The sequence below is a fragment of the Genypterus blacodes genome, unplaced genomic scaffold (genome assembly GCF_046128005.1).
Source record: "Genypterus blacodes isolate CSIRO-AG114 ecotype Tasmania unplaced genomic scaffold, CSIRO-AGI_Gbla_v1 ptg000111l_1, whole genome shotgun sequence".
Lineage (NCBI taxonomy): Eukaryota > Metazoa > Chordata > Actinopteri > Ophidiiformes > Ophidiidae > Genypterus > Genypterus blacodes.
The window spans coordinates 211,125-272,072 of record NW_027466915.1 but is presented as its reverse complement, the minus strand read 5'-3'; the positions used below and the strand labels follow the sequence as shown (position 1 = coordinate 272,072).

Sequence of the window (60,948 nt, the reverse complement as noted above, 5' to 3'; positions counted from 1 at the left end):
ATGTTCTCACATGCTGTGTGTGTGTGTGTGTGTGTGTTTGTGTGTGTGTGTGTGTGTGTGTGTGTGTGTGTGTGTGTGTGTGTGTGTTCGTGTGTGTTTGAACATGCTGTGGGTATAAGAGGGACTGCCCCCTGCCCCATATAGGAGAGTTGTTCTAGTACCAATTTGTACAATGTGGCTGTGATTGACAAAGGTCAAATTAAGTAATATTCTTATGAGGAATAAATGTGCTTCCTGTGTGTTATTTGCATAGCAGCTGAATAGGGTAGGCCTACGCTCCTGTATTTTAACATTGACCATAGTGGTGGTACTTGGAGAGCCAAATATTTTCTGAGGAGGTACCCTATGTAAAAAGTTTGAGAACCACTGCTCTAGGGGCTCCAGTGTCTTCCAAAAACTTGTATTAGGTGACATTGTGTATACGTGTGACTCTGACTCTAATGGTTTTGTATGTGTATACTGTGTATAATGTGTTGCCTTGTGAAAGACTAGCTGCTTTTCCTCGTTGTACAACTTTTTGTTAATTCAAACAGACATAAATGATTGAAGGGATTTTTTTATTCAGCAGAATTCACGATTTTACTTTATATTTCATTAACATTTAGTTGCAAGAGTCCATGATGCGCCTCATGCTCATGAACCTCGTGCCACTCATGCCAAAGTTCTGGAAGTTCCTGTACTCTCCGGGCCTCATGTACATCATCCTGCCTCTGTAGTTGGGCTGCTCATACATCAGCCAGTGACCCTCCATCACATTGCAGGACATGCAGTTAGACATGCGGTAGCGGTCCATGGTGTTGTCACAGTCGTCCATCATCTCATGCATCTGACCTCCAAAATTCTCCCTCTCATAGATCTTCATCCTGTAGGATCCTCTGTGCTGTAACATTCAACACATTCAAAATGAAACACAAATTTTTACAGGTCTGGAGTTGCTTTTAAGCATCTGTGAAGTCCTAGAGTGCTTACCATGGGGATCATGCGGCAGGACCTGATGCAGTCTCTCATTCCCATCATGCTCATGTAGTCGGCATACTCTCCCCTCCTCATGAAATACTGGTTTCCCATGTAGTTGGTGCGGTCGTACACCATGAAGCAGCCACTCTCCACCCTGCAGGAGTGGCACCTGTTCAGGTAGGAGGACATGTCAGAGCAGTCGCTCATGCACTCATAGGAGCGACCCTGGAAGTTCTTCTCCTCGTAGAAGGTGATCTGAAAAAAGGAAGTATAATAGTTACACATGTTTAGATAAAAGACTGGGATGACAACATTGGTGTCATGTTTTTCTGATTCTTATTTTAGAAGCACCTTGCCCATCATGTTCATGCCAGTGTTGCTCATGTTGACTGATGTCTTGCTCCTGTGCTGCCTACCTACCTGTTTCAAACCTGTCCTTTTATACCTGACCTATGTAAAGAGCCAATTGTCCCTTTGAGAAAAGCCCTTATTTAGCAAATGACGATTGAGGCCTATAGAATGCAGAGGTTACTGGGTAACCCCAGTGTTTAGAGATCACCGATCAATGCAATCACTTTCTCTCTGGTGCTTTGACTCATAATCCACCTATGCACAACCAGAACTTTGACCACATCTGGAAGTGGCCCAAATCCAATAAGAAATAATATTTCAGTTGTTCTGTGTCATATTGAGGCCTGAATTAGATCCAGTCCGATATTTGATCAATTAGGCACAAAAAATATCTGTACATGACTTTCATAATACAGATGTTGTTGTTAAAGCAAATTTTCTATCACATTTCATAAAGCCAGGCCTATTGAACCATTATTAATTGTTGTATTTTAGTTTGACAATGTCTGATGCTGGAATTTTCCTTAAATCCCTTCAGGAGCGAACTAACGATAAGAAGAAAGTCTTCCAGTTCGCTGCAGGTATATGTCTCTCAGTTTGTGACACTGTGGTAAACAATCCTGTCACAGACTCTGTCTAATTTGGAAATAATTTCAGAGATACAGTTCGGGGTTTGTCAGGATAGGACAGCACAGCAGCCCACACATTGCACAAGCAGTAAAATGGGAGCAATTGATTGGAGTAAATGACTTTACTCAGGATTCGAGGGTTTTTACTGATGTATGGTGGGAAAGTATAACTAAACAGCGTCGTAAGGAGGTTGAGTTTTCTGTGGTTGACTATAGGTTTGGGAAAATGGATATGTTTGGCTACAGTTGGGTTCAGATTGAAAACATGGTCCCTCAAGCACTCTTGATTTACAGTGTTAGGTCAGCCTCAATCTGTTTTAAACAGAAGCTCTGATAATCAAGCCCTCTGAATGCTTTGTAGTTTTCTGTAATGTTTGGCCTTGGTGATCTTCAACCCCCTCTCAGCGAAGCTACAGGCTCCTGAGGCAGCAGCAGACAATAAGCCAGAAAATCAACAGGAAAGTGACATCACCAGCTGTGAGGCCTCCATCCACACTCCATCGCACGTCACAAGGGCAAGTTTCAGTCTTCTGTTTGTCGTGGCAACAGCATCTACCCCATCACCCAATCAGCATCCAGGCCAGAGCTGAGAAGAGGAAGTGTTGCTAGTCCCTCCAGAAGTCCAACGTCATCAATTCCATCCAAACACAGGCTGGAGCATACTCCAAACAGGTCTCAAAATGATTTCAGTTCAATTCAACTTCATTTATTAGCACCAAATTACAACAATTGTAATCTCGAGGCACTTAACAAACAGAGCATCTAAAGAATCCCAACATTCCCACATGAGCAAGTATAGCTGCAAGGAAAAACTCTCCTTTAATGGGGAAACCTCAGAACCGGGCTCTAGGTGGGCGGCCATCTGCCTTGACCGGTTGTTGTTTAGAGAGATTGAGAGAGCAGAGAGAGAAAGTTAATACCAATAGCAGGACAGGGTCTTCATTTCTACAGGACAGGCTTCCACAACAACCTGTGAGATGAGAGAACACAGAAAAAGTCTGGGGAAGAAGTAGAGTTAGTGGAATGCAGTGGTAAAGCAATACATGAATATGCATAAATAGAGAGGGAAGGAGGAGAGTGGAGCTAAGTGCACTCAGAAACTCTACAAGAGCCTCCAATGCTATACATGCTTGCTGTAGGTCATTTTCTTAGTGTATTTAATAGCCAATATTAATTAATAAACTGAAATAAGTGGAAGGTAATTGAAAATGTATTGTAAACATAATAGAATAAAACAATCTGAAATTTTCTTTTCTGCTAATTTGACTAAATAGCTCAATTGTACTGAATTTATCATTACACATGGCTGTATGTGCAACACAATGTAAGTAACATGAACAGCTCAGTGTGCCATTGATATGACTATGGTTTGTAGCATTTGAAACAACAACCACATAGGATAGTCTAATGTAACTACTGCATTAGATATAAACCATTCAGCTATGTAAGATATTAATACTTGTTCCACTTAAAACCACAATAAAGTATTATTTCACATCACTATCAAATTATATTTTTTTGGCATTGTTACTATACATCAGTGGTTCTCAAAGTGAGGGGCGCGACCCCTGGGGTGGCGCAGAGCTACTCCAGTGGGGGGCACGGGACTGGAAAAGAAGCGATATGAATAAGTAGCGTTCCAGGAAAAAGAATGAGGCGTACGTCTCTGCTGTAGGAGAATGAGCGTCCAGAGCCCCCCCCACCATCAGACCGATCAGCAGTCCTGTATTGTTTTAACAACCTTTGTATCCCCGCCCATGAAACATGATATATTAGGATTATCAACATGTCGAACGTGTTTCTGTTTGTAGGCACTTGAATTTGATTTTGTAACTGTGCATGTTTAAAGTAATTTCTGGAACGCTGCTAACGTAACGTCACATCATGCGTTATTATTCATGCATTTTATATTTTCTGTTGACTTTAACAGCCATGCATGAGTGAGCTGAATGCCGATCTATGTTCTTACTCAGGACACACAGAGACCTGTGGCCTAAAAGAGAGAGAAGGGGTGAAAGGAAGAGGGAGGGGGAGAGAGTGTGTGGCTTTGTGCTTGGGTGTTGTAATGGAGATATCACTCAGATTGCAAGTTACAGTTATTCTTGTGTTACTCAAATTGCAGAAGTTTTACTGCAAGATGATTTTATGGTGGGCTGCTAAACTTGAGGTTGCACAATTATTCCTTCTGAAAAGGATTTGAATATTACATTGACCCATTTATTTTTGTTGTTGGATTGCTAATTGCAGAATGCACTCCATCACATGTTGGATTTGGAGATTATCAGTGTAGGTAATATCACCTTATCAAATATTGCTATCAAATAAAATAATAATAATAATAATAACTTTAATAAAATTAATGTTCTTGGGGAACCACTCTTCATTAAAAGGAGAAAAGATAGTGGATAATTGATCGAAGCCTCAAGGATTCACCATAAATATTGACTATTTTAATTATCAATTAAAATCATCAAATTGATTCATTAATTAATCAAATGGAAACAAATACGTTTTCATGTTTTTTATTGTGTATTGTTGGTATTTGCCAATTTCCTATACTGCCGCGTTCATAATTTTGTGGGTATGTACCTTTAAATTGATTGGGATATTGAGTTTTTCATGTCATGGCTCCAGCTAAGTGTGAGACATTATTTCAATAGTCTTTCGAAATGTATTTTTCATTTTAAATAATTTAATTGATTACCCTTTTATTTTTCAATTCGCCAACAAACTACAACAGCATGACAAAACTGCTGAGCATGTTAATGAATGTTTTAATAGCAGAGACATTATATAATAAGTAAGTCAGCGGATTGTTCCTTCATCTGTGCTTTCCTTAGTTTGAATCTGGTTTACGTTTTGTGTGGATGTCCTCTAGGGGCTCCAGTGTCTTCCAAAAACTCGTATTAGGTGACATTGTGTATACGTGTGACTCTGACTTTAATGGTTTCGTCTGCGTATACTGTGTATAATGTGTTGCCTTGTTATAGACTAGCTGCTTTTCCTTGTTTTACAACTTTTTGTTAATTCAAACAGACAAAAATGATTGAAGGGATTTTTTTATTCAGCAGAATTCACGATTTTACTGAATATTTCATTAACATTTAGTAGCAAGAGTCCATGATGCGCCTCATGCTCATGAACCTTGTGCCACTCATGCCAAAGTTCTGGAAGTTCCTGTACTCTCCGGGCCTCATGTACATCATCCTGCCTCTGTAGTTGGGCTGCTCATACATCAGCCAGTGACCCTCCATCACATTACAGGACATGCAGTTAGACATGCGGTAGCGGTCCATGGTGTTGTCACAGTCGTCCATCATCTCATGCATCTGACCTCCAAAATTCTCCCTCTCATAGATCTTCATCCTGTAGGATCCTCTGTGCTGTAACATTCAACACATTCAAAATGAAACACAAGTTTTTACAGGTCTGGAGTTGCTTTTAAGCATCTGTGAAGTCCTACAGTGCTTACCATGGGGATCATGCGGCAGGACTTGATGCAGTCTCTCATTCCCATCATGCTCATGTAGTCGGCATACTCTCCCCTCCTCATGAAATACTGGTTTCCCATGTAGTTGGAGCGGTCGTACACCATGAAGCAGCCACTCTCCACCCTGCAGGAGTGGCACCTGTTCAGGTAGGAGGACATGTCAGAGCAGTCGCTCATGCACTCATAGGAGCGACCCTGGAAGTTCTTCTCCTCGTAGAAGGTGATCTGAAAAAAAGAAGTATAATAGTTACACATGTTTAGACAAAAGACTGGGATGACAATATTGATGTCATGTTTTTCTGATTCTTATTTTAGAAGCACCTTGCCCATCATGTTCATGCCAGTGTTGCTCATGTTGACTGATGTCTTGCTCCTGTGCTGCCTACCTACCTGTTTCAAACCTGTCCTTTTATACCTGACCATTGTAAAGAGCCAATTGTCCCTCTGAGAAAAGCCCTTATTTAGCACATGACTATTGAGGCCTATAGAATGCAGAGGTTACTGGGTAACCCCAGTGTTTAGAGATCAATGCAATCACTTTCTCTCTGGTGCTTTGACTCATAATCCACCTATGCACAACCAGAACTTTGACCACATCTGGAAGTGGCCCAAATCCAATAAGAAATAATATTTCAGTAGTTCTGTGTCATATTGAGGCCTGAATCTGATCCAGTCCGATATTTGATCAATTATGCTCAAAAAAAACCTCTGAACCGGGCTCTAGGTGGGCAGCCATCTGCCTTGACCGTTTGTGGTTTAGAGAGATTGAGAGAGCAGAGAGAGAAAGTTAATACCAATAGCAGGACAGGGTCTTCATTTCTACAGGACAGGCTTCCACAACAACCTGTGAGAAGGGAGAACACAGAAAAAGTCTGGGGAAGAAGTAGAGTTAGTGGAATGCAGTGGTAATGCAATACATGGATATGCATAAATAGAGAGGGAAGGAGGAGAGAGGAGCTCAGTGGACTCAGAAACTCTACAAGAGCCTCCAAAGCTATACATGCTTGCTGTAGGTCATTTTCTAGTGTATTAAATAGCCAATATTAATTAATAGAATGTAATACTACATAATTGAAAATGTATTGTAAACATAATAGAATAAAACAATCCGACATTTTCTTTTCTGCTAATTTGACTTAATAGCTAAATTGTACTGAATTTATCAATACACATGGCTGTATGCGCAACACAATGTAAGTAACATGAACAGCTCAGTGGGCCATTTATATGACTATGGTTTGTAGTATGAAACAACAACCACATAGGATAGTCTAATGTAACTACTGCATTAGATATAAACCATTCAGCTATGTAAGATATTAATACTTGTTCCACTTGAAACCACAATAAAGTATTATTTCACATCACTATCAAATTATATTTTTTTGGCATTGTTACTATAGATCAGTGGTTCTCAAAGTGGGGGGCGTGACCCCTAGGAGGGGCGCAGAGCTACTCCAGCGGGGGCGCGGGACCGGAAAAGGAGCGATATGAATAAGTACCGTTCCAGGGAAATAAATGAGGCGTACGTCTCTGCGACTGCAGGAGAAAGAGCGTCCAGAGCGCCCCCCGTCAGACCGATCAGCAGTCCCGTATTGTTTTAACAACCTTTGTATCCCTGCCCATGAAACATGATATATAAGGATTATTAACACGTGGAAGGTGTTTCTGTTTGTAGGCACTTGAATTTTATTTTGTAACTATGCATGTTTAAAGTCATTTCTGTACCGCTGCTAACGTTACGTCACATCATGCGTTATTATTCATGTATTTTATATTTTCTGTTGACTTTAACAGCCATGCATGAGTGAGCTGAATGCCGATCTATGTTCTTACTCAGGACACACAGAGACCTGTGGCCTAAAAGAGAGAGAACAGGTGAAAGGAAGAGGGAGGGGGAGAGAGTGTGTGGCTTTGTGCTTGGGTGTTGTAATGGAGATATCATTCAGATTGAAAGTTACAGTTATTCTTGTGTTACTCAAATTGGAGAAATTTTACTGTAAGATGATTTTTTGGTGGGCTGCTAAACTTGAGGTTGCACAATTATTCCTTCTGAAAGTTATTTGAATATTACATTGTCCCATTTATTTTTGTTGTTAGATTGCTAATTGTAGAATGCACTCCATCACCTTTACTTGAATTGAAAAAGCAATATGTTGGATTTGGAGATTATCAGTGTAGGTAATATCACTTTTATCAAATATTGCTATCAAATAAAATAATAATAATAATAATAATAACTCTAATAAAATTCTTCTTCTTGGGGAACCACTCTTTATTAAATGGAGAAAAGATAGTGGATAATTGATCGAAGCCTCAAGGATTCACCATACATTTTGACGATCTTAATTATCAATTAAAATCATCAAATTGATTAATTGATAAATAAAATGGAAACAAACACGTTTTCATGTTTTCTATTGTGTATTGTTGGTATTTGCCAATTTCCTATACTGCCGTGTTCATAATTTTGTGGGTATGTACCTTTAAATTGATTGGGATATTGAGTTTTTCATGTCATGGCTCCAGGTAAGTGTGAGACATTATTTCAATAGTCTTTTAAAATATATTATTCTTTTTAAATCATTTAATTGATAACCCTTTTCTTTTTCATTTCGCCAACAAACTACAACAGCATGACAAAACTGCTGAGCATGTTAATGAATGTTTTAATAGCAGAGAAATTATATAATAAGTAAGTCAGTGGATTGTTCCTTCATCTGTGCTTTCCTTGGTTTGAATCTGGTTTACGTCTTTATGTGTGGATGTCCTCTAGGGGCTCCAGTGTCTTCCAAAAACTCGTATTAGGTGACATTGTGTATACGTGTGACTCTGACTCTAATGGTTTTGTCTGCGTATACTGTGTATAATGTGTTGCCTTGTTATAGACTAGCTGCTTTTCCTTGTTGTAGAACTTTGTGTTAATTCAAACAAACAAAAATGATTGAAGGGATTTTTTTATTTAGCAGAATTCACGATTTTACTGAATATTTCATTAACATTTAGTAGCAAGAGTCCATGATGCGCCTCATGCTCATGAACCTTGTGCCACTCATGCCAAAGTTCTGGAAGTTCCTGTACTCTCCGGGCCTCATGTACATCATCCTGCCTCTGTAGTTGGGCTGCTCATACATCAGCCAGTGACCCTCCATCACATTGCAGGACATGCAGTTAGACATGCGGTAGCGGTCCATGGTGTTGTCACAGTCGTCCATCATCTCATGCATCTGACCTCCAAAATTCTCCCTCTCATAGATCTTCATCCTGTAGGATCCTCTGTGCTGTAACATTCAACACATTCAAAATGAAACACAAGTTTTTACAGGTCTGGAGTTGCTTTTAAGCATCTGTGAAGTCCTACAGTGCTTACCATGGGGATCATGCGGCAGGACTTGATGCAGTCTCTCATTCCCATCATGCTCATGTAGTCGGCATACTCTCCCCTCCTCATGAAATACTGGTTTCCCATGTAGTTGGAGCGGTCGTACACCATGAAGCAGCCACTCTCCACCCTGCAGGAGTGGCACCTGTTCAGGTAGGAGGACATGTCAGAGCAGTCGCTCATGCACTCATAGGAGCGACCCTGGAAGTTCTTCTCCTCGTAGAAGGTGATCTGAAAAAAAGAAGTATAATAGTTACACATGTTTAGATAAAAGACTGGGATGACAATATTGATGTCATGTTTTTCTGATTCTTATTTTAGAAGCACCTTGCCCATCATGTTCATGCCAGTGTTGCTCATGTTGACTGATGTCTTGCTCCTGTGCTGCCTACCTACCTGTTTCAAACCTGTCCTTTTATACCTGACCATTGTAAAGAGCCAATTGTCCCTCTGAAAAAAGCCCTTATTTAGCACATGACTATTGAGGCCTATAGAATGCAGAGGTTACTGGGTAACCCCAGTGTTTAGAGATCAATGCAATCACTTTCTCTCTGATGCTTTGACTCATAATCCACCTATGCACAATCAGAACTATGACCACATCTGGAAGTGGCCCAAATCCAATAAGAAATAATATTTCAGTAGTTCTGTGTCATATTGTGGCCTGAATCTGATCCAGTCTGATATTTGATCAATTATGCACAAAACAAACCTCTGAACCGGGCTCTAGGTGGGCGGCCATCTGCCTTGACCGGTTGTTGTTTAGAGAGATTGAGAGAGCAGATAGAGAAAGTTAATACCAATAGCAGGACAGGGTCTTCATTTCTACAGGACAGGCTTCCACAACAACCTGTGAGACGAGAGAACACAGAAAAAGGCTGAGGAAGAAGTAGAGTTAGTGGAATGCAGTGGTAATGCAATACATGAATATGCATAATTAGAGAGGGAAGGAGGAGAGTGGAGCTCAGTGCACTCAGAACTCTACAAGAGCCTCCAATGCTATACATGCTTGCTGTAGGTCATTTTCTTAGTGTATTTAATAGCCAATATTAATTAATAGAATGTAATAAGTGGAAGGTAATTGAAAATGTATTGTAAACATAATAGAATAAAACAATCTGACATTTTCTTTTCAGCTAATTTTACTAAATAGCTCAATTGTACTGAATTTATCATTACACATGGCTGTATGTGCAACACAACGTAAGGAACACGAACAGCTCAGTGTGCCATTTATATGACTATGGTTTGTAGAATTTGAAACAACAACCACATAGGATAGTTTAACCCTCGTAATGTCCTCCCGTGTTACATGCACCTAAGGCCCTCTGCGGTCAAATTGACAACAAAATGGTTTGACTGTAATTTGAAGCATAAAGTATAAATTTCCAATTAATTTTGTGTTACACCTTTAGTCTAACTCCAGTCCAACCCATTACCGCAAAAAAATCCCTTAATGTTAGAATTTAGGGGCAATAGAGCTTGTTTACATGAAAGTAGGTAAAGTAAGGCAGGGATTTGGGCTTCTGCCACACCCAAAAAAATGCACGTTTTTGGGCTTGGCATTGCATGCTGCCCATACCTCCTGTTGTTGTGCCATTTTTAAATAACCATTGCTTGACCACCCACATCAAACATCCAAGATAACAGATGTGTTGGAGAGCAGTAGGGTGTGACTTTTTGCCCCATTACATCACTTTGTGATTTGGCACCATTTTGACCCCAGGAGCAAAGGAGTTAAAAATTCAATTAACACCCAAAATTCAATCAAATGACTTTAAATTTCTTCTAATCATGGAGAGCATAGTATCAAACAACCCCTATAAACGTCAGACCATTTGATGAAAGAAAACACATTTAATCAACTTTTTAGTATTGTATTGTCCTTGGGGTCAATTTGACCCTGGGGACATTACGAGGGCTAATGTAACTACTGCAATAGATATAAACCAATCAGCTATTTAAGATATTAATACTTGTTCCACTTGAAACCACAATAAAGTATTATTTCACATCACTATCAAATTATATTTTTTTGGCATTGTTACTATAGATCAGTGATTCTCAAAGTGGGGGGCGCGACCCCTGGGGGGCGCAGAGCTACTCCAGCGGGGGGCGCGGGACCGGAAAAGAAGCGATATGAATAAGTAGCGTTCCAGGGAAATAGATGAGGCGATACGTCTATGTGGCTGCAGGAGAATGAGCGTCCAGAGCGCCCCCCGTCAGACCGATCAGCAGTCCTGTATTGTTTTAACAACCTTTGTATCCCCGCCCATGAAACATGATATATTAGGATTATTACATTACATTACGATCATTTGGCAGACGCTTTTATCCAAAGCGACTTACATTACATTATATTACCACCCTTCGCAGAGGGGGGAGCAATTGAGGGTTCGGTGCCTTGCTCAGGGGCACTCCGGCAGGGACTCGAACCGGCAACCCTCCGGTTATTAAGCGGAAGCTCTACCCACTCGACTACTGTCTCCCTTATTATTATCAACATGTGGAAGGTGTTTCTGTTTGTAGGCACTTGAATTTGATCTGTACTGTGCATGTTTAAAGTAATAACTGCTAACGTAAAGTTACATCCTGCGTTATTATTCATGCATTTTATATTTTTTGTTGACTTTAACAGCCATGCATGAGTGAACTGAATGCTGATCTATGTTCTTACTCAGGACACACAGAGACCTGTGGCCTACAAGAGAGAGAAGGGGAGAAAGGAAGAGGGAGGGTGTTGTAATGGAGATATCATTCAGATTGCAAGTCTCAGTTATTCTTGTGTTACTCAAATTGCAGAAAATGTACTGTAAGATGATTTTATGGTGGGCTGCTAAACTTGAGGTTGCACAATTATTCCTTCTGAAAGTTATTTGAATATTACATTGTCCCATTTATTTTTGTTGTTGGATTGCTAATTGCAGAATGCACTCCATCACTTTTACTTAAATTTTAAAAGCAATATGTTGGATTTGGAGATTATCAGTGTCACTTTTATCAAATATTGCTATCAAATAATTCAAAAATAGTAATAATAATAACTTTAATAAAATTAATGTTCTTGGGGAACCACTCCTCATTAAAAGGAGAAAAGATAGTGGATAATTGATCGAAGCCTCAAGGATTCACCATAAATTCTGACGATCTCAATAATAAATTGAAATCAAATTGATTAATGAATTAATCAAATGGGAACAAATACATTTTCATGTTTTCTATTGTGTATTGTTGGTATTTGCCAATTTCCTATACTGCCGTGTTCATAATTTTGTGGGTATGTACCTTTAAATTTGTCGGGATATTGAGTTTTTCATGTCATGGCTCCAGGTAAGTGTGAGACATTATTTCAATAATCTTTCGAAATGTATTGTTCTTTTTAAATCATTTAATTGATTACCCTTTTCTTTTTCATTTCGCCAACAAACTACAACAGCATGACAAAACGGCTGAGCATGTTAATGTATGTTTTAATAGCAGAGACATTTAATAATAAGTAAGTCAGTGGATTGTTCCTTCATCTGTGCTTTCCTTGGTTTGAATCTGGTTTACGTCTTAATGTGTGGATGTCCTCTAGGGGCTCCAGTGTCTTCCAAAAACTCGTATTAGGTGACATTGTGTATACGTGTGAGTCTGACTCTAATGGTTTCGTCTGCGTATACTGTGTATAATGTGTTGCCTTGTGATAGCCTAGCTGCTTTTCCTTGTTGTACAACTTTGTGTTAATTCAAACAAACAAAAATGATTGAAGGGATTTTTTTATTCAGCTGAATTCACGATTGTACTGAATATTTCATTAACATTTAGTTGCAAGAGTCCATGATGCGCCTCATGCTCATGAACCTTGTGCCACTCATGCCAAAGTTCTGGAAGTTCCTGTACTCTCCGGGCCTCATGTACATCATCCTGCCTCTGTAGTTGGGCTGCTCATACATCAGCCAGTGACCCTCCATCACATTACAGGACATGCAGTTAGACATGCGGTAGCGGTCCATGGTGTTGTCACAGTCGTCCATCATCTCATGCATCTGACCTCCAAAATTCTCCCTCTCATAGATCTTCATCCTGTAGGATCCTCTGTGCTGTAACATTCAACACATTCAAAATGAAACACAAGTTTTTACAGGTCTGGAGTTGCTTTTAAGCATCTGTGAAGTCCTACAGTGCTTACCATGGGGATCATGCGGCAGGACTTGATGCAGTCTCTCATTCCCATCATGCTCATGTAGTCGGCATACTCTCCCCTCCTCATGAAATACTGGTTTCCCATGTAGTTGGAGCGGTCGTACACCATGAAGCAGCCACTCTCCACCCTGCAGGAGTGGCACCTGTTCAGGTAGGAGGACATGTCAGAGCAGTCGCTCATGCACTCATAGGAGCGACCCTGGAAGTTCTTCTCCTCGTAGAAAGTGATCTGAAAAAAAAAGAATTATAATAGTTACACATGTTTAGACAAAAGACTGGGATGACAATATTGATGTCATGTTTTTCTGATTCTTATTTTAAAAGCACCTTGCCCATCATGTTCATGCCAGTGTTGCTCATGTTGACTGATGTCTTGCTCCTGTGCTGCCTACCTACCTGTTTCAAACCTGTCCTTTTATACCTGACCTATGTAAAGAGCCAATTGTCCCTCTGAGAAAAGCCTTATTTAGCAAATGACTATTGAGGCCTATAGAATGCAGAGGTTACTGGGTAACCCCAGTGTTTAGAGATCACCGATCAATGCAATCACTTTCTCTCTGGTGCTTTGACTCATAATCCACCTATGCACAACCAGAATTATGACCACATCTGGAAGTGGCCCAAATCCAATAAGAAATAATATTTCAGTTGTTCTGTGTCATATTGAGGCCTGAATTAGATCCAGTCCGATATTTGATCAATTAGGCACAAAAAATATCTGTACATGACTTTCATAATACAGATGTTGTTGTTAAAGCAAATTTTGTATCACATTTCATAAAGGCAGGCCTTGATGAACCATTATTAATTGTTGTATTTTAGTTTGACAATGTCTGAATCTGGTATTTTCCTTAAATCCCTTCAGGAGCGAACTGACGATAAGAAGAAAGTCTTCCAGTTGGCTGCAGGTATATGTCTCTCAGTTTGTGACACTGTGGTAAACGATCCTGTCACCGTCTCTGTCTAATTTGGAAATAATTTCAGAGATACAGTTCGGGGTTTGTCAGGATACGACAGCACAGCAGCCCACACATTGCACAAGCAGTAAAATGGGAGCAATTGATTGGAGTAAATGACTTTACTCAGGATTCGAGGGTTTTTACTGATGTATGGTGGGAAAGTATAACTAAACAGCGTCGTAAGGAGGTTGAGTCTTCTGTGGTTGACTATAGGTTTGGGAAAATGGATATGTTTGGCTACAGTTGGGTTCAGATTGAAAACATGGTCCCTCAAGCACTCTTGATTTACAGTGTTAGGTCAGCCTCAATCTGTTTTAAGCTCAAGCTCTGATAATCAAGCCCTCTGAATGCTTTGTAGTTTCCTGTAATGTTTGGCCTAGGTGACCTTCAACCCCCTCTCAGTGAAGCTACAGGCTCCTGAGGCAGCAGCAGACAATAAGCCAGACAATCAACAGGAAAGTGACATCACCAGCTGTGAGGCCTCCATCCACACTCCATCGCCACAACACAAGGGCAAGTTTCAGTCTTCTGTTCGTCGTGGCAACAGCATCCACACCATCACCCAATCAGCATCCAGGGCAGAGCTGAGTAGAGGAAGTGTTGCTGGTCCCTCCAGAAGTCCAACGGCATCAATACCACCCAAACACAGGCTGGAGCATACTCCAAACAGGTCTCAAAATGATTTCAGTTCAATTCAACTTTATTTATTAGCACCAAATTACAACAATTGTAATCTCGAGGCACTTAACAAACAGAGCATCTAAAGAAGCCCAACATTCCCACATGAGCAAGTATAGCTGCAAGGAAAAACTCTCCTTTAACGGGGAAACCTCAGAACCGGGCTCTAGGTGGGCGGCCATCTGCCTTGACCGGTTGTTGTTTAGAGAGATTGAGAGAGCAGAGAGAGAAAGTTAATACCAATAGCAGGACAGGGTCTTCATTTCTACAGGACAGGCTTCCACAACAACCTGTGAGACGAGAGAACACAGAAAAACTCTGGGGAAGAAGTAGAGTTAGTGGAATGCAGTGGTAATGCAATACATGGATATGCATAATTAGAGAGGGAAGGAGGAGAGAGGAGCTCAGTGCACTCAGAAACTCTACAAGAGCCTCCAAAGCTATACATGCTTACTGTAGGTCATTTTCTTAGTGTATTTAATAGCCAATATTAATCAATAGCCTGTTATATGTGGAAGGTAATTGAAAATGTATTGTAAACATAATAGAATAAAACAATCTGACATTTTCTTTTCTGCTAATTTGACTTAATAGCTAAATTGTACTGAATTTATCATTACACATGGCTGTATGTGCAACACAATGTAAGGAACATGAACAGCTCAGTGGGCCATTTATATGACTATGGTTTGTAGAATTTGAAACAACAACCACATAGGATAGTCTAATGTAACTACTGCAATAGATATAAACCATTCAGCTATGTAAGATATTAATACTTGTTCCACTTGAAACCACAATAAAGTATTATTTCACATCACTATCAGTTTTTATTTTTTTTTGCATTTTACTATAGATCAGTAGTTCTCAAAGTGGGGGGCGCGACCCCTGGTGGGCGCAAAGCTACTCCAGCGGGGGGCGCGGGACCGGAAAAGGAGCGATATGAATAAGTACCGTTCCAGGGAAATAAATGAGGCGATACGTCTCTGCGGCTGCAGGAGAATGAGCGTCCAGAGCGCCCCCCGTCAGACCGATCAGCAGTCCTGTATTGTTTTAACAACCTTTGTATCCCTGCCCATGAAACATGATATATTAGGATTATCAACATGTGGAAGGTGTTTCTGTTTGTAGGCACTTGAATTTGATTTGTACTGTGCATGTTTAAAGTAATAACTGCACCGCTGCTAACGTAACGTCATATCCTGCGTTATTATTCATGCATTTTATATTTTTTGTTGACTTTAACAGCCATGCATGAGTGAGCTGAATGCTGATCTATGCTCTTACTCAGGACACACAGAGACCTGTGGCCTAAAAGAGAGAGAAGGGGAGAAAGGAAGAGGGAGGGGGAGAGAGTGTGTGGCTATGTGCTTGGGTGTTGTAATGGAGATATCACTCAGATTGCAAGTTTCAGTTATTCTTGTGTTACTCAAATTGCAGAAAATGTACTGTAAGATGATTTTGTGGTGGGCTGCTAAACTTGAGGTTGCACAATTATTCCTTCTGAAAGTTATTTGAATATTACATTGTCCCATTTATTTTTGTTGTTGGATTGCTAATTGCAGAATGCACTCCATCACTTTTACTTGAATTTTAAAAGCAATATGTTGGATTTGGAGATTATCAGTGTCACTTTTATCAAATATTGCTATCAAATAATTCAAAAATAGTAATAATAATAACTTTAACAAAATTAATGTTCTTGGGGAACCACTCCTCATTAAAAGGAGAAAAGATAGTGGATAATTGATCGAAGCCTCAAGGATTCACCATAAATTTTGACGATCTTAATAATAAATTGAAATCATCAAATTGATTAATGAATTAATCAAATGGGAACAAATAAGTTTTCATGTTTTCTATTGTTTATTGTTGGTATTTGCCAATTTCCTATACTGCCGTGTTCATAATTTTGTGGGTATGTACCTTTAAATTGATTGGGATATTGAGTTTTTCATGTCATGGCTCCAGGTAAGTGTGAGACATTATTTCAATAGTCTTTCGAAATGTATTATTCTTTTTAAATCATTTAATTGATTACCCTTTTCTTTTTCATTTCGCCAACAAACTACAACAGCATGACAAAACTGCTGAGCATGTTAATGAATGTTTTAATAGCAGAGAAATAATATAATAAGTAAGTCAGTGGATTGTTCCTTCATCTGTGCTTGCTTGGATTGAATCTGGTTTACGTCTTTATGTGTGGATGTCCTCTAGGGCTCCAGTGTCTTCCAAAAACTCGTATTAGGTGACATTGTGTATATGTGTGACTCTGACTCTAATGGTTTCGTCTGCGTATACTGTGTATAATGTGTTGTCTTGTGATAGACTAGCTGCTTTTCCTTGTTGTACAACTTTGTGTTAATTCAAACAAACAAAAATAATTGAAGGGATTTTTTTATTCAGCAGAATTCACGATTTTACTTTATATTTCATTAACATTTAGTTGCAAGAGTCCATGATGCGCCTCATGCTCATGAACCTTGTGCCACTCATGCCAAAGTTCTGGAAGTTCCTGTACTCTCCGGGCCTCATGTACATCATCCTGCCTCTGTAGTTGGGCTGCTCATACATCAGCCAGTGACCCTCCATCACATTACAGGACATGCAGTTAGACATGCGGTAGCGGTCCATGGTGTTGTCACAGTCGTCCATCATCTCATGCATCTGACCTCCGAAATTCTCCCTCTCATAGATCTTCATCCTGTAGGATCCTCTGTGCTGTAACATTCAACACATTCAAAATGAAACACAAGTTTTTACAGGTCTGGAGTTGCTTTTAAGCATCTGTGAAGTCCTAGAGTGCTTACCATGGGGATCATGCGGCAGGACTTGATGCAGTCTCTCATTCCCATCATGCTCATGTAGTCGGCATACTCGCCCCTCCTCATGAAATACTGGTTTCCCATGTAGTTGGAGCGGTCGTACACCATGAAGCAGCCACTCTCCACCCTGCAGGAGTGGCACCTGTTCAGGTAGGAGGACATGTCAGAGCAGTCGCTCATGCACTCATAGGAGCGACCCTGGAAGTTCTTCTCCTCGTAGAAGGTGATCTGAAAAAAAGAAGTATAATAGTTACACATGTTTAGATAAAAGACTGGGATGACAATATTGATGTCATGTTTTTCTGATTCTTATTTTTAAAGCACCTTGCCCATCATGTTCATGCCAGTGTTGCTCATGTTGACTGATGTCTTGCTCCTGTGCTGCCTACCTACCTGTTTCAAACCTGTCCTTTTATACCTGACCTATGTAAAGAACCAATTGTCCCTCAGAGAAAAGCCCTTATTTAGCACATTTCTATTGAGGCCTATAGAATGCAGAGGTTACTGGGTAACCCCAGTGTTTAGAAAGTCATTTTTCTCCCATAGAAAGCATTTTCAATAGTGCTTGTAATGTCTGAATAGGTTGCCCTGTTGAATGAGAAGAACTGTCTGACCTATATGTTCCATATGTTTCACTGGAGATTTGTTATGTTAACAAGCCAAATTGTTAAATACATGCTTGAGAGCTTTGTCTTAGAAAATTAGAACCTGATAAGCGTTAACACTGCAGGTTAATTTAAGGACTATTAAGTCTGCGGATGACAGTATAGATTTGACAATGTTCAGCAGCCCATTGCTCTGTGTTGTTGTGTTGTTGTATGTGACTTTGTAAATGGAATGTTTTAACCTAATGAGTAGAAGCTAACAAAGTGAGTAGTAGCTGTATGGTCAAGGTAAAATATTAGAACTAAACTTGTTAAACAAATTCACAAGAATATAGATACCGATAACAATTCGACAATGAGGCACTTATGGGAGACCGAGTATCATTTTTTTTTTATAACTTTCTATAACAAGTTTATTGTTTTTGATGCCACAGGTTAATACATTCACACACTGGGAATGGAGGCATGACAGTCTTTACTATATTAACTAAACATACACCAGAAATTTCTCTAAAAGTCTTTCTCTGGTTCTAATTGTGTCTGTCAGGGCCTCAGTCTCCAAGCAGGCCCCCAGTCTGATGTAGCTTTAAATTATAAATTAAGCCCAGCCCTTAATCATACTGGCCATCACTGCTACACAAAGCCTCAGACCCTAACCTAGTGGTTCTCAAAGTGGGGGGCGTGACCCCTGGGGGGGGGCGAAAGAAAAAGTTTGAGAACCACTGCTTTACCTGCTCTTAGTAAGCAGCTACAGACGTGTGTGAATGTATGTATGATTTTGCATGTGAAATAAAAAGCATAACACATACGACTACAAACTGCAAGATAATGTGATGTAATATGAGTACAATGACATAAGGTAGAGAGCCACAGTAGGGAGTGATGGCTGATTGGCATAGACTGGACTGTAAAATGGACAGAAGATGGCAGAGGGAAATAACAGATGTGGAAATGAATTAGGAGGAATGGAAAGTGTGGTAGCTTCAATATAATGTCTACCATATTGGGAATTCAGTTATAAGCCTGTTACAACTGCAGTTACATTCATTGCCCCACTTGATTCATGTCATTAAACACTACAAACAAAGATATTTTACATCCTTATTTGCCAGACCTTGTTTTGTCTTCCAGTGGAAATCCCCTACCCCCTCTCCTGTCTCACAATGGTTGAAACATTAACATGTTTCTTTTCATGCTATCTGACCCCGGCCTGCATTAAAATTTGATAATCCTTAGTGATTCTGGTGTGATACCTTTGCTCTAACAAATATTTCAAATAATGTACAGTTTAATTGCAATTTTCTTCCCTGTTGGGCAAAAGAAACCCAAAAAACTACGGAGGCCCACATGCAAAACCAGCACATTTCCCAGAGTTGGAGACATGCAAGTGCAAGGGTGTCACCCTGTGGGGAAGCTGAACTGCTGCTGCCCCTAATAAGCATTATATAATGAATCATTCGGCCACATTTTGTTATTTGGTGCATAACGCATCTACAAGAGCCTGCCATCATCTCTTGTCTAGCATGCTTATGTTGAAAATGGGTGGTAATGTAATGTAAGTCGCTTTGGATAAAAGCGTCTGCTAAATGACCGTAATGTAATGTAGTCATAATGGACAGTGAACATTACACTTACACACCTAATTTAAATGTTTATTATATTATGTTATGTATGTACAAAAAATAGAAGACAGGACAAAAATGCTGGAATGCAAGAATTAACATGCATAAAAAAAAGTGCATTGGCAACTGACAGCTATCCTCACACACAATTTTCCACACTACAAGGCAAAAAGGATTTACTTCTACATCAGCATCTTTGCCATATGTGATCACCAGCCTGTGCACATGTCCCAAACAGCCAAATCCCACCCTGTTGTGGAAAAATAACTATCTGTGTGTATGTATCAATAACCAATCAAATGTTTTAATTAATCAAATATAATCATCAATGATCAAACATTTACTAACCAAAGACCCAACCCACTCCACCCCCACCCCAACAGTCACATAACCCCACACACACGCATAGCAGTCAGCTATACCTTTGAGAATTTCTCTCATCGCACATTTTATTTGTTGTAATCCAAGTGGTTGTGGCATCCAGCTTATTTTGTAACGTAACCACTTTCTCCATTTAGGCAGGGGAAAACCATTTTTGTCTATCTCAACTTGCCGTTTTCTTCTTTTTTTCTTGTACTGTGGAGTTCATTTTCATTCGACAGCGACGTATGGGACATACTGCTGCACCTTGAGCTGGAAGCTCAGCTAGGATTTGTTAAAACTTCCAGCGAGGATCAGCAATATTGTCCAACGAAGTTCTTTACGCTGTAAAAGGACATGCACTGAAAAATGTTATCATTCATTATTAGGGATGATAAAATGACTTCAACACTTAATAGAATGATCATGGTACCAAAATGACTGTATATTTGACAGAAAGAAACATTGAGTCACCGCTTCAGTCTTCCAGGAAAGCTTTAATGCAGCTTTAAACAGCTAAATAAATTTTTAATTTAAAAAACAGAAACAAAAAAAACGAAAATAAATGAAATCATTGTCTCCAAATTTCATGCACTAATGTTGAGATTTGGACTGACTTTGTTTCACATGTGGATACTCTGGAACCTGCAGAGTATCAACCAATGCACGGACACCCAATGGCCTCATATAATCACATTCAATAATACAAATAAAAGAACACACAAAGCTCAGTATGCCACGTGCATATCTCCCAGACTCCGGTGATGACAAAGAATATGTTGTGCTGTGCTAAATGTCACTGCAATCAAATCTTCATAGAAAGTCTTTCTATTTGTACAAAGTGACAGATCCATTTCAGAATGTATATCTATTTAAACTAAACTTAGAATACAGCTCAACATCTCTGCCAAGGACACAGCTAGCAATAAATATACTTCAAGAACAATTTCAGTTTTCCTAAGCAATAGATGGAGACATTTACTACATTAAAAAAGGTCTTCAAAGTGCAGAACTGCTACATTATTTGATATAGACATCGATGTGTCATTAAACCACTTTGGTACAATAAATTATTAAAAAGGGGAAACAACTTTGAAATTCACAGCAAAATTGTGAAGCTAAAAAAGCTAAAAAGCTGTCAGATACAAGTCTGTACATTTTCATTTCCAAGTTCAGCTCTGAACAGAAGCTCTGGTGGTGAAAACAATACTCAAAAGAAGAACAAGCGGGTAGGTATAGCTCCTATATACAAAAACCCCACTATGTTTACATGAGAATATGGTTTGAGAGACAAATGTAAAGGCTGTGATTCAAGTAACATCAAACTTTTTTTCCCTTTATGATTTTAGAGATAGCTCAACAGGGAGCAAGCAAGAAAGCGAAAATGCAGGAAACCCAGAACGTCCAGAAGGCGTCCCTGCTACATTTTAAGGCCAGAGTTCATATACAGCTCATGGAACAGCTCTACTGCATGTAGAATTATTTCTCATTTATAAGCAGACCTCACCAGAAGCCCCTTCATGACTGCCATGCTGGAATGAGTGCAGGATTACTCAGAGGAAAATCCTGTGAAGAAATTGAGCTCAGTGCACAGCGCATTCAGAAAGAATTCAGATCTCTTCTCTTCTCAGTTTTATGTTACAGCCAAAATCTTCAACTGTTTAAATTAAATGTCCATCATGAGTCTTAACACAAAAGCGAAGACAGGTCTATTATTCCCCCAAACTTAGTGCATCAATCACATCTACATACCCACCGAATCTCAGTTCTCTGTTGAAGCTTTGCAGTGATTCCAGCCTCTAGGTCTGACACCAAAACTGTTTAAGATCTAAGATCTTCATGTTCTTTTCTGCAGAATCTCTCAGATCCAGACTGTGAATGGGAAACTCTCAGGGCCCTGGATAGACTCGACTTGGTCAAGTGCTTAGGTCATTGTCATAATAGTAACAACCGATCTCAGCCTGGTCTCCTGAAAGCTTTGAGTAGGTTCTCATCATGGTCTGTGTGTCAATCTGTTAATCATTCTCTGAGAAACATCCACAAAGCCTGACGCTTCACTGACCTCAGCATTAAGGTCAAAGAGGTCAACGTTATTTTCATCACACCAAAGAATCTTGATTCTCATGGTCCTAGAGTCACCTGTGCAGTAATCTGTCCCGTCAAAGGGGCCTGATGAGTGAAGATTGTGGGCCTTGTGGCAGTTTCTTCCATCACCACACAAACTATAAACTATAAACAAACTTTCCAAATCAGGTCCAATCACATTTCACCACAGTCGGATCGAATGAATGAATGCAATGCAAGCTCGTTTTCTAGTGCTGTAGCAAAGGAGCTGAATACTTACGCTAAAGCCTGGTTCACATTACATTTTTCTCATCAACTGTTAAACATGCGAGACACCCCACACATAACATACAATTATACATTTCACAGTGTTTTGTTCCTGTAATGGAGAGCAAACACAACCATTTGGCCATGACAGTACAACCCACAGAATCCAGACCAGAGTCCAGACTGTTGAAAATGCGAATCTGACTAAATCTGTCACGATCGAACACAGATCAAGCACAACTTTAGCGTAAACAAACTTGCCAAATGACAAGTAGGAACAATTAGCTGTGGTAGTTGTTGTGCTTTTCCAGCAAAAACAAGGACCAATAAATATGAGGCTGACGCTATAGAGGCCGTGCATGTTGAGGCACAAAACCTCATTTTTAGCCTGCCGAGAACTATCGGATGTCAGGTCGAACTAGTCCTTAAATATTGGGACTAGTTTGACCTGACAATATTTATAACTTGACACACACCACACACACACTACTGGAGAATCTGGGCAACAAATTATAAGGACAATCTGGCCAAATTCTTTATCTTATCAGTTTTGTTCTAGTGTGTACTCTAGTCAAGTTATATTTGAATTTTGTCATTTTATACAAAATTGGGAAAAGTGTGCAAAAATCAGCTTTTGCTTTGTCAAATTAGATCAGTTGATCTCAAAGTGAGAGGCGTGGCTCTCTAGGACCGGTGCAGACATAATGCAATTGAGGTGCGAACTGACTGAACTGAAAATATGGAGCAGAAATAAAGTGGAAAGAATCCCATTTACATGACAGTAAGAGCACACTTGCAGACAAAATGACACAAAAGAAACTCGACTGTGTCACTAAAGAAGATTCTCACCTTATGATGAATTAATCCTGAACAAAGAGAAGCTGTAATATCAACACGGATCAGACCTGAACTACACCAGGTGTTCAACACTCTTATGAATCAGCATCAGCACAACTGTTGTCTTTGTGAGCAGATGGGAGCAGTTCTTTCACAATGAGGCAAGGTGGTGCTCCTCAGCTAAAGAAAAAAAAAAAAAAGAGCAGCACAAAACAAAGGAGGTAATACTGTGTGGCGAATTGTACGTTTGATGAATTGCACAGTGAAGCATCCCGATTTAAATGAGCTAATCTGAATCCCATCATGTGTACATATTACAGATTTCGCCAGACTGAATGAACCAAAATGTTTCAAAAAGAAAGCCACTAATGCCAGATATCTTTAACTTGTTGCAGTGATACATTGAAAAATTTGTTTAAGAAGCACATTTATGTTGAGTTTGGCTGCGACAAAAGAGGAAAATGCAAAAAAGACTCACTATTATTTTGCTTGTCTTCTCAAGCAAAAAAAAAAACACAGACTAAATTATATTGATCCTAGAAGAAGAAATGCAAATGTGGGCATGAGTTGCTGTTCCTATAAAAGCAACAATATTGTAATAGGATGCAGAACAGTAAAATCTATTTCTCAAATTGTTGTGCTTTAAACTTAATGTTGACATTGAGTGGAGCTGAACGAGTGTGATGGATGACTATTACCCTGTTACCCTGAAGTACTGAAGTGACAGACCTTTGTCACTTCACATAATATTCCTCATTTAATTACAGTTTAATTTGTGAATACACACCCGCGTTTTGTTGAAGTGGCCAATAGCATCCCAGATCCACAAATGTCCTCTCAATCTATGCAAAATGGGAATGGGATCTGTATCTATGATCTAGGGTTGACTCACAAAATGAGCGAGTGCATCTTTAATCATGTATTTGCACAAACTGTATGTATAAATTAACACCGGGTGGAATTGTTAGAATAAATACTGGCCGTACACTCACGCAATATCTCAGTTTAAGCAAAAAATAAAACTATCAAAATAAAAAAAATACCACAGTAAACAGAGCCATCCACTTTTCATTTTAGTCGTATACTGGCAACTGAACTCTGCATGCAGCCTCCAGCCATGGCTGACTCGTCTCTGTCCTTGGCTGGTCTCAGGGCTGCTGGACAAATGGCTTGGGCCAGTATTCCAGTTTCCTGCCTGGGGTCAGAGAAATCGTACTCGAGGCCTCGGCTTAAGTCTGATTCAGTGCTTGCAGTTAAGGGGTCTATCTGACAGGCCCGCTTCCCAGCAGAGGAGGATGACACGGAGGATGAGAAGGCAGAGGAAGACGATGAGGACAGGAGCGCATGGCCCGTCTCCACTGAGTCTTGCAGTGAGGTGGCGGTGGTGAGTGAGTGGAAATGACAATCTTGGGGTCTAGCCTGTTCATGAAATTTGTGAGAGTGGTTTTGATGACGTCGGTGGCAGTGGAGGACAGAGGGCAGCGGCTGGAGGGTCATGATTTGATGTGGAGGCAGGCTAAAAGTGGTTTCCTGGACAGGATGGCTCTCTCCTTTTGCTCCCAGTTCAGCGTCGTCCCTGCTGGTCCAGCCCACAGCCACAGGAAGGCGCTGCCTGGTCTGCCACAAAACACAGAACATGCAGGGACACAAACACAGCAGGTCAGAAAGGTCAACAAACATGCCACAGCAACAACATCAATCTTAATAAAGTCACTCTGCTTTTGTTTTAGAATACATTATTTTAGATGACTTATTGACGTGTTGCCTTATTTACATTAGAAACATAAAAGCCTTGTGTTTCCTCATGACAAATCAGCCATTATCTGTACAGTAGATTACAAATAATAATTTTAGAACTATACCTAAACTTGTCAAACTGACGGGTTTACATGTGATAAACAGTAAACCATCAGTAGTTACATTTGGTGGACGAAGTGAGCAGCACTGACCTCACCGCACCCACCGCTGATGTCCTGAGCAACACCACAAGGGTGCTGATGTGTCAGTTTACAGCATGCTCGCCCACTTCTACTAGTCCCAGATGAACCTCCTAAAGAAAAGGACGCAGGAAATCATCACTCCACATGAACAAAGAAAAAAGTGTTTACATTTTGATGTAGTCAGTAAGAGTTCTAAAATGTTTCCCCAAGCTACATGTCTAACCAGAACTGTAAAGATCTGATCAGAGTGAAACAAAAGGGCTGGAATTCATTTTATGGCAAAAAAATCACGAGTATATTGAGCAGCAAACTGAGTCTACCTTATCAGATCTAATCAGGTACATTTTCACTGTTGCATTAAGGTTGTTGCTCAGCTCTGCTTGGGCCCTATTCAGAGTTTGTGGGCCTCCTAAGCGTAAGTACGTAAGTGTGATCATTCGAGTAAAAAGATCTGAAACTTGGAATATATGGAATCAAATGCTGATTTATATTGGATGAAAGCTCCCTGGCAGATGACTTTGCTACTAATGAGCGGCCAGCCCTTTAATCTTTCCCCACACCACTATCAATACTACAGAACCAGGGTGGGAAACATGGAGGAGGCTCAGTTATGTTGTGGGGTTGCTTTGCTAAATCTGGAACAAAGCATTGCTGCTGAATGAAATGTGAACTATACTTCCTCCATACCTAATGGTGCTACATGCTTTATATGGAATGTGACCATGTGGGAATTGCTTGAGACAGTATGTGGTACCAGAACTCGAAGAGGCGCTGGACGTGGTTCCTGTAGACTGAGAATGGTCCAGTGCAGGGCTAGTGGACACACTGCTGCTTGTGTTGGTCCCTTCATCTGTTGTCTTCTTGAAGAAACTGTGCTGCAGGGCATAGTAGGGCTGGATTCGAGACTTTTGGTCATAGTCCAGCATTCTTAGGATAAGGTCCTTGAATTTTAAGTAATCAGCTACTGTATGGCCAGATTCTCCCGCTCGCCGCCCACTGGGACCACCTACTTCAACACCCAGAAGGTTGTGGAGCTTGCGAGTACCTGGTAACTTATACTGAGGGAGGTCAGAGAGAGGGGGCGTTGGTAATAGGTAAACGGAACCACTCAAAATGTCATTTTATTGTGTCTCCTGAAATGAAAACTGACTTACCCTTTTACCATCTTTGGTCTTTTTGACGCTCCATGCACTGTCTGCGATTTTCTCAAAGAACTTTCTTGTTTTGGGTGCCTGGTCCAGTATATGGGATGGGGGAACCCCTAGCACTTCAACAATTTTGTTCATTTGATCAACCTTGAAAACAAAGAAAAGAGATAAAGTGTCAGTGACAATGTGGGAACACAAAGAAATATAACTGCTAACACATCAAAATGTTTCAGTCATTTTGTTGTTTGCTCTTACAGATAGAGCAAAACATAGCTAACACATAGCTAACACATAGCAAAACATTGGTAACACGCTGCATGAAGGTTCAAGCAACAAAACAAACCTTTATTAGCACCAGAACCAAAAGAAACTCCTGCATACCTCATTGGTGCCGCTGAACAGAGGCTCTCCTGTATGCATCTCGACTAGGATGCAACCCAGGGACCACACGTCGATGGCCAACTCATAAGGCATGCCAAGTAAAACCTCTGGGGAGCGATAAAATCTGCTCTGGATATACTGGTAGATCTGGGCAAATGGAAATGAGAAGAATTGCACCTCTAGTCTGAAAATTAGCACAATAAATGCCTTAAAATGGGATCTATATAACATTTGAAACATGCAGTCACACTGTGAGCAACACAAGCAACATCCAGAACCCATTTCGTAAAACATAGGCAGTGAGTGGGAAGCTGCTGCATCAAATCATCAATCATATCTCAAACATTTCTGTTATCGGCATCACATTTCAGCTTCCTCATTTCTCCATAGCTTAAATTTCATCTGCTGGCTGGCAAATGGAAAATAAATCAGATGATAATAGATCATTTTAGCCGATTAAAGGTTCCATACTGTAGGTATGAAAGTCTGTGGCCAACAGCAGCATGAAATGTTAACATTTATTCATGTTTTACATATTACAGCATTTTTTGTTATTACCCCACCTATCTCATAGGTATTGGTTTTCTGTTTATTCAGAATTTTAACCTAATTCACATTTTACCCGATAAAAACAACTAAAAACTCAAGTTCAACAATATTACTTTCAGTGTGAACAAAGATAACAGCATCTTCTGGTTTTAATCACACTAACCGTCTGTCCCAGCTGACAGGAACTGCCAAAATCAATTATCTTGATCGCACTCCTTTTGGGGTTGCAGAGGAGGATGTTCTCTGGTTTCAAGTCACAGTGGATTATGCTGAGTTCAGGTGTAGCCAGGAAAAGCAGTGCTGTGCACAACTGCTGGGCAAACTTGCGTGTGAGGTTCAAAGAAACACCACGGAAGTTGGTGTTACGCAGCAAATCATACAAATTGTAGGAAAGCATCTCAAACACCAAGCACAGGTGGTTGCGGAACATGAACTGATGTTTTAGATGAACTGGTGAGGGACAAAAAAACAAAATTAGAAAAATAATATCTGCGATGCACTTTTATTTACTATTTTACTTTTTAATCCCTCAATGCAAACACAAACAAAAATTGTGTTTCAGAAATTAAGAATTAATCAATTATTCCTTTTAATGAGGGCACACTTTTCCTTAAAGGCCAGGTTAAGGTTTAGCAGAAGACAAACAAATGTTGAAATGCAAGACAATAAGGCAGCATTACACCCTTATAGTGCATTTATTTTCAGCCTTATGCTATTTTCTTCTCTCTCACACACACACTCTCCAGCAACAAATTTGTATGCAGGCTAATTACCTGTGATTTACATTTAGTCATTTGGCAGAAACTTTTATCCAAAGTGACGTACATATGAGATCTGAATACAACACAGGCAAATATCTAGTCCAGAGAGAACAACAAGTACCTAAGTAGTAATGACCCAACTGTTCACTATTGTGCACTATTGGTACATCCAGTTCAAAAGTGCTGTGGCCATTGCCACCACTGATCTAAGGAATCTAGGAGTTACCGTTGGAATTTTTGTTTTTGCCTACAAACAATAAAACAAATTTCAAGGACTGCATTTTTTCACTTGCACAATATTGCAAAACCAGGCGTATTTTTTTCTCAAAATGATTTAGAAAATTCTTATTGTAATTCATTATTGTCAGGCAGTCCTATTAAGTCTTTAAAGACTCTCCTGCCTGTCCAGAATGCAGCTACTTGTGTACGGACAAAAAATAGAAAAGGAAATCAGATTACTCCCATTTTAGCTTAGCTGCACTGGCTTCCTGTAAAATCCAGATTCAAAATGCCTGGCCACTTCCAAAGCTCTTAATGGTCAGGTTCCATACCTTAAAGAGCTCATAATACCCTATAACCCCAGTAAAAACCTGCACTCCCAAACTGAAGGCTTACTTTGGTTCCTAGTATCTCCAATAGTAGAATGGGAGGCAGAGCCTTCAGTTATCAGGCTCTTCTTTTTTGGAACCATCTCCCAGATTCAGTCCAGGGGGGCAGACACCCTCTCTAAGTTTAAGAGTAGGCTTAAAACTTTCCTTTTTGACGAAGCTTATAGTTAGGGCTGGGCAGGCTTGCCTTGGGACAGCCCCTAGTTATGCTGTTATAGGCCTAGACTGCTGGGGGACCTCCCATGATGCATTGAGCTCCTCTCTCCTCCTCCCCTCTTTATCTGAAAACACCCAAACAATCTTAATGTATAAGGAAAAATGAAGAAACCTTGGCAAAGGCAATTCAAGGAGTGCCTTGAAACACACCTTACAAAGCAAGAAGCTACATGCTACGAGTTTGAATTTATAATATATTCTGAACATTGGTGAGTGAGTCTAAGAATTTGTGAACATTCATCATAAAAAATATAATGACACATTCGACAAATCTGTCCAATGATGTGCACGTCGCAATTTAAAGTCCAATTAAAAGTGAGGAACCTGAGCAGGACATGAAATATACACAATTATATCAATTCTGCAGCCATATTCAGTGTTGAGAACTGCCAACAAATGTCTGATAGCTACTGGAAATGCCACCTTACACTCACCTGGGGGGGCGCCTTAAGGCCTCAGGAGCCCATTTTAGTGTCAATCTTACTTATGTGCATTTATCTTAAATCTGACTACAGCCATTTGTGTCTGTAAAAATTGCATTATTTAACATTGAAGTTGGTAGAATTACACCTTACCTACCTATGTAGTACTTCATGTCCATATCATGCTTGTTCATCAGTTCCAAGAGTCGGATTTCAATCTGGGCTTGATTAAAAAAAGCCTTCTTGTTCTTAATGATTTTAATTGCCACCCACTCATCTTCAACTCGGTCGTATGCTTTGACAACCTAAAGAGAAATAACAATAAATTACAAAAAAAAGCAGAAATATAATCAATCACCATGCCCAAGATAAACTTCTGGACTTGGAGAGGCCATGAGCAACAACCTAACTCTGTCAGAAGGTTCTGTCTCTAAGAAGCCATATTAATTATTTGAAAAGGACCAAGTAAACAAGGAACTAGACAATCCACTGACTTCTACGTCTGTCTTTTGTTGTTGCCAGGTTGTCTTTTATTTAAATATTGTTGGCACCCAAACAGTTTGAGTGTTGATCAGCAGAGCAGTGAACCATATGATGTTTAATATGCATTGCTTTTTAATAACGTATTGAAAGACAATATGTTGCCCTGAAAGTGTCAAGCACTTCTGTTCCATTAACTATGTCACACACACACACACAGTACCTCCTGCAATGGTTCCAGTTGACAAAAAGTTAATTCATGTCCATAGCACAATGAGAGCACTGTTAAATGTGTCATGATTCAACAAACCTGCCCAAATGAGCCTTTTCCTATTAAGGAATCAATGTCATAGCGGTCCATCCATTTCTCCCCGTTCCTCACTATGTAGTCAAAGTTCTCGTCATCATAACCATCATTGTAGATCTTCCTGTCCTTCTTTTGAGTGGAGCCTTGTTCCTGAGGCTGCTGGTGCCTTTGCTTCTTTTTTGCATAGTAAACCTGGTGATCAAACATTTGAATTGAAGTCACTCCAGTCATTTTAATTTGACTGTGACATTACATGTGATAGAATTGTGAAAGGAGCCTAATAACGTAACAGTATCTTTAATCAAAATCAGAACCTTAACTTATAACTGAGAAAAAAAGTAGTGCATTTCTCCGTCACTGTATTTCTCCTTAACCTGAATTACATGAAATATACTTTGAACTTATGAACATTTTACAGTCTCATTATTATTTTACATTGAAGAAAATCTATAGTGTTCATAAAGCGACACCCTCCTCTCCTGTGGAATATGCAGGGCATCTAAACCAGTGGCGCCCAATCAATAGGTAGCAGCTTGCCTGAATTGAAAATGACTTTAATAATTACATTTATTATAAACTAATTACCCCTCACCCCCTAATCTCTGACTGACACTATTATAAACCTATCATAAACAATTACACATAAACTACATAACAAGGTTTTTATTACTGGTATGCACGTTTGTACGGGAGTCCCTATTCAAATAGTAATTCAGTGATTGATTGATAACAGAATGAACTAATCATTATGAATTAGCCCAGTGAAGTTACAATTGGATGCTTTTAATGAAGCAATGGCGGCATGTTTAGGATCATGTCTGACGTGTCTTACCTCATTGATGTGTTTGTAAGTTTTGATCAGGTCGACAGAGAGTTTCCTCAAAGGCGCAGAGGACGGGTCACGAAAACACTGTAGCGTGCGACTCTGTAGCATGACAACATCAGGAGTCACCTGACACACAACAGAAACCAACACATGGTTAACAACATCTGAAAGAACTGCATTCACTCAAACAGAGGTTCCCAACATCCTGTTCTATACACCTGACTCGCAAATAATATACAAATTAATTATTCAATATAAATCAAAAAGGAGAACCAGGGGGCGGCAGTAGCTCAGTCCATAGGTGACTCAGCTCGGGAACCGGGGGGTCGCCGGTTCGAGTCTCTTTCTGCCAGTTTGCACTGCCGAGGTGCCCTTGAGCAAGGGGGTTGCCCTGCGCTCCCTCTGCGTGTGTGGTGTTACAGATGCAAGATTAAGATACTTTATTCTTGTCATGTTGCATGCAATTCACAGCAATCACATGCAATTGATATTTGTCTTGCGCAACATGCATTTCAAATCTGTGTGATTGTATGTGGCTGCATGTGATTGCACGGTATTGACAAATAAAAAGTATCATATCACCTTCATTAGCCAATAAAACGCATTCTTAAACATACAAATACACAAACTAATCAGGTCCCTTCAGTGTTTGATCCCATTTTCCAACATGTGGACAAATGAAGCCATGTTCCCGATTTCTTAAAATATACAGTACATATAAACATACTCATATTCCTTCTATATCCTTTTACAGCTGAAATAGTCCAGCTGTGGAAAGTCACACATGTGTATAATAATAATAATGAGAGCTCACAGCTGATAGAGCATGCCAAAAGCCAAACATGTGGTCAAAAGAATCATCTGTTGACCTCATCGCCGCTCCGGGACGCGGGTACATTTCTGCAGCTTTGATGGAGCTCAGCGTCTGTGTCATTCTTACATGGAGGACATTTGGAGCCATCAGAACTCTGTTGAGCCAAACTGAGCCGGCAGGGAGGAAACACTAAATAGAGGTCAGTGTGAGAGTGATTTTTTTAAATTCTGCTTGCGCAAGAATCTGTCCCACGTTAATGCAATAAGATACTTATTTTTATCCCACCTCCACACATATCTTTTGGCAGTCACATCGCCCACAACACATCCTGAAATATAATAATAATAACAATAAGCCAGTTGTAACTAAATTTGTTTTATTGTTTATTTGTTATTAGTTCAGATTAAATGAGCAGGAAGAATGCTGTTGGGATGATTAGACCCTAATGGTCTCTATAACTTAAAATGCACTAAAGCGGTGGTTCCCAAACTTTTTCTTTCGCGCCCCCTTTTTATAGATCAGAAGTTTTTCACTCATTCTCCTGCAGCGAGACGAAGAAGTATCGCCTCATTCATTTATCTGAGGCGATACTTATTCATATCGCTCCTCTTCTGCGCCCCCCCCGCCCCCAGAGTAGGTCTGCGCCACCCCTAGGGGTCGCGCCCCCCACTTTGGCAACCACTGCACTAAAGAATCCCTCACCTTACATCCACAGATCATCATCCACGCAACTTACATCTCCAACATCCACAGATGCTGTTTCAATTCCTTTATCTTTACACTTGTAAAAAAGATGTCGCTGTCCATGGTACTTAAATTCAACCCAATTCTTGTAGGCCATGGAAAGTCGCCTCTTTGGCTGGCAGTTTCAGCCAAGGGCCATCTCTTGTGCAAACCAGAAATGATTTGGTGCAGCAGATAAAGACGGAGAGCGAGAGACCAACAGATTGTCAGACAGACACGGGCGGACAGACGGGGAGGTCTTGTGTTCACCCTTTCCTGGAAATATTCCTGTGGCTTTGATGTTCCCACTAGATTAAAGCAATGGCTTACTTTGGTATGATTAGTGTTGTTTATGTGTGATTGATTGGCTCAATTGGCTATCCGGATTTTTGACAAAATTATTGAATAATGGCAAAAATGTTACGTTTCATTGAATTTTTCCATTAAGCAGATCCTTTTATCCAAAGTGATGTATATATGGAACTTAAACACAACACAAACAATGAGCTAGTGTGTTAGGGAGTTCCCTTTAATGTGATAATAGAGGAGCTGTATCATCTCTTCTAATGGAACTCAGTATAACATACTCAAGCTGAACGCACCACACTAGGCTGTGACCACATGAGTAACCAAGCTGGCCCACCACATCGCAGCAGCTCTCTGAACTGGATATATCTGGATGTGGACTCCACTTATATAGCGTTTTTAACCAGAGCACTTTACAATGATGCATACACCCATTCACACAAACCAATTGCCATCCCATGCAAGGAGCCAACCTGCATGGTTCGAATCAGGAACCTTGGTAGTGTGTGTGTGTGTGTATGTGTATGTGTATGTGTATGTGTGTGTGTGTGTGTGTGTGTGTGTGTGTGTGTGTGTGTGTTCAGACCAGCTGCCACATGATGGCAAATGTGTAAATAAACAGTAGTCATTAATAATTGTTGATGCAGTCTGGATGACAATTGTTAAATGACCTTATGGCTTGTGTGGAGTAAGTTAGGTAATGAAGTAATTTGCTTTATTTCCTTTACTATGACACAGGTAAGCAGAGCTACAGCATGACAAGCCATCATATTCATGTACACTACTGATGGTTAGTGCCCTCATTCCTTCAGCTGTCAGCGGGTTTGTGAATGCGTTAAGATCTGCTGTTGACACTCAGCAGTCACAACACTGTTTCTGTCTTCTGTCACAGCTCATCACCATTAACCCTGCTTAAGCATCTATGCTGTGTATAGAGTCAATCATGTCATCATCATTTCATTTTGGTGAATGGATATTCTCAATCGGAATCAAATGTAATGACACAAGAGCAGAAAGTAAAGAAATACTTCCTTCAAATACAAACAGCTACAGAAATTAGAATGTTATCGTTCAAATCTGTCAAATATCTTCACTTGGCATAGCGTCAGCATGATCACAGGCTGTGATATTGAAAGAAGAACCCTCCATCACTAAATGCGTTCACATGTCATCATTAAAACTTTGAATATGAAGCCCTGAGCAGGTTGGTGCGGACAGGTACCGAGTGTTTAAAGAGCCGGAGTGTCACAGGAAACACCGTCTCCGCTGTTAGCTTAGCGTCAGAGGGGGAGCTGGTCTACCCGGTGGGTAGTGCGAACCCTCTATTAATAAGCCCGGTTAACGTTTGTTTGGTGAACATACCTTCGCCTGCCCGCGGACATTTCACTGGATCAGATCCTTAAACATTGCGTCATGATTCCCATACAGAGTCCTGCGGCCCGCGCCTGCTCCTCCATGGAGCCTGACGGTTCCCAAACAGCTAATGCTAACGGAGCGGAGCTGCCAGCGGCTGTCAGAACACCCGCTGTGTGACATCACATCCGCTTCCGCCTCCAAAAATAAACAGCCCACATCATCTGTAGCTGTCGCAGAGCAAGAGGCTACTTTTCTAACATTGAAAGAACATTTGTAAGAGATAGTCTCTGTTATAGTCGAGGAGTCATATTGTAAATATGTGTGATACTTTTGAAAATATATAAATTTGATTTGAAGTTGTGGGTTATAGTGCCTCCTAGTGGTTAAAATGTTGATTGGAGGGACGCGTGAATTGGATTATCAGGTCACTGTGCATGACGCAGGATGTTGATCTTACGCAATGAGGGGTACTGATAGCATTGTGACAACTCCTGAATTCTGGCAAGAATGGGAACGCGGCATGGTTGTTATTCATTTTCAGCATTATCATCTCCATTATCATCTCCAGGATGTGCTAATTATGGCATTGAATACCTTGCCTGTAAGCATGAAAGGGACCACCCTTTGGCAGCGAGCATTATCTGCAAAGACTTCTTCTCTTCAGCGTTGCCGTCAAGGAAGTCACAAGAAATCTGTGCTAAAGGAAATGTACGTTCACACATATTTGTGTCCAAGACGGATAAGTCTTGGAAGCCCTCCCAGAGAGGGAATTTGCCAATGAAGTGAAGCAGGTAGATCTGAACTACAATATACTTCAAATGCAGGGTGTACTGGGACTAAAGTGAAACATACTGACAGCATGCACACTGACGGTTCACATTCAATGTTGTCCTTAAGGAACCTATCAACAGTTCCAAGTGTGTACCACCAATTAGGATTTCTCTCTCCATCTTGACTGCGAAAAGAGTACTTCAAGAGATGTGCAAGCTGGGTGCTAGATGGAATGAACCTCTTCCTTCCTGACCTGAAGCCAAAGTGGTAAACAGGGTTCAATGATTTGAAGAAACTTTAAAGAGGAGCTTGTTCTGTAAATATATCCAGATTTTTTCTGGACAGATTCACAGATAGTGCTTGGGTATATCAAGATTCATGTTTTTGTCGCTAATGGCGTCCAGAGAATAAGAGACACTACAGATGCAAGACAATGATTTTACATTGAAACAGGTCAAAATCCAGACGACCACTGTCACATGAAAACCTAGCACCAGGGGTAAGGCAAAACATTGACAGTAGCAAGCAAGGTATTGGCTCCAGGAATAGTGACGAAGCATATCAAAGATTGTGTGACTTGCAGAAAGGTGTATGCTTCGAGTGACAGACCCGTCTATTTCGGCCCATTTAAGCCTTTTCCACATAAAACAAGGTCAGAAAGAATTCAAGAGATATGGCCTGTTGTTCACATGTTTAAGCTCCAGAGACATCCACATAGTGACATCCAGTGATCAGTCGACATCAGGAGACATAGGATGTAAGGTAAGAAGGATAGGGAAGGTTGGAGAGAGAAAATCATTTTTATTTACTTGTTTACAGTTTTTCACGGTGTTGCTGGTAGATCATAAGCTGTTGAATCGCTTTATTGACTAGATTGTCTGCCGTGTGTAGAGGTTTTGGACGGAACAGTCCACTAGCGAGAGGCACTTACAGGTTTAAACTGATGACGTGGCCACGGTATGTTGTCTATTCATCATTATTCACTGGTTTAAGCACTAGGTTTAAATTTACAATATGATCATAAAACAAAACCTACTGCCAATTTCTCTGGAAAGGAATTTTAAAACATTAGGAAAGTAGCACATTTTCCTGGTATAGGACAAGTTAAAATTGTTCGTCAAAGCTAGATAAAATTAACCCTTTAACATAAGATGATTCGATTGTTGATGTGTCAGAAATGGCCAGTGACACAAGAATATAAAGGTTGTTCTATATTATATTATATCTGCATCAAAATTTGTGATCAATACAAATCTTGGGGGGCTAACACCAGTTTATTTTTGTGGACATGGGCATTTGTGCAAATTGTTAGTGTTGTGGATGAGATACGATGGGTATTTGTGTAAATGTAAAACCAAATCAGCAGGGAAACTGTGTTTATATCAGATCAGCCATTTTAATGCAAATCAGTTATTGTTGAACATACATAGTGACATGTAACACATAAACATCCATTACAATACTTGCCAAATAAAACATTTGTACATTCTTCTCTGTATGTCCGTACAGGATATACCTGTATATTGACATGTTACAACAGTACCTTTATAAAGTCTCTGCAAAAACCATTCCCTTTTGGGGGGTTGTCTTGCTTTTGCCTTTCCATTGCACCTGTTGTCACTTTCATTTACACCAAAGCAGGTGAAATTGACTGACAAAGCTCCTTGAAGTTTCACTAACTTGGTGTTATACTGTGACGATCAAGTGTTCCCTTCATTTTTTTCAGCAGTGTAGATCATGATGAGGCTTTCAATGTCTTAGTGTAATGAGTGGTTGAAAATAAAAAAAACAAAAATGCAGCAACTTTAATAAATAATTTAGTAGAATGTCAGTAAATCTCCTCCCAGACCTGTTTCATCATTCCAGCCTCAACTGGTGACCAGTCACAGACAAATGAGGACGAAACACAGCAATAAAAGGCAAAATGGCATACATGACACACCTGTCAGCAACGTTCACTTGGACAGTGTATGTAAAGTGTCATCAGTGATCAACCATTACAAACAGTCATGCATGCAAAGGGTGTTATTCAGTTATAATTATTATTTGAATGCATTTATTTAAAATATTTTTTTCAATTTCCACAATCCAGTCTCAAGGAGTAGGTGCAGTCAGTGTTGCTCATTTTCTATGTGCATTTTTCCTCTCTTTTTGCTTGAATAAACCTGATGGAATACATTACTGATTTAATTGAAAATGTTGCCATTACCCAGCGAACATCTGGGGTGTGAGAGGTGGAGGCAGGTGCTCGTTCTCCATGTTGTCACCATCGATGGCAGATAGTGTGTGACAGCGAACCTCCAGAGGGTATTTTTCCAGGATGTCCTGCACCTCTTGCTGCACATTCTCCTTCCAGGAGAGGATGTCTCCCTGCAGGCTTTGAGCGGCCTCCATCAGAGTCTTCTGCTGCTCACTGAGAGTTGACATCACCTCCAGGTTGTGATGGAGCTGAGTGACAGGGATGGAGACAGTCATAGAGTGTGTTGGGCCAGCGGGGGGCCAAGGAGCCTCTGTGCTGTTAGACTGTGGTGAGGCATGACCTGCCATGTATTGCTCAAACTCCTCTGGAGACAGGTTGAGAGACTGAGCATCCAACTTCTCGATAAAGGCCACAGCACAACACTGAACAAACAGAGGACAGGGAAGACAAGAGAGACCTCGATCATTTACACATAGCTGTGCACACACATCACTGCAACACAATAATGAAGACACAAAAAAATCTAATCAAAGTCAATTGATTGTTCCTCAAAACAAATAGTTATTGAACTAAATACAATACAATAATCCTAATCTCAATCCAGGAAGGAGTCAAAATGAAAAAATACAGAAAAACAGACCAGGTTGGTGAAGTAGTATCCATCCTCTCCAGTCATCAGCCTGCTGGGGTTACAGAAGCGAGTAATGTATTGGATGTTGGACTGCAGCCTTGGAGGATTAGCTTTCAACACGATGTAGATGAGAGCAGGAAGGAAATCGTCAGCAGAGGCCGGCTCATTCTTTGTGACCTTAATGGCACTGAAGATGTGTTTGCTGCAGCGGGTAATACACGCTAGTTTGTCCCGAGGAACCCTCTTAGAGTCCATCTCAATAACATCTGGCACAGATATGAGACACATAGATCAGAGAGCAATCATCACTCACTTAGACAGGATACACTTGAACCAATCATCGTTTACTAATGAAATACAGATCTGGACCAACCCTCACTCACTTATACATCATCAGTACTTTCAGTTTTGCTGTTCTCTCTGACAGCAAAACTGAATAAAGTTATAAAATAATAATAGATAACAATTATAATTAAAATGTAATTACTACTACGATTCTGTTATTAGTCCTACAGAGAGCATCGAATCACAATATGATCATGTAAAAGCTATGAACTATCATCAAAATTTTTACACAAAGCCTTAAATTACAGTTTCGGTTCAATCCAGTGTAAATGAACAGCAATTTAGGAACACACTGACCTGTGATTGCTTTTACCACATTGTCAGAGACTTCAGGGATTTCTTCATCCATGGACACACACAGCATCTCAATGGTAACCCAGTGTAAGGCCCTGCAACACACACACATAGCAAGAGAAGTTTATATACATTATAAAGCCTCTACCTGTGTGTTCTGTAATTGTTACGTGTTACATATCTGACACATCATCAACATTGTTATCCTCATCAAACGTTAGAAGATCTAATGCTAAGGTAATATTTACAGAAGCATTTATTCACATTTACATTGTGAAATTTCAATACAACAGTGTAGTGTTGGCTGACAAATAAGCTCTAAACCCATAACAGCAGCTGTGTGAAGCAGGATTTCACCCCCAAGATCTTGCAGACTAGTCAGGCTTCACGCTTTAATCCTCCCTTGTTAACGGCCGTGTGACGGACGTGTCTTGAGGCCATTAGTTTTATCATGGGTAAGGACATAGCTGGAGGGACAGCTTATCCTGCACTTGAGGTCAGATGATCGTGTGCAGAATCACCCTGAGGTCTTCAGACAACAACAGGTTCAGGGGGTACATCGCTCAGATACCCTGTTTGCTTCAGGTTGGTTTTTATGCCGGAGTACTTCTGCTGGTGAGTTCTTGAGATGTCTGTTGGTGGAACCTAAAGAGAAGGTAGAAGCTATTCCCGTTTCAGATGTAACATGGCTGTTAACTCGTGATGCAGTTATCCAGGCTCAGAAGAGTGACTCCTCTCTAGCAAAGTGTTTTGATGCTATGAGAGAGAATAGGGGTAGTACAAGGCAGTCCTACTCGGTGAGGGTATACTGGTACTAGTGGTGCTGGTCACTAGTTTTTGCAGAAACTTTTCAGTGGTAGTCGCCCCCCCTCCCTGCTCTGTGTAGCCTTAGGGTTCCTTTTCTGTGGACTGCTGAGTGTCAACAGTTGTTTGAAGCTGCCGAAACCCTCCTATGCAGTGTCCCTGTCCTGGCTGCCCCTAACTTCTCCCTTCCTTTTAAATTAGAGGTTGATGCTAGCACCTTTGGAATTGAGCTGTGTTACTCCAAGATGATGCTGACGGTATACCTCACCCAATGTGTTTCTTCTTTGCAAAGTTCAAACACCATCAGTTGCATTACTCCACCACTGAGAAAGAAACCCTGGCCATGTTGCTTGGGTTGCAGCATTGAGGTGTATGTTGGTTCCACTTCCCTACCAGTGACAATGCACACAGACCATAACCCTCTGGTCTTTCTGGCTCAAATGTACAACCATAACCAATGGTTGATGCATTGGGCTCTGCTGGTACAGGGGTACAATGTTATAATCATGCACTAAAGAGGAAGTGATATGTGGCGGCAGATGCTCTCTCCCGGGGCTGAAGTTGCTGCTCAGTCAGCAGTGATGACATGTCAGACGTCCTACATGTTGTGCTGTGGCTATAGCTCCCCAAATTGGTATTGCTCCTGTGACTTGGCATGATATTATCCATCCTCCTGCTGTAGCCTGATATTCCCCTGGTACTCTGTGTGGCTCCTGATTCCAGGCCACATACACTCTAGCGTCCTCTGTCCAATGTTTGTCTATGGGAACCTAACTATTGATAATGTGGTTATGCACACATGGTACTGATTCTCCATTTTCGATTGTGTTTGCGATTTTGTTCCAGGCGAAGAATGAAACTTTTTCCAGGTAAGGGGGTTACTTTCTGGATAATTCTGACCAATCACACAAATCTAATCCAGGTCAAGTCAAGTCAACTTTATTTGTGTAGCCCAATATCACATACAATGTCTCAAAGAACCTGTATAATTAATAACTGTATAGAGAAAAAAGGGAGAAAACTCGGGAGAGCCAATTCTAAGAGAGATTGCCTCTCGACGAACGGCTGGGTGTGCAATAGTTATAAAGAAGCTTGTGACTTACTCCCACTTTTTGGTCTCCAAAACAAAAGCAAGTCAATCATATTTTGGCCACTAACTTTGAAACTATAACTTGTTCAATAGAAATTCAATCCAGATTCACCTTTTTCCATCCAACTCGATTTTCTGCTATTTAGATTTTTAACCAAAAAGACAATTTTTGGTCAATTGTGACACAGTTTTACATGTAGAATGTCTGTACCAAGCTGGAAGGCAAGCTGGATGACAATGCTTATTGTGGGCATGTGCACTCACACATCAAGTGACTCACATCTTTGTCAATAACTGGTAAACTAACATATGTGTTGATTTGTCTGTGGGTGGAGGGGGGGGGTTTATCTTGGTCTAATCATTAACCTGTTTAATTCCATTTTTGAGAGACAAAGCCATGATAAAAAACGGTTGGACTTTGCTAGAGGTATGCACCCATCAGGTTTTAAGCATTTGGGTGAAAATGTGTCCTGTAGTTTGTAACATAAACCTTATGAAGTCCAGTGTGTGAAATCATGTCACACACTCACAAGATGAACAATCTTAATAATCCACTTAGTCCACACTCTCACCTTATTCTGTTCTGAGTGGACAGGTCCTTCCTCTCATCATCTGTGCTTTCTGGACAGAAGGCACTCTTATACAAACGGGTCATGATGTACTTCTCTACCTGGTCCATCACCTGTTCCACACACTCTAAGGAGCCTGATGAAGAACAAGATTCAGTAGATCACATGACCTAAAACTATTATCTGTCAGTTTACAGAGCCAATTATCAGATGTATTGCAGTGAAATTAAACTTGCCGTGGAAAGCAACTGGGACTCACTGAAAGAGTATGACTTCCTCTCAGATTAGTATCCCAGGATTCCAATGTGTATGTGTATCTGTATGTGGAACCCAAAAATACACAAACAATCCTCCACCAAGATCCATTGTCTCTGGTACAATCCATTACAGAACCGCCATCAAAGTTTGAGGATTTTTTTTTCTTAAAGACCTGGCAACATCCCCATGCTCTTTTTTGAAAGATTTAAAAGATGTAAATCAATTGTCTTGATAACTACACTGTATACAATAATTGAATCCACAGATGTGGAAAGCTCATACACCTGCATTCCAAATGATACATGCTTAACTTCAATCTCCAAATATCTCTCTCAAAAAGACTACTGCAGCCTACCCCCAATGAGCTGTTACCAAATGCTTAACTTGGTTTTTACGCAATATTATTTCCGCACTGCTACCTCCTACAGACAAGGGGTCTGCTGTGGGCACATCAGCTGCTCCAGCATATGCAGCCCTGGTGGCACCACACTGGAAGAAAGAGGTAATCTACAACACAAATGCAAATTACCTTTTTGGATCTCACCATCTCTAAACACCAGGATGGATGTATTCATACCTGGATCTACAGGAAGAGCATATAACACAGTACCTTCCTCCACTATAACAGCAACCCTCCAAATCTCTTGAAACAAAACATACCCAAGGGACAGTTCTCACAACTAAGGACATGAATTGTTTAGAACCGGATGAATTCAAATGCAAGGCAAAATTCTATGAAAGAAAAACTACCATGCATCTATAATAGCCTAATCCAAAGCCTAATACCACGATTTCTCATCTCTGAGTTACATTACATTACATTACATTACATTACATTACATTACATTACGAGCATTGAGCAGACGCTTTTATCCAAAGCGACTTACATTATATTACCACCCAGTAAGTTACAGAGGGGGGAGCAATTGAGGGTTCGGTGCCTTGCTCAGGGGCACCTCGGCAGGGATTTGAACTGGCAACCCTCCGGTTTCCAAGCTCTACCACTGAGCCACTGCCTCCTCATTGCATCTTCAGTGCAGAACCATCACTGCATGAGATCACCAAAAGTCCTCCTGTCTTATCATTATGAACAACCAGAGACAACCTTTTACTTACTTTTCAACCCAACTGATTAAATCTGATCAATGCTTCTTTGGTTCTGAAGTTCCAAGATGTGAAAACATAGAATGTATATCACAGAACCTGTAACCTCATTAAAGACATTGAATTGTATGTATTCAAATGTTTTCAGATTTTAGTCATTGTCAAGAAAAAATATATATGTGACCAAAGGAAGTTAATTACCATGTGATTCTGTAAACCAGTCACCTGCCAATGCCTGTGTATAAATGACACATGACATCCATTTTCAACTTTGTCCTGATGTTCTCTGTGTGTGCTAGCTTTTGCCTTTGGGTTTGGAATAATATGATTTGGTTTTCAACACCACAAACAAATTACTGGGAAGGCTCATCCTTTCAAGATCAATCTGATATAATCAGATAAATTATCATTTTGAGAAGTTTGGTATGAACTCACCTTTAAAGTGACTCATCAAACGCTCTGCCAGGTTCTGGTAGAAATCTTGAACACACTCTGAATATTCCTCACCACTCAGATCCTGGAAAAGGTCATAGGGTCACAAGGCCTGTGCTTAGTCAACTGAAACTGAAACGTGCCAATGTTCACTTCAGAAAATGTAGACCAGGGTGTAAATGTATTTTTCCTGGAGGGGACATGCAATCCACTTGATTGATACTAGCACTGAGTACTAATAGTAGAGTTGGCTTCTATTTATTTTAAAGAGCAAAAAAGAACTGCAAGATTTATTTTTTAGGATAAATCTCACTTCACAGCCTACCGGCTAAAGTCTATTCTAGGGTGGTGGAAAGGAGGCTCCAACTGATTGTCGAACCTCGGACTCAGGGGAAACAATGTGGGTTCTGTCCTGGCGGTGGAACAGTAGACCAGCTCGTAACCCAGGCGGGGTTGCTGCGGGGGTCCTGGGAGTTCGCCCATCCAGTCTACATGTGTTTTGTGAACTTATGACGGCTTATGACCCGGTCCCCCAGGGAATCCTGTGGGGGATTAGGGGTACCAGGGTCACCAGGGTCACCAGGGCTGCCCCTTCTCACAGGTCCTGTTAGTGATATTCACGGACAGGATCTCAAGGCGGAGCCGCCGTGAGGAGACGCTTTGGGAGCCTCAGAATTTCGTCACTGCTATGCGCAAATTACGTGTTCTGTTGGCTTCATCGGAACGTGACCTCCGGCACGCACTGGGGCGGTTGGCCGCCTAGTGTGAAACGGCAGAGATGAGGGTCAGCACCTCCAAATCTGAGGTCATGGTGCTCGGATGGAAAACGGGGGAATGCTCCCTGCGGGTTGGGAGTGAGTTGCTGCCCTAAGTCATGGGATCTTGGTCACGAGTGAGGGGAAAATATATAATAAATAAAGCTAGAAAAACTATTTAAAATGGGTGTGGTTTGTCTTAAACGACCTGAACCAGATCACAGGCTAAAGATAAGAAAAAAACTTTTACTAATAAAGCCAGAGTGTGAGCCCAGTGTACCCAAGGCAATGTCAGGTCTGAGGGAAATAATACTACTTGTAAACAAACACATTATTTGAACAGTAGATTTGTTTTATTTACTATTCATGGATATGTGGGGATGGCGTACCTTCTTATTAGATGTGTTCTCAACAAAGGCCCGGCACTGCTTATGAACGTCTCTTCCCGGCTTCTGAAGGTTTTTTAGGAAGTCCATGAAGTCCCTGGTAACTTGGTCCGTTTCTATGCTGGATTGGCGGCTGATGGACGGGCTGGGTGTCTTGCTTTCTTGAGATTCTGATAAAGAAGAAGAAAGAATACTTTGCAGACCTTTCTCAGGATGATCGTGGAATCGACTTTAGCCTTACTTGTTTGTGCATCGTTCTTTGTTACCTGTAAAATGTTTCTTTTATTCATCATGCATCTAAGGGAAGATCATTTAGATAGTGGGAGGAGAGAAATTATGAATCACTGAGCGCAAGTGAAAAATACCTCAGGGAAGATATGACTCCACTAAAATATAACAATCCTGCTCATTACATTTTAACTCGGGCTCAGACGTTATCAATTAACCCCCATAACTGTGATTGAGTTCACATTCCATTGGAATTGATTGGAAGTAATAAAGAGGATGCAGGTGGTGAAGGTGTATAAAAATCGAGTAAACAGCAGGAAAGTGAAATGTTCAGATATTCGTGCACGCTCTCACACACACACACACACACACACACAAACGTGAATGACTGTGGAGTTGGTTTTAAGCAGATTCTCTCACCTTTTTTGGGGGCTGCACGTGATGAAGGGCTGAAGAACTTCTTCACCGTGGTTACTTTGCGTGTCTTCTCGTTGGTCTTCTTCTCCTCAAACTTGGAGAAGGGGCCCAGAACGGTGTGACCTGGGTGAGGCTGTGGTGTTGTGTGCTGAGAATGAGATTGACTCGGCACTGGGTGACCGCTGGCATACGCTGCTGCCTCCTCCTCCCGCTGTAACCTGGGAGGACAGAGATCATGCAGAGCGTTCATCACTCATCAAGTGTAGGAATCACTCATATTACTACCACTAACATATAACAAATCTGCACTTGCATTGCGGCTCGGGATTTACAACTAATCGATTACCAAACCGTTATTGTTTCCACATGATGTACGGCCATGGTTACAAACATGGCGGGGTTCCCTTTAACACAGGTGACCTAAATATCATAAGCCCCAAAACCTACATATGTATAGAACCTTTTTACTGTGACTAAGACCACCCCATCAATATACTATCAGCTAAAAATACAGTTCAAATCATAATCCCTTTACTAGTGGCAATAACTACAATTAGATTTGTTTGAACAAATCCTGCAGGTCCACACAGGTTCACTACTATCTCGTGACAAGCTTTCCCTCTGAGATTTGTACCATGAATCATAATCGGCGCACAACGTATTTGAGTGGTTGAACAGAGAAACTATGAAACACAATAATGACTAATAATTATTCACTCAATTAATCACATCAAATTTGCCAGTACCAGTCTGGTCTTCTTTGTTTTACTCCATCAATTGTATGTTAGTGTTATGAAACTTTGCCATTGCAACAGAACACCTAGCAGGACGTACTTCTCTGCCAAGGCCCAGTCATCCTGGATCTGTTTCTGTCGGATCCGCTGGTACTCCTCCCTCCAGCACTTGGAGCACAGGCCCTGCCATGCTGCGTTGCCATAGTAACCACATCCTTTTCTGCACAGCAGCTCCGATTGGTCGACATGTATCCCACGTCGCTCGGTGCGCTGACTCATGATGGGGACACCCTGGAAGCAGTACGTCTTTTATTAAAATATCTGTGTGAACTGTCCTAAAATGTTTTATCGCATGTATTTCTTTGTATCTTTGTCTGGACATTGCCAGGATCAAATTACTTCCACATACGTATACAGAATTAATTTAGCATCTAATTTCATGAATGTACACTCAGAGTGGCTCATCTCTCACAGTGCCAAGAGCCAGAACAACAACGGTTAAGAGGAAGAATCATGTAAAAACCTGTCAAATGAGGAAAAAAGGTAAGGTACAAAAAAGGTCCAGAACAAATCAATAACAACTTCCATTGTTTTCATTCATTCATCAGCTGTCTAGCACACCATGTATAACGTCTGCTCTTGGATTGACAAACAGCGCTCTTGAACTATGATGGGATTGTCTCCCCATATGATACTTCTCCCTCATCCTCCTCTCAAAGTCTCCAGATGATGTACAGGATGTGCTTAGGTTGAAAGGTAAACTAACATTGTGTGTCTTTACTTTATTACTACAAAACCGCATTCACTTCATATGGAATAAAATGGATAACAGGAGAAAGGTCAAAGTTCACGTGGTATGCTGCCAGATACAATTAGTATTCCAAAAGCTTCTAGGGCCCAAAATCATTATTGTAAAATCATTATTGTTGTTTACTTAAACAACTTGGTATCTTAGTATCTTGAAACAATGACTGGTTTTATTATCGAGACTTAAGATATGAATTATACATAAATGTGAAGATAAACACACCAGCTATAGGACTCTGGACTTTGTTTCTACGGATGACATGCTATGGAGAACTGTAAAATAAAGTTAGAAATCAAAGCAGCAGTTAAAAGAGACTTTTGTTCCTAGTCCAGGAGAGGGGACTGGTTGCTCAGGGTTTAAGAGGACCTGGACCAAGCTTTTGCTGAATTTGCTCTGCACACTTTCCAATATATTTACTTGGAAATAAATAACCAGCTCGTAGCCCCCGGAGCAATCAATCTATCACAATTTAGGTGATTGATATTATAAGCAATGTATCAAAATTCACACTGCAGCACACAGCTAAGCTAAGCAGCAGTGAACATTATGACTGCAAATCTCTACCTTCATTATAGACTAGTTCTGCTTTGGTTCAAGATACTTAAAGATAATCTGACGTGCTAATCTCACTTGACACGGACACTTATGTGATGTTGACATTATGTAACAATGAACGGGACATTGCAAGTTTAAGGAAGTTCAGTTTAAGTCGTTTGAAGACCATTTTAAGTCCAATTTGATGAAATGTAAGAGTTTACATTAGTAAATCTAAAAATGCTACCGTGCCCACCTGAAACCAGCCCTCGACCCCCACAGCCTACTGACTGCTACTGTTTCCGCTCATTCCGATCTTCGTTACGATAAAATACTAGAATAATTGCAAATTCGCCAAATGTTATACAATGCGTGAGGTGTCACTGTACAACGCAGGAAAATATAGCTGTTTTGTTTGTTGTGTTTGTGGCGTTTCTGAGACGTTTGAAAGATTTAAGCAGTTTTCGTCATATTTAATAACAATTAAGGATCCGTGGTGGCCCAGAATAAAGATGCGCAGTGATATGATGAACGGGTGTGATTGCTTTGCGTTACTCACCTTTAAATCTCTTCAGGAATGTTTTCACCCGGAACACACAGAGACCGCTAACTTTCTCTACCGGGTTCAAAGGGCACGCGACATCCACCAGCGAATGAGTTTTTTTCTTCAACCAAGCTTTATTTAAACTACAATAATATAGAGGAAAAAAAGCCACATATCAAGGTATAGTATAAATGACTAATTTAGCCTGATGGATGTGATAGTTTATAAAATGTTGACCTAGCACAAAGGTGGGTTTGTGTCTGAGAATTTGCATCTATGTTATAAATTTAAAAGTCCTATTTATCGTTTACATTTCCATGTTTTTTAAAGGATGACAACAGTTCATATGGCCATAATAATTTCATTGGTCATGCCTGAGCATCCAGACACACATTAGTTTGCTACACACCCAACTTCATATTCCATCAAGACTACTCAGGCTGTTCTTATTACAATGCTGATTTATTAACATTTGCTGTATATCATATATACCACATGTGTATGCTGTACAAGTTGTATATATTGTAAATACTCTTACTTTCCCAGCCAGATGCACATTCTGCACTTTATACCCTTGTCCTCCTTATGTACTTTGCACCCCTTGTTGTGTGTACTTGTTATCTTGCATGCATTCTTGCACCTTGTTTTGCACTAGAGGAGCTTAGATATGTTCACACTCAGGTGCTTGTCTCTCTGTTTTCAGATATTCATGGACATTGGACAGTTCATGAGGGGGGTGCTTTTTCAGTTCATCAAGTGCTTGAAACTGTTGAAACTAGCAGTCACTCAACTCCAACAACTCAGAGTGTGTGTTGTGAGGGTCGCAAGCCTTAGGAGCTACGGTTTTGATTTCAACAATATGTAAATAAATGAATGACAATCTCTGGAGAACAATCACGAAAAGTGCATCAATATCCTGAAATTTGTTGAAATGCGTCTTTGATTTTGTAACTTCTCAGGTAAGGCTGAGTTAGAAACCAGATCCTCCAATTCAAATAAAGCTTCTTTATTTTGGTGTGGAGAGTAAGAAGACAGTCAGATCTCATATATTGGAGTTTATGAGCCGTGGTATTTTGTTGGAGACTTTGAGGTGCTCGTGGAGGTTGGGGACTAAGGGATTTCAACCAAAGACCATTGCATAGTCTCCAGGGATTCCTGATTTATTTTTTTTTTTTTTTACAAAAGGTCTAATCACCAAGTCCAGGCTTCTTCAGTCACTGCTCTCCATTCATTACCCTTAATATGACAGGCGAATGGCAGATTGTTGTTGTTGGGGAAGCAACAGGAATCCACACCTTTTATGGATATATCATGGTGAGCATGAAACCTGCTCAGATTTATGTGTGGGCTTGATCAAACGGGGGATGAGTAGTCGTCAACTTCCACAGCTCCTGTAGATATACAGAACAAACAACATGTAAAGCTTCCAGAGAGAGAGAGAGAGAGAGAGAGAGAGAGAGAGAGAGAGAGAGAGAGAGAGAGAGAGAGAGAGAGAGAGAGAGAGAGAGAGAGAGAGAAACAAATGCTAGATAACAGTGACATAAACAAATTTATGGGCAAACTTTGAGAGATTTTGGTTGTGTAGAACATATTTTGGGTATTATTTTAAGGAATTAAAAATGGCTGCAATGGCTATGGTCAGTTGATGCTGGTGTATACTGTGCATTACATTTGGAATGAATTAAATGCAGTGCGTTTCCTCACCAGTTGCTCAATACGTTCATAATGGAGAAACTGGGGGAAGGTGGAAGGGAGCTGCTCCACACTGAAGCTGATTTGTCCATCCACCAGGTGTGACAGTCGTGACAGACAGCAGCGGAAGTGGTCATAGGCCTCACAGGAAACATCCAGGTGTTGCACAGTGAAATTCATCCTGTCACGCAGACACAGCAGCAAGTATCAGGGCTGCTTTCCTGTTGTACTATTCCGTTATTAAACTCACTATAACTTTAGATGTGCTTTTTGGGTTCTCCATTTACTGGATTCCTCGAGATCAACAATGTGAAGGAATGTGTAAAAGCTGGACCGGAACAACTAGAATCCCTCGTTATCTGCTTTGGGTTTACCTTTTCTCAGTGGAGATGTAGGTGACGCAGCCATGAGGAAGATAACTGTACAAGCGGCACAGAGTTCGGAAGAAGGCGTCCGTCAGGTCATCATCATAGAAAACTGGTCACAGAAAGATTTAAATGATTATTCATCTTGTTGTTTGCAGATCACATACACATCTTCATTTCGACAACCATGTTAACCAGTATGACCTTGCTTGGCAACCAGTGCCCCGGGGTCACATCATGAGATAGCTCACAGATCGCAATGCCAACGTGGAGACAGCATCAGATCAGGAGGGATCTCAATCTCGATTTTGGCACAGTGGGTGCATTGTGCAATGGACATGGGCAGAATGTGATTGCTGTGCATTAATAATATAAATAATATCAATATTTTTTCAATGAGAACTTTTCCAGAGGCAGGAAATTGCAATCACAGGACATATGAGACCTTAAAGGCACAGTGCATTGAAAATCTTTGACGTTAAAATATCAAAGATTATGATATGATTACAGTGTAGCAGACTGACTCAGCACAGGATGTTAAGGACTATGTTAGCAGGATGAGCATTGGGTGGCAGTGCCTTGCAATAATGTCATGCCTCTGTAATAACCAGAGTGAGGAGAAACCCAGGATCAGACATTGATGTAACATTCACAGATCAAAGTTCAATGAAGCAGGCAGTGCTCATACACAGCTAATGAGTCAGCAAGGCAGCCAAACAGACAGGGAGCAGGAAAAGAGCTAAATCACTTATCGGTCCAAACACAGGCAAGTGATCGACGCAGGCAAAAAAGTAATCAACAGTATGAGGTTATAAAACACACACAAAAAAGCAGAAATGTATAATCACATGCTCACTGTCATGTCCTCTGATACTTCAATTAAATGAAGAAGCATACCATCAGCAGCGATGATGAAGTTTATATTGTCAAAGATATCTGCCACTTCCTCTTCTGTCCAGCTAAATTCCACATCAGCATCTATAATAAAAGACAAAAAACATAAAAGAAGAAAGAAAGACAGGAGAAAGTCTTAGCTATTGACGCTCTTAAGACCAGAATCCTGCGTTAAACAGTTCACCATAAATGTATCAACATTAAACTTACAGCAGTGAACCTGTCAGTGTTCAGAGTTATGTCCCGAGCAATATTTAACTAGAAATGCATTGCCTGAAGAAAATGCGCTGCGATTGCAACTGCTGAAATTATTGCCGATTGCTGAACAAATGTCTGAAAGAACGAAGCCTGAAGGAATGAAAATTGTTTGAATGATTCCTGTACCTGAAAGAATGAAGAAGTTGCAAGCAATTTCAAGATACTGGCAGGTTTAAGGAGGTTAAATGTAAGACTTTTTAAGATCATCTTAAGGTCACTTTGATCAAACGTCAAGACCTTACATTTAACAAACCAGCTAAATGTATGTAACTATATTAGAAATAGTTTTGTCCAAATATTTATTTGGAACCAGGAGCGCTGAAAAATTACACAAACATCAATATCACCACAGCAGAAGACAATTGGTAACTGCTGATGTAAACCGGCTTTTCAAACAAACATGACAAAGTGCTTGTTGCAACAAACGAATAATACAGTATTAACAGGAAGAAACCTGAAGTACAGAATATGCAGGGCCCTCCAACCTGTTACCTGTGCAAAGATCCTGTTGCTGCCAGTCCAGCTGTCTCACTCTCACTTCTCCACCTGACACAAGAAACAAATAAAGGAATCGTCATGTGCTTTCTGCTTTTCATTAGTCACAGTGAAATTCCCCAAGGAACCTTGAATGAACGTGGGAAAAATTAAACTATGTTAAGTTTTCTCACCTCCAGGCTCCAGCAGGTGATTATTTAACACCACATTCCTCTGACACATTTTCAGGAGGTCCTCACCAACATCTTCAACACAAGAAAACATATCATCCGTGACTTAAACTGTGAGAATTTCACAAGAGGCCCAAATGTTAGAGAAGCTGCATTCAAAATCCAAGTGTTTGGAGTGTGTCTGTGGGAATTTTTGCCCATCCGACGCTTGATAATGCCAGAGTCAGCCGAGCTTTTTACGCACTATACTATCTGCAGCTTGACAGGTAGTCCAGCTTCCATCCATATGTGACATCAAAAGAAGTTTTCCTGCTTCTCCCAGTACAGTCTCAAGGGCCTTAACACAAGGAGAGCTAGAAAAGGCTGTAGAGGGGCATCACCCCAGCTGCAGGACCAGTGTGTGTGCGCCATTGTGCGGGCCACTGCCAGAGCGCTACAAATGAGGATTTCATCCCGTTACCTAATGTGACTACGAATATTTTTCTCAAACCAACCAGTTTTTCCAGTCTGCTTTACACAAAGGAGCATAAACAAGGCGGTGTCATTATTTCACACTCAGTGTTGTTGAAACGGCAACTGATTGAATGCAGAAAGGCAGGAATAAAACCGTTTTGCATTATATGGGACCTTTAGATATCTGCTTGATGACATCATACCTGTACAGTACACCTTTTTGGCTTTAGTTGCCATCATGATACTGGCTAAACCCATTCCTGCTCCAAGCTCCAGAACAGTTGCTCCTCTGAACATGACTGGCTGAGATAGAATGAAGTCAGCTAAAAGGAACGCTCCACGCCACACCTGATGTGAGGAAGACAAGGACAGTACAGATTGTAGATTTGTGCCATGTTTTTTTGTAAGGCTTTGCAAGTTCATTGTGGTACAATAATCTGGTGGTAATACAACTGATGAATTATCACTGTGACAGACAGACACAAATGATTACAATCAAATCAAATGATGCTTGGCCTGATCTGCAGGACGCACCGATTGTGGTTTATAAATAGATGCTCAAACTGTTCCAATAAAAATTAATGGCAGGAGAATAATTCATATTACATATAATAAATGTGAACACTCTACAGCAGCTCCAAATAATGGGAAACAATGGAAAAGTCACTTACCTGTTTACCAACATCCTCAAGGGGTGTAGCCATGGTGTGCTCTGCCAATTAGAGGAAAATTTAATTATATGTCACACTGGTATGACATCAATCATTTGAAAAGCTGTGAAGAAAGCATTTGACATGACAATGAGCATACAGTTGCTTTCCTGTTATTGTTTGGATCTGGTTTATTATATTCATGGTGGTGATTCTTAGTTATTATTGTGAGTTAATAAATCTTTTCATATTATAACAGAAAGGACAGATTTCAAGTACATCAACTAATCCTTAAATATTCCCATTTAATGAATCAATAAATTAATAATTTGATCATTTTTATTGAGATTAATGGCGGCACCATTAATTAAGATAGTCAACATGTATGCTGAATCCTTGAGGCTTAGGTCAATTCTCCGCTATCTGTTCCTTTTAACAAGGGTGCGCCCCGAGGACTCGCCTCTAGTGATTTTAAAAAAAGACTCCCAGAGATTCCCAGTCATCATTAGAATTATACACGTTTTCTCTTTTCATTCTCAAGATCAGACTTTCTTACCAATCCTTAGAGTATCTTTGAAGCACGTGTTGTCTCCATCATCTTCATTCTCTTCTTCTGGCTTCAGTAAAGGACTGCACTGCCTGAGGATAATGGGGTGGACTGTCAACCGCACACTCTCAGGACACTGCTTCTCTGGTCTGCAGAAACAGATACAGGAAATCTAAAAATGTATCATTTGTGTGTGTGTGTGTGTGTGTGTGTGTGTGTGTGTGTGTGTGTGTGTGTGTGTGTGTGTGTGTGTGTGTGTGTGTGTGTGTCTGTGTGTGTGTGTGTGTGTGTGTGTGAAACAATTTCGCTGCAATGGAAATGAAAGACATTGCAGTTAACTCTTCACTCATCAGGAGTGTTTCCATACCGACGTACAATGTCCAGGTCTCCATCCTCATCTAGGGCTGGTCCAACATCTTGAACCTGCCCTCCCACAGCTTTTGTCTCCGTGTCCCCTTTTTCTGTTCTATTGTCAGTGTCACCTTTCTCTGGAACACTGTTGTCATGTCTTTCAGCATCCCGCAAAATCTTAAATTTGGCGATGAACACTGAAGACAAAGATGTAATGAATTAATATAAGATATTTTTGTAATAAGATGTAATGACATTTTGATCCATACACCCACTCCTAAAAACATATAAAAGTATGTCAAAAAGAACCTTTCAATCATCGTTTCACATCAGACTTAATATCTTTTTTGTACTGATACTACATTATAGTCCTTGCTTTTCATTTCATTTATATTTTTTATTTTAACAAATTATAGTAATGGGAGATAACAGTTGTTGATGAGATAATTCTCTCACACACACACACACACACACACACACAAAGTCACAAGTGAAATGTCATATGGCCCAGTCCTAACGTCACCCATCAGTGCTTGATAAAACAAGTTTCTTTGAGCTTTCCTGCCCCCTAGTGGTTTCAAATAAAAATATTTAATGCAGCTTGAACCTTCACATCACATTAGTCATGTGCAACACGGACAAACTAAAACGTCACTGTACACACCAGGTTGCCCGACAGCATTCAGTCGGGACATTTGGTGGCTCCCATTGGGCTGCAGCAGGTGAACATCTGACAGCACAGTATCATGACGAAGGGTCACTTGGGCCATGGCTGACCCTGCACACACCTGTAGACCAATCAGAGAGAAAAGTTGACACACTGATGCCGTCCTGGACTCGCCCACACTACTGTGCTATGTTCACACAACCTCCAGTGGCCGTGGCTTCCGGCTGTTTCAATTTCAATCTACTTGTACCTCATATTGCCTATTTTTACCTCAGGGTCTACGTATAAAGTTTTACAACAACAATAGTAATAATAATATGTCTCTCTCTCTCCCTATCTCTCTCTCTCTCTTAAAAAATGATCTCCAAAATATCATATAATTGTATGCGTAATGTCATGTAAAATGTTTGCTTCAACAAAAACAAATAGTAAAAGGAAATAAAAGTTGACACACAAACTGTGTACACAAACTTTTCTCTTAAACTTTGCCAAAGATGTCTCGTACGTGCACATATCCGTTCCTGAGCCATTCTGAACACAGACACACAGGCAGACAAATACACACATGCAGACACAGACAAATACACACCCATGCAGACACATACACACGTACAAAGACACACAGACAAAAAGACAGTCCAGAATCTCCCCCCACCCTGAGCACTCTACAAAGACATACACTTGACAGGAGAGGTTGCAGAGCTTTCATCGGCTGTCAATATGTATTGTTTACAATGGCGACAACCAGACGTGTAGTGGTGTGTGTTACACTTTTCTAATGGTCTATTTCTTGAGATTTGTGAAGCACCTTGTGAGACTTGTTCTTGAAAAGTGCTATAAATAAAGTGTAGCGTCCCCTAACTACCAAAGAGGCATGCTGAACATTAGCATACATAAACACACATGTATGTACACACCTCCTTGGCGCTCAGCTGTCGTTGCTCATCACTGCTTGGTCCTGTCAGTGCGTCACTGTAATTCGTCCGGATAGAAAAAGCCTCCTCCGCGTTCCGACCTGATGTGACGCACTTCTTTTTTCTTCTTCTGTCCAATTTTTGGCAGTTGGCAGGCCAGCTAATTGGCGCATTACCGCCACCCTGTGGAATGGAGTTTGGAGCAGTAGACTGACTAAAAATACAACAAACAAACTCACCTAAACAAAATTCTCTGAGGTACCCTCCAGTGAAATATTGCAGTATTCATGAGCGTTCACTCAATAAAGGCTCTTCTCCTCTAGTAACATGGTGTACTGTTTCTGGATCATTCAATTTAATTCAACTTTATTTACATAGTGCCATATCACCACAAAGATTATCTCAAGATCCTTACAATGTGTATGTTATGTAGTGTGTATTTGAGACCTGTGTGTCATATTCTTAATAAGGTTATGATGCTTTCCTCCTTTTGATTCCAGACCCCATTCCTCCCAAACTCAAACCTGTGTATCTAAGCTGTTTCTCTCTGATCCCAGTCTTCTCGCAGGTTTGATGCATATGTTCGCTTATAATTGCTTTAGCTTCTGCCTTAGTGAGAGGAACCTGCAACCCTATATGCCACTACTTGATGCCTGCCAATCAAACATGTCCACATTTTCATTCCCCTCTACACCAACAGGGGTTGGATCCAAACTAATTTAATTTTCCAACCTTTACTTTGTATGTGATAAATTGTGCTAAGAATATCAGACATATTATCCTGCTTCCTGATGACCGCTTGGAGAGCACAGAAGGAGATGAGACCAAAAGCTTACAGCCACTCGGGTGCTGGACATCCACAATGCTTGTCATTATTATTCACACCAACCTTACTAAGCCCAGTCGTACAGCTACTATTTTATTATACAATAGCATAGAACCCCACGATAGAGGCCACCCATAACCCAAACGTCACTCTTGAGCTATGAGGGGAACATAAACACGGAAGCAAAGGCAAGGTGCATTCTAATGACGTTACGTCTCCCCGTACCTAGGCAACACAGTAAGTCATAAAGGGCACTTAACCATTTCCACTGATACAACAGCTCAATATACCGTTCAGCTGTTCTTCAATTGGATACATTATCAGTTTGCTGCAGGTCTACACTTGGTGATTTAAATTGCCAGGGAGGGATTGCAGATATAGGAACAATAGAGGTGTATTTAAGATGGCACAGGCCTGTACTTTCAGCCTTATCATGCTCCTAGCAGTCCTCATCTTCTTGACATCCTTCTTAATTTTGTAATTACCACCACAAGCTGTGTGGCTAGAGATGGAATCAGGGAGATACTTTGTTAGGTCCAGGGACTGACCTGTTTCATGTATGAGATATAAAGAACATAGCGCCGGTCTATTACATCCTGTTCAATAACCTGGGATCCTGCAAAAATTACAAAAAATGTTGATTGGCATTGATTGGCATTGTTCTTGCAATAGTGTTCTTGTACAGCAGAAGTTGCCCTCTCCATTGCTCAATTTTCCTATTCTATTGTATTTCAATCCATGCTTTTTTAAAGAGCATTAAAATGTAATTTACTTCCTGTCCGTCATTTAACCTTTCATATAGGGCAAAATCTATTTCTGGCTCAATCAGAGGTCATGGTGGAATAGGAGAAATGACTACTGTTTCAAATTTGTTCAATCCCAATTTTCTTACGAATTTGACAAACTGTGCTTACTTGATTGTTTATAGTTTGGGCAGCCCAGGCAACTTAGTTTATATAGCATGTTTCACATATGAAGGAGACGCAGGCTGTATTAAGCCATAGCAGTTGCAGGGCACTTGCAGTGGCTGGTGTGTACCCACAAGGTTCGCCCTTTGACCTTGAGTGCTGCATGTGTGATTAACACAGCACCTGAAAGCACCCCTGCAACATCATCAGCTTAACTGCATACATGGACCGCTCCCCAACTACCCTGCATGATCTGCTGCTCCAGGAGACTCTCAATGTGCTTACATCATTCTCTCTCTCAATTATCAAAGGAAGCAGAGCTATCCACGAAGACCTGTAGGTCAGCGTTGAGGAGTGGCACTGACAGGGTTAAGCAGATTGCAACGTTTCACAACAAGGTTAGTCATATCCAACAACACAGTATGATGTTTCTACCAGCACTGCGCAGACAGATGTGAAGTTCCTGTAATATATGAGCCACAGCATGCGCCACCATAAGTGTCAAATCCGAGTGCCTCACTAAATCCTGAGAGGCTAGTACAGCCTCTTCAGTGCCGGGCCGTGGGCCTGGCAGAGGACTGATGTAGAGAAAGAGTTATTGATGTAAAAACTGTACATAAGGCTTGTCAGGGTCAGGTAAACAAAGAGCTGGAGCCACTGAGCTGCTTTCAAGTCTCAGACAGCAGAGTGAGTGTCAGTGTGTGAAGTCAGTGAGTCATGTTCAGGCAGCTGTGGATCACAGAGAGCGGTGCATCTCACTCTGAATAATTTGAGATCCATTGTCAACCAAAAGATGTAATGTAATTTCCTAAAAAACATCAATTGTAGCTTAGTCTGAGGTTTTTGGAATAGCTTCAATACGTTACAATACAGAGAGATTTGCTGCCTGCTGCGATGTAACAGACTTGAGAAAGAGCAAATTGCAATTTTGCCTAGCTTTATGGCCATTTTCAGCTAAAAAAATGAGAAGAGTCACAATGACTGTTTTACAGGCCTCAGGTTATTAAAAATCATTTAATCCTCAACATGTAACAAGAGAACATGACTGCAAGTGGACACAAAAGCTTTAGACGTTTGATGGAGAGCCTGGTGAAAAAACCACGCCTGATTGAATCAGCGATTGCAATTGGAGTAAAGTAAAGACATACTCATTGTGCAAGTACAAGTTTCTTACTACAAGATCTGAAAAGTTTATTAGGCAATTGTAGCAAAGAAGAGACAATTGCAAGCAAAGCACTTATGCAAACTAACCACTGATGCTCCATGTTCCATTTTGTTTGTGATTTTGTTTTGACCAGGCAAAGAACAAAAATCTTTCGTGGTCAGCGGTTACCTTCCTAGCCCGCACAGCATTAAGAAGCTTAGATGATATCAATTATCCCTAATTGCTGGTTTCGATTTTGTTGAGCCAGTTTACAAGGCTGAGATCAGTTGAGTTTCCCTTCTTAGTACAGGCCGAAAATTCTTAGTGAGTGAGTTAAGATAACATAACTCAAAAAGAGTGCCTGCGGCTGTATGATGTATTGTTTTTCCTTTAATTTAAGTTTCATGTTCCAGATATCCACTGCTTGCTGTGCAAAGTCTACATATTATACATCAGATGTTCCATAGTTAATAATTGACAGAAATAGCAGAGAAAACAATATAGGATTTATAATAAAAACAATAGCGATAGCAATATTGATGAGAAAATAAATAATGACAATAATAGCATAGACAGTAATATAACAGTAGTTTAATGAATCATGGAAACCATTGGACAAATCATTACGACAAATTAAATTAAAAAGTGAAAAAATATGAGAATAAAATTAGGAAACAAAATACAAAGTGTATGCTAAAAAGTAAGAAAAAGGTTTAGGTAAGAAATAAAATTATAAATAAATAATGAATAAAATAATTAAATAAGTTAAGACAAATAAAATAGTGGAACAAGGGACAACTTAAAGGTAGGTTGAACGTTTACTAAAATAATGAATCAAATAAAGTGAATGAATAAGACACCAATTTCCTAAAAGCATTAAAAGTATATCAGATATATGCGGCGTCAAACAGGCATGTAACAATGAGCAAGACCATGTCAAACTTTATAAACCAATGTAACCTAACCTCTAACCTATTTTAAAATCCATTCAACACTTAACATGTCACCAATGCAGGGACTTACAAATTAAAATCAAATTCAATTTAATCTCATGTCATTTGTACCTTCACTACTGTCATCAGTGTGCTGCAGTGGTCCTAAAACCATATTGAGACATTTCTAAAATACAAAAAAATAATTAAATACATTTCTCTATAATATTCCCTTAAAATGGGAGATTAGAAATGGGTCTAAAATTACTATGTATTGACGGATCGCTATCTTTTTTTTTTTACATGTAAGAGGTCTGACCATAGCACAAATCACATTAGTATTGGGCTTTATGATATGGTTGGTTGTAATCAAAAGCATACTGCAGTTGTAAATATTGTGTAACAATCAAATTTGAGTAGTTTTCTTGTCTGGCTTGATCTCTCAGTATTCAGTGGTGCATATGTAATTGTGTTTTCTCCATTGGCATTAAGCAATCCAATATTCCCTTTTCAGTGTATGTACATTTTCATTCTCCAGGGTACATACCTTTTATGGATATTTTTTTGAGGATCAACTCTGTTAGTGTAGATTCTAGTTTTCTGCTAGAGTCATGCACAAGGATGTCACAGAGGAACATCTTTTGTAATTTGCATGCATGACTGATGACAAAGTCTGTCAAGAACGGGTAGTGTAGTACATATCATAAACTCCCAAGATCAATGCTTTTGTGCCTTAAATTGTGAATGGAAGGAAGGGGAAGTTGGGGCGGGTGGACAGGCCTCCATAATGCTTGTTTGTCTATTTCAATAAGCCATACAGCAATAAACAGTAATAAGCAGACAGTTTGGCTCTCTTATTTAATCATTAATGATGAAAGGTTCTTGAATAGGGCATGAACATTAAGGACAGCCATGGGACTTGGCAGGGAATATTTGTAATATTTATTTCGGTGTACTCCCCTGTGAGCATGTCTGCTATGTACGGGTCTGCTGATCAGTTTAGGATTAACACACAGCGATGACAAAGCGAGTGCCAGCATGACCCAGGTTATTAGAAAAAGAGCTTCTAAAATTAGTCTCAAAATGTTGGGTAGGGACATGTCAGAAATGTCCAATTACAACAATGTCCAAAGTAGTCAAAGTTCCTGTTAAAGCCATAACTAGTGATGGAAGTACAATTTTCCATCCAATGATGGGAGCTAAAATGCAGCTGAAACACTGAGCGCTGTTAGACAGAGTGGAAATAGGAGCTGAGAGCTCGGTATTCCATCCATACTGCAGTTTGATTCCTGAGTTACTGAGTCCGAGGTCCACAGTGAAGGTGATCCTCGATGAGCCACAAATTGGCGCATTCGGCTTTCAGCTTTGTGACTAGACCAGAAGCAGCCTTCAGCAGTGCAATTGCCATTGAAGCAAACCTGAAAAGACCAAGCCAGGACTACGGTAGCAACAGTAAGGCTACTGAAAAGCGGACTAGCTAACCAGGCTAGTTATTAATCTAGCTGAGTTGCCTCTGGAGCTTGTTCTGGGAACAAAAATCTACCAGCAAGGGCCCAGAAACTGGGACTGCTGCATTGTAAAAGCCTCCAGAAAACAAGTCAGAACCAGACAATTACTCAATTCGATGTCTGAGTGTGGGTTCATATCCACCACTGCCTCCACAAGCTACTAAGCTGATAATAGCCTTGGCCTCGTAAGAGCTTCCAAAACATGCTGTATTTCTACGTACTCCAGCGTAGCAGTTTGATCAGTCTGGAGTACGGCCTCATAGTTCTCACTCTGTTTGATGAGTTTGACCCATCGTGGAAACATGGGGAGAACAGACATTGACGAAAAAATACAAGGTAATAAATTTTACATGAAGTGAGGAACAAAAAGTGGCTGGTGTGCATATGCATTTTATTTTTATATTCTTCATACTGTAACGTGATGTGAGGGATTTCTGGACAATTTCAGACTGAAACAACAATGGGTTTTTTCATCAGAGGCCTTAAATGTGCAAAAGTCACAAAAAGCATTTTTAAAGGGCATCATGTGAAGTCAGTGAAGTGTAGACACAAAATCATGGCTTCTCAAGGATATGTATTACTACTTTAACAAACATTTGTCATTTGGGGAGGAATTCTCATTGGTTTGAACTAGTTTGCATCCATTACGATTCATGTTTTAATCATTAATAACATAGTTGTTGTAATACACACAATACACAAAATTAACTGCAAATGTTTTTACATGCTAATATATTTTTGAAAAACAAAATAAGTAAATCTATTTACGGACAGAAGGCATAAAATATATACAGAACTAACCTAAATGCATTTGTATCAAACATATGACAAATATTCACACCTCAAGAAAACAAATAATTCAAATAATTCCATAGTATATACAAAAATACTAATGCAAATGTCCCTAGGAATATTTGTAATAGAAAAAATAAGTAGAGAGTAATTTCATCAGGACGACATCACGTCTTATCTGTAACATGCAGTTGCCGCAGAGAGTATTCTAGTCCAGCGGTGGTCCACATGTGGAGCTGTTTTCTTATTTGTGGGCTAACAGTGAAGGACAGAGAGAAATCCATACTCTATGCAAGAATATGTGGTCTATTCTGCTCAAGCTCTCCTTTTAATACTCAAGACCAGGATCTGCAGGCCTCCACAATGGCAGTATGAACAACTTGACGTAACGTGCCATCTTTCCCTCCTCTGGCTACACTTTGGACTCGCT

The 60,948-nt window shown here is 40.3% G+C and overlaps 9 protein-coding genes across 11 annotated transcripts in view; all 9 read right to left on the bottom strand.

Moving 5' to 3' along the window:
• Window positions 1-601: 601 nt before the first annotated feature.
• Window positions 602-1,341, bottom strand: LOC143009345 (gamma-crystallin M2-like). The gene is made up of 3 exons (XM_076161444.1): window positions 1,309-1,341; window positions 970-1,212; window positions 602-880 (listed from the first exon to the last, which is right to left on the bottom strand). Exons 1-3 carry the CDS (start codon window positions 1,339-1,341, stop codon window positions 602-604), a joined length of 555 nt encoding a protein of 184 aa, XP_076017559.1.
• Window positions 1,342-5,041: 3,700 nt separating this feature from the next.
• Window positions 5,042-5,781, bottom strand: LOC143009354 (gamma-crystallin M2-like). Its single transcript, XM_076161455.1, has 3 exons — window positions 5,749-5,781; window positions 5,410-5,652; window positions 5,042-5,320 (listed from the first exon to the last, which is right to left on the bottom strand). Exons 1-3 carry the CDS (start codon window positions 5,779-5,781, stop codon window positions 5,042-5,044), a joined length of 555 nt encoding a protein of 184 aa, XP_076017570.1.
• Window positions 5,782-8,429: 2,648 nt separating this feature from the next.
• Window positions 8,430-9,169, bottom strand: LOC143009355 (gamma-crystallin M2-like). Its single transcript, XM_076161456.1, has 3 exons — window positions 9,137-9,169; window positions 8,798-9,040; window positions 8,430-8,708 (listed from the first exon to the last, which is right to left on the bottom strand). The coding sequence occupies exons 1-3, from the start codon at window positions 9,167-9,169 to the stop codon at window positions 8,430-8,432; spliced, it is 555 nt and encodes a 184-aa protein (XP_076017571.1).
• Window positions 9,170-12,612: 3,443 nt separating this feature from the next.
• LOC143009348 (gamma-crystallin M2-like) lies at window positions 12,613-13,354 on the bottom strand. The gene is made up of 3 exons (XM_076161448.1): window positions 13,322-13,354; window positions 12,981-13,223; window positions 12,613-12,891 (listed from the first exon to the last, which is right to left on the bottom strand). Exons 1-3 carry the CDS (start codon window positions 13,352-13,354, stop codon window positions 12,613-12,615), a joined length of 555 nt encoding a protein of 184 aa, XP_076017563.1.
• Window positions 13,355-17,073: 3,719 nt separating this feature from the next.
• LOC143009349 (gamma-crystallin M2-like) lies at window positions 17,074-17,813 on the bottom strand. The gene is made up of 3 exons (XM_076161449.1): window positions 17,781-17,813; window positions 17,442-17,684; window positions 17,074-17,352 (listed from the first exon to the last, which is right to left on the bottom strand). The coding sequence occupies exons 1-3, from the start codon at window positions 17,811-17,813 to the stop codon at window positions 17,074-17,076; spliced, it is 555 nt and encodes a 184-aa protein (XP_076017564.1).
• A 2,707-nt stretch (window positions 17,814-20,520) lies between these two features.
• On the bottom strand, window positions 20,521-34,206 carry LOC143009285 (dual specificity tyrosine-phosphorylation-regulated kinase 1A-like). 2 transcript variants are annotated; one of them, XM_076161365.1, is made up of 10 exons: window positions 34,055-34,206; window positions 30,856-30,975; window positions 30,027-30,215; window positions 29,394-29,541; window positions 27,393-27,679; window positions 26,681-26,827; window positions 26,306-26,446; window positions 25,906-26,209; window positions 25,161-25,261; window positions 20,521-24,828 (listed from the first exon to the last, which is right to left on the bottom strand). In XM_076161365.1, exons 2-10 carry the CDS (start codon window positions 30,955-30,957, stop codon window positions 24,280-24,282), a joined length of 1,968 nt encoding a protein of 655 aa, XP_076017480.1. In that variant the 5' UTR covers window positions 30,958-30,975; window positions 34,055-34,206; the 3' UTR covers window positions 20,521-24,279. The 2 variants fall into 2 exon arrangements, with proteins under 2 accessions (XP_076017480.1, XP_076017481.1); XM_076161366.1 differs by having other exon boundaries at window positions 24,652-24,823.
• Window positions 34,207-36,195: 1,989 nt separating this feature from the next.
• Window positions 36,196-47,050, bottom strand: LOC143009292 (rab5 GDP/GTP exchange factor-like). Of its 2 annotated transcripts, none has more exons than XM_076161373.1 (9): window positions 46,968-47,050; window positions 45,167-45,357; window positions 44,336-44,550; window positions 43,691-43,857; window positions 42,550-42,631; window positions 40,756-40,888; window positions 38,293-38,384; window positions 37,660-37,916; window positions 36,196-37,441 (listed from the first exon to the last, which is right to left on the bottom strand). In XM_076161373.1, exons 2-9 carry the CDS (start codon window positions 45,343-45,345, stop codon window positions 37,025-37,027), a joined length of 1,542 nt encoding a protein of 513 aa, XP_076017488.1. In that variant the 5' UTR covers window positions 45,346-45,357; window positions 46,968-47,050; the 3' UTR covers window positions 36,196-37,024. The 2 variants fall into 2 exon arrangements, with proteins under 2 accessions (XP_076017488.1, XP_076017489.1); XM_076161374.1 differs by lacking the exon at window positions 46,968-47,050 and adding an exon at window positions 46,665-46,689.
• A 1,060-nt stretch (window positions 47,051-48,110) lies between these two features.
• On the bottom strand, window positions 48,111-54,509 carry mettl22 (methyltransferase 22, Kin17 lysine). Its single transcript, XM_076161425.1, has 12 exons — window positions 54,412-54,509; window positions 53,492-53,615; window positions 52,844-53,024; window positions 52,486-52,625; window positions 51,951-51,991; window positions 51,483-51,627; window positions 50,830-50,901; window positions 50,654-50,707; window positions 49,907-49,987; window positions 49,019-49,121; window positions 48,657-48,825; window positions 48,111-48,343 (listed from the first exon to the last, which is right to left on the bottom strand). The coding sequence occupies exons 2-12, from the start codon at window positions 53,595-53,597 to the stop codon at window positions 48,290-48,292; spliced, it is 1,146 nt and encodes a 381-aa protein (XP_076017540.1). The 5' UTR covers window positions 53,598-53,615; window positions 54,412-54,509; the 3' UTR covers window positions 48,111-48,289.
• Window positions 54,510-59,961: 5,452 nt separating this feature from the next.
• The window catches only part of LOC143009251 (G protein-activated inward rectifier potassium channel 2-like), a 6,491-nt gene continuing 5,504 nt past the window's right edge, over window positions 59,962-60,948 (bottom strand). Inside the window, exon 3 of the mRNA XM_076161312.1 lies at window positions 59,962-60,948. This exon is cut by the window's right edge and continues 338 nt beyond it. Coding sequence (XP_076017427.1) covers window positions 60,931-60,948 — 18 coding nt within the window. The 3' untranslated portion in view covers window positions 59,962-60,930.

Excerpts from the sequence above, each read along its gene's own strand:
- LOC143009345 (XM_076161444.1), bottom strand. The coding sequence starts at position 1,341 with ATGAGCAACACTGGCATGAACATGATGGGCAAG. Across the intron at positions 1,213-1,308 it reads GCATGAACATGATGGGCAAG|ATCACCTTCTACGAGGAGAA; the intron begins GTGCTTCTAAAA and ends TCCTTTTTTCAG. Across the intron at positions 881-969 it reads CCTGCCGCATGATCCCCATG|CACAGAGGATCCTACAGGAT; the intron begins GTAAGCACTCTA and ends TGAATGTTACAG.
- LOC143009354 (XM_076161455.1), bottom strand. The coding sequence starts at position 5,781 with ATGAGCAACACTGGCATGAACATGATGGGCAAG. Across the intron at positions 5,653-5,748 it reads GCATGAACATGATGGGCAAG|ATCACCTTCTACGAGGAGAA; the intron begins GTGCTTCTAAAA and ends TCTTTTTTTCAG. Across the intron at positions 5,321-5,409 it reads CCTGCCGCATGATCCCCATG|CACAGAGGATCCTACAGGAT; the intron begins GTAAGCACTGTA and ends TGAATGTTACAG.
- LOC143009355 (XM_076161456.1), bottom strand. The coding sequence starts at position 9,169 with ATGAGCAACACTGGCATGAACATGATGGGCAAG. Across the intron at positions 9,041-9,136 it reads GCATGAACATGATGGGCAAG|ATCACCTTCTACGAGGAGAA; the intron begins GTGCTTCTAAAA and ends TCTTTTTTTCAG. Across the intron at positions 8,709-8,797 it reads CCTGCCGCATGATCCCCATG|CACAGAGGATCCTACAGGAT; the intron begins GTAAGCACTGTA and ends TGAATGTTACAG.
- LOC143009348 (XM_076161448.1), bottom strand. The coding sequence starts at position 13,354 with ATGAGCAACACTGGCATGAACATGATGGGCAAG. Across the intron at positions 13,224-13,321 it reads GCATGAACATGATGGGCAAG|ATCACTTTCTACGAGGAGAA; the intron begins GTGCTTTTAAAA and ends TTTTTTTTTCAG. Across the intron at positions 12,892-12,980 it reads CCTGCCGCATGATCCCCATG|CACAGAGGATCCTACAGGAT; the intron begins GTAAGCACTGTA and ends TGAATGTTACAG.
- LOC143009349 (XM_076161449.1), bottom strand. The coding sequence starts at position 17,813 with ATGAGCAACACTGGCATGAACATGATGGGCAAG. Across the intron at positions 17,685-17,780 it reads GCATGAACATGATGGGCAAG|ATCACCTTCTACGAGGAGAA; the intron begins GTGCTTTAAAAA and ends TCTTTTTTTCAG. Across the intron at positions 17,353-17,441 it reads CCTGCCGCATGATCCCCATG|CACAGAGGATCCTACAGGAT; the intron begins GTAAGCACTCTA and ends TGAATGTTACAG.
- LOC143009285 (XM_076161365.1), bottom strand. The coding sequence starts at position 30,957 with ATGCTACAGAGTCGCACGCTACAGTGTTTTCGTGACCCGTCCTCTGCG. Across the intron at positions 30,216-30,855 it reads CTTACAAACACATCAATGAG|GTTTACTATGCAAAAAAGAA; the intron begins GTAAGACACGTC and ends TTTGATCACCAG. Across the intron at positions 26,447-26,680 it reads TGTTCAGCGGCACCAATGAG|GTTGATCAAATGAACAAAAT; the intron begins GTATGCAGGAGT and ends TTTGTTTTCAAG.
- LOC143009292 (XM_076161373.1), bottom strand. The coding sequence starts at position 45,345 with ATGAGTCAGCGCACCGAGCGACGTGGGATACATGTCGACCAATCGGAG. Across the intron at positions 43,858-44,335 it reads ACGTGCAGCCCCCAAAAAAG|AATCTCAAGAAAGCAAGACA; the intron begins GTGAGAGAATCT and ends CTTCTTTATCAG. Across the intron at positions 42,632-43,690 it reads AGAACACATCTAATAAGAAG|GATCTGAGTGGTGAGGAATA; the intron begins GTACGCCATCCC and ends GACCTTTTCCAG.
- mettl22 (XM_076161425.1), bottom strand. The coding sequence starts at position 53,597 with ATGGCCCAAGTGACCCTTCGTCATGATACTGTGCTGTCAGATGTTCAC. Across the intron at positions 51,992-52,485 it reads CAAAGATACTCTAAGGATTG|AGCACACCATGGCTACACCC; the intron begins GTAAGAAAGTCT and ends TCTAATTGGCAG. Across the intron at positions 48,826-49,018 it reads TACATCTCCACTGAGAAAAG|GATGAATTTCACTGTGCAAC; the intron begins GTAAACCCAAAG and ends TCTGCGTGACAG.